At 40.6% G+C, this 72,089-nt stretch overlaps 1 protein-coding gene and 2 long non-coding RNA genes across 8 annotated transcripts; 2 read left to right on the forward strand and 1 right to left on the reverse strand.

Moving 5' to 3' along the window:
- The first annotated feature begins 24,670 nt into the window (after positions 1 to 24,670).
- UNC93A (unc-93 homolog A) lies at positions 24,671 to 42,767 on the forward strand. Its single transcript, XM_023923703.2, has 8 exons — positions 24,671 to 24,856; positions 27,992 to 28,173; positions 28,960 to 29,189; positions 32,218 to 32,343; positions 34,720 to 34,937; positions 36,057 to 36,192; positions 37,765 to 37,896; positions 42,250 to 42,767. Exons 1-8 carry the CDS (start codon positions 24,770 to 24,772, stop codon positions 42,513 to 42,515), a joined length of 1,377 nt encoding a protein of 458 aa, XP_023779471.1. The 5' UTR covers positions 24,671 to 24,769; the 3' UTR covers positions 42,516 to 42,767.
- Positions 42,768 to 48,968: 6,201 nt separating this feature from the next.
- On the forward strand, positions 48,969 to 58,285 carry LOC111926924 (uncharacterized). Of its 2 annotated transcripts, XR_015283440.1 has the most exons (6): positions 48,969 to 49,175; positions 55,015 to 55,094; positions 56,392 to 56,417; positions 56,864 to 56,939; positions 57,113 to 57,190; positions 58,178 to 58,285. It is a non-coding gene; the product is annotated as an uncharacterized LOC111926924 (long non-coding RNA). The 2 variants fall into 2 exon arrangements; XR_002863278.2 differs by lacking the exon at positions 56,392 to 56,417 and having other exon boundaries at positions 48,971 to 49,175.
- LOC111926923 (uncharacterized) lies at positions 50,304 to 55,902 on the reverse strand. 5 transcript variants are annotated; one of them, XR_015283442.1, is made up of 5 exons: positions 55,699 to 55,902; positions 55,496 to 55,601; positions 54,504 to 54,644; positions 53,705 to 53,815; positions 50,304 to 53,367 (listed from the first exon to the last, which is right to left on the reverse strand). It is a non-coding gene; the product is annotated as an uncharacterized LOC111926923 (long non-coding RNA). The 5 variants fall into 5 exon arrangements; XR_015283445.1 differs by lacking the exon at positions 54,504 to 54,644; XR_015283444.1 differs by lacking the exon at positions 53,705 to 53,815.
- Positions 58,286 to 72,089: the final 13,804 nt, after the last annotated feature.

Genomic DNA, 72,089 nt, shown 5'->3' on the forward strand with positions numbered 1-72,089 from the left:
CAGAGTCTGAGGAAAACATTACAACTTGTACGGTATTATTGGTCTAAAGGCTGTGGGTTCGTATTTCAGCCAGCCAGCACAAGATTACTTGTAAAACACAACCACACCTTTTAAGAGAAAAGAATTCATAGGACCATGATTGGAAAATGTGTGCTCAGATAATAGAGAGATGAATACATTAGAACTCCTAGATAGGTATCACATCAAAAGGCAATTTTTCCCTTTCTGCACCACGACAGTTTGGCTCACAAGTCAAGCAGCACGGCAGCTAAAAGAGGAGCCTGCCTGGATACAGACCTGTGTTAGGTGACACACAAGTGTAGAGTGAAACACTGCTCCTTAATTCAGCTACCAGGGTGCTGTGCCCTAATGCACATCCACCACCCTACCTCCTGCTACCAGTGAGCCTGTAGAAATCCCTTGCTGGACATTCAGCACATTTCTTGTCAGAGCAAGTGGAGGCTGCTGTAACAGTTTTGTCCTTTACTTCTGGCATCCTTTAGCTGGATGTGTATAAGCCATCCTGGAGAAGAGACCTGTGCTTAGCCTGCTTATGGCCCTCACAGTCATTCAAAGTAAGCGTGACTGTTTGCAAACCAATCACTTTTGGTTCACTGAGATTTATCTCATACTTTTTAATCAATTCAGTCCTCCTACATACAACTTTTCCTGGAGTCTCTTCTAAGGGAACTGAGGTAGTCGCCTCTGAAACAAGGGCTTCTCCTGCTGTGCCAGTCTGATCCTGTTCTTAGCCTGTTCCAGACACAGCACAGACATTAGCTCTAAAACCTGTTTTTCTTCATCACTTATGTAGTGAGAAGAAGGGGTATTCTGCTTGACCTGCTGCAAAGCTAAGCACTTTATCAAAAACAGCTCCATACTTACTACCCGTAAGCCCTAAGAAGATTTCTTCAGCAATGACACCAGTCCCCTGTGTTTTGTCAGAATAGAGGAACCAAAAGAGAGGTGGTCTTTATTTCAGTGGAAGCTGGACTGGCCTGAACTGAGTAGCATCTAGTAAAATCCCAAGTAACATCATTTCAGAAAGGACACAGTAAAATATCAGCATGAAGGATCCCAAACTAGGGACATTGCAGGGACAGAACAACCCATGTGCAGCAGAGCACTACAGCAGAGTACTTTAGCACTGGGTAGTCTGAAGCAGCAGGCCCGTAACAACCAGCAACCACAAACACATTCTGTGGCTTATTGTATCTTAAGGCAAAACAAAGGTTCACTTCCAACTTTGGGCATGCTGAATGATTCTACATTTAGATAGACATTGGGCCTCTCACCTTCCACTTAAACATTCAAAATAAAAGCTCAGCTATTTATTTTATTTTTAAAATAATTAGCAGAATTCCAATAGTGAGTTGTTGGGGTTTTTTCCCCCTCAGGATACTCAGACTCATAAAAGTCTATCTGGAAAGCTGCCAACAGGGAGTGTGATAGAAATCTGCAGGCTTGACCTTGCTGCTAAACTAATCTGTGAGCATCTCCTTTCTTCTTCTCCCCCTTACCTCTAACCCTCTGCTGGTCACAGAGCAGAACATTCTGTCAAAGCTGCAGGTGCTGAAAAGGAACCTGTATTGGAAGGGATAGGGTTCAGGAATACTTCTGCTCCCAGTGCAGTGTCTCTCTCCAAAGCAGCCCGTGCTCAGCAGGGCAGGTCATTCCTTCCTGCTGTCCAGTTTCCATCTCCTGTGCTGATGTAAACTCAGCCCTAGGATAGGTAAATAAACGCTGAGCTCCTGGGCCCACCCATTTGCTTCAACAGTTTTGGGTGCCTTCTGAGCAAAATCTGATACTTTTCCCTTGAAGTATTCATTTAAAGTGACAGGGAAAGGGCCAGTTATGTGTCAGCAGCCCAAACAATTGGATGGTTCTGTTCCAAAAACTCCTGAAATCAGTGGAAGGACTCCCACTGACTTCAAAAAGGCCCTGCCTGAATGGCAAAGTGAAATGTTACAGAGAATGCTGTACATCTTAGTTTATTTCCTTTATGGAACTGAATTCCGCCTTTTCTACACATGCTGGTAAACTTTCCCATGCAGCCACCTTTTTCTTTTTTTTTTTTTTTCTCCTTATCTTTTGCCTCCCTGCTTTGAAAAAAGGCTGATATCACCTGGTTATTTTTCAGTGCTGCAGCTTAGTTGTGATTGCTCCCACAAAGCAAAGCAGAGAGCACTCCCCTCCTTTGGGAGCTTCCAGGAGTGCCATGGGGTGGGAAGGCCACCAAGCTGCACAGTGAGGAGGGTGTGCTCCTGGCACTCCACACCAGCCACTCCTCCTGCTTCACCTGCACTGAAATTCTTTTGTCTCTTGTGAAGCTGTAGGGCAGCCTTTCTCCTGGGAAGGCAGCTCACTTGCTCCTATATCTCTGCACAGACTCTGTGTTACTTTGGTTTTGTATGAAAATCAGGATTTCTATTCAGATTTTTTAACAATGTTTTGTATGTTGGGACTACAAAGCCATATCGGGGCACTTCACATGGTGTTACTTGCTTCACTAAAGGAAAAATCCTAGAGCTCTCACACTTCAGCTCAATTTTTTCCCTTCCCTGGAACCCAAACGACTGGACAGCTGCAGGGATGGTCTTGACAACTGCACCTATGGCACAGGAGGGAGCTACAGTGCTCAGCAGCAAAGGAACTGAGCAGATCGCCTTCTCCACCCCAAGCTGGCTCTGAGCAGTGAGCTCAGAGACAGTCAGTGGGCTGCCCATTATCTCCTGTGTTTCAGTCAATGCTAAACACAATGCTAGTGCTTTAAAACACAGAAAGTAGATGCAATAGACTAGCATATCAATGTTCTGCTTCACTGAAGCTAATCAGACCAGTTTTAGAACAAGCAATATAATTTTGCATGGGGTTTATATTACCTGAGAACATTAAATGCTGGGGAAAAAAACCCAAAAAAACTAACCAATCCCCAAACCACCAAACCAAAAACCAATTTTTGAGTAATTTACCAAAAAACTGCTCTTATTGTGTAGGAGTTGCTTTCCCAGTTCAGACTGAAAAAACCCCATGCACTCAAACAAGCAAGAAAACATTATCTCTTTCAAGCAGAGAACACCATCAAATTATTATGTTATGTGTGGGGGCACATACTCATGTGCAAATACCTGCAAAAATGGTATGTATCTCTGTATCACAGGACAGCTGATTTAGCAACAAGATGTCTGATGCTGTAAATGCTGCAGCATGAAGGGCAGCCCACCTGACTGGCAGTGATGTAGGAAGCCAAGCAATTCCAGTTCTCGAGAACCTTTTGCCTCCTGGAAGGCTGTAAATAAAAGGGGAAATATCATCTTTGGTCTGAAGGTTGTGGTGTTGTGATAAACAGATAATCAAAGTATTCAGGAGCATTTTGTCTGATTTGTGCAAAGTTGTGGCTGAGCAGTTATAAATTATATCACCATATTCAATTACTGGAAACAACACTTCCTGCAACCTTTGCAGTCTGGAGGGAGATTTCCCAGTTTCAGATGTACCTTTGTTAACCTCTGCATTAATTTTTCCAGTTTAAGGGGAAGAATAGGATTTGTGCAGAGCAGGAAGTTCAAAAAGTCTCTCAATCTGAAGTGTTAAAACATTTGACCATCTTTGTGACCTTTAAACTCATAACAAACATGGTGTAAACAGATAACCTAAACATACTTTGATTGATGTGCCCCACTAATAAAAACATTTTCAGTTTTCAGCCATTCTATTAAAATGCTGATTAAGTCAAAGTAAGAATATTTCATCAAAATATACAGATTTCAGTAACGATTGTAACAGAAGGTCTTGAAGCTTTAAGGTGGAGCCTAGCTATTTATTCACAGACAGCATGAACTGAAAACCTCATATTTTCCTTTGAAAAACCTTGAATTTATTCCAAAGCAGAATTGGAAGCAAAATTTAACAATTCAAAGATTGTTCCAGAGAATTGGGTCTTGGTTGGAGGCTGTCCCCTAGTGAAAAAGGATGCTTTTGGTGCCCATTATAACCAGGAATTCAGTCAGGGTTGTGTTTACACGCAGGAGTATTGGAGTGGTAGGCCTACTTAGAGGAGCCAAATGGAGCACATCCCTCCTACTTTGTAAAGAATCCTATTATGCATCTGGCCAGCAGTTGCAGAGCATCAGTGCTTTTTTTTAAGGATAGTGAGTATCTCACTCTATTCTGCTGTCCTGTCCTTTCCATCCCAGGTTGTGTCCTGCCCAGCAAACCTCCAGGGAACCAGCCTGCCACAATGCAGCTCACACTTTCCTGTCCTTTCAATCCTGTGTGCTGTGCTGCCTGTAGGTAATAAGAACAATTAATAATGTTTTGGTTACTTCAGGTGAGGCAAGACAGGACATGGAACGAGGAGATGACCAGGAAGCAGGATGGTTATGTGCACCTTTCAGCTGTGAAGTCTCACAGAAGCAGAAGCAAAGAGCAGACCCCTCCCAACCTATGATTCTCCACAGGAACAGCTACAGAGCCTGCCTTCTCCTGAAGCACAGTACAAAAGATTTGCTGGAATAACTAGTTCAGTGCAGTGAGATTGTAACATGATCTTCCAGTTGTGAGTGAAGGTCAGGGGGACCCTTTGTGGGGCTCCAGCCAACTGCAGTGTGCCATCACCAATTACACAAGGGCTCTCTAATAGGGGTGAGTGCTTGATGGGCTTTTATGTCAGGCACTCTGATGCACAGAAAGAGACAGCTGGAATTAACCTGTCTTGTCAATGACTGCATATAAGAAGCCTGATTTTCACCCTGATACTCATAGAAAGGACTTCCATTATTTAACTCCTTGCAGCCTCACAATTTGGGGATGAAAAGATAGGCACAGTAGCAGCCCTTTAAACTTTAGGCCTTAATGATCTTGATAGCAGATTTCTTTATGAGATTTACGTAAAAATCCAAAGCAAATCAAACAAACTTCAACCAAAGAGAATAATAAAAATAAATCCATAGAAATGTCAGAAACAAACCCACAAGACCTGATTTAGGAAACAGCTTAAGACAAAAGACAAGCTGGGAACCTCCATTTTCTGTTGGTTTTTGAGACAAAAATGAAAGGCTTTAAAAATACATTACTGCAATACTTCAGATGAGAGCCACAACATGAAACAGCTCTGGACCTATGTGACTGTTGTGGGTTAGACTTGTCAGGCAGCTGAGCATGACCCAGCCACTCGTTCACATCCTTCTCATAGCAGGGATGGGAAGAGAATGGAAAGGGCAAAAACTAGAAAACTCACAGTCTGAGATAGCAAGAGTTTAAAAAGTAAAAAAAGGAAACAAGGAGAAGAAAAACCAGGAAAAAATAAGTGAAAAAAAGAAGTCCTCCATAACTGCTTGCCACCAGCCAAGCAATACCCAGTCTGTCTGAACAACAGCAGCTCTGGCAAAGTCTTCCTCCTAACTCTGACTGCCGGGCACAGCACCATGTGGTACAGAACATCCTTGTGGCCAGCTGGGGTCAGCTGTCCCAGCTATGCCTCCTCCCAGCTTCCTGTGTACCCCCAGTACTGCTGGCAGAACAAGTGAGAAACAGAAAAGGCCTCGATGTTGAGCAGTGCTTAGCGATAACTAAAACATTCCTGTGTTATCAACATTGTCTTCATGACAAATCCAAAACAGCAGCTGTGATGAGGAGAATTAGAACTCTCTTTCAGCTAAAACCAGTACAATGGCTTTGATGGGGTAATGCAGGGCTGGCAGCACCATTTACACCCGATTATAAACTAAACTTCCCTCACTTTGGAAAATGCTGGGCTAGGAGCCAAGGAAATGAATTGACTTTCTGAATATGTATTCCTTTTGCTTCTGATATTTGTAATCAGAGGTGCTGGTGATATGCTTGAATGGCTGCTGACAGGAATGACAGAGTGTCTCTGATTGGAGGAACGTTCTCAGTTGAGGCATCACCATCAAAGGCTGTGCAGTGAATGCCTGCCCTTCTGAGACTCTGTGTTTTCTCTCTCTCCCCTGCCTTTCAGTCATTTACCTTTCGGGCTGATTTCAGCATCACTGTTCCTCCTTTCTCCTCCCGGAAAGGATATTTTGGAAGTATGGGTGATCGTTGTCAGTTGTAATTCTTCAAAAATGTAAATGTGCTTCAGAGAAGAGGAAATATGGTATCTGTGACTCATCCATACTTCAGGCAAATTCTCTAGTTCAAGGGAAAATAAAAAGACGTGCCCTAAAAAAACAAAACAAAACAAAACAAAATTTTAAGACCGGAATAACGAAGTTAAACAGGAAGAGATATTGAATACAGTCAACAGGCTTCAGAGGCAGCAAACATCTGATACACAAGAAAGTAACAATGGGCTAAGAAATTAATTATTCCAGATGTATTGCATATCCTGCATGCAAGTGGAATAGCAGACCTCCACTTAGAGATCAGTACAGCCTATTTTGGTTTCTTTGAGGACAGGCATCCTTCTTACACCCATACAACAAGAAGCACTCAGCCCCACACAGCTCCATCAGCTGCCACACAGCCAGGGCATCAGCACCTGGCCCTCTACCAGGAACCCTCTCTCTTGGGAACAATTGTGTTATGCTGTGCTATTTCCTTTCTGCTTCTCCATGTCCCTCTTGACGAGCCACTGAGCTCAGACAGGATGGCTTTAAAGGGCCACAAGCTGTGTGTGTGCAGAGCAAGTGGGACAAATCCTTGTCATCCTTCTGCTGCTGGTCATGAGCAAGGCTTGCAGTCCTGTGAAACAATGCCACTGCATCAGTGCCTACCCTGCAGTGACAACTCACGCACTTCACTCCCCATTCCTGGCCATCCTGAGGACAGCAGCTCATGCAGCACACTCATCTTGGGCTCCTGGGCAGCTGCTGTTGGTGTGGGGGTGATCACTCTGCTGGTTTGTACAGTATTTAGTACTGTGTTTCATGAAAGACAAAAATAGTTACCAAAGTCGGGGTTTGGGTGCATGATTCTACCTGCCATACCATAAACAGAAGCTCAGGTGATGTAGAGGAACTCACATCAGGCTCTGTTGTCATGAGCAAGAGTGAAGGCAGTCTAATACCAAAGCAATACTGTTCTTCTTGTTTCGGATCCCAACACAGACCATCTACGATCCACAATTTAACATCTCTGCAATGACCTAACACATAGCAATTGCTGGTGGACTGGAAGTGTTTCCATGGCAGACGGGCTTTGCAACAAAGAAACATAACAGGTGGTTGCCTAGTGCAGCAAAATATTAGGAGCTGCACAATGTCAGTGCAGTGTGTGAACAGCGCAGGTTCAGAAAAGCTGGATGTTCCCCAGTCACACTGCTGACCCCAGTGTTGGATGCTCCACTTGCATGCACCTCTCCACAGCCCAAAAGGTGCAGTGCCAAAGATGAGCTTTCCTGATGAGCAAGGATGTAGTAAATAATTACACAGAAGGGCTCATATCACTGAGCATTAACAGACAAATTTTGACTGGGTTTTGATCTAATGTTCATTGTTCTCGTTTAAGGTAAAGTCTGAGCATCAAATCCAAATCTTCTGAAATTAGTGCCCAGGCCTGGTTCTTTTTTCACTATAAATCCATCTCCAGCTTTCGGTCTGTTTGTAAAGTTTATTTTATATTTTATTTTTTCCCTGGCAGAAGTGCAAATGTCATCCCCCAATACCACACATTATATAGACAAGCTTCCTAAGTTCAGGGCATTCAGAGAAGGTCTGACACAATGACAGTGTCAGGGAGAAATCTTCCCTAGGAAACCCCCTGCCTGATCATGGTGTCATTCACAGCACTGCTGGTAACCCACCGAGAAAAACTCTTCCTACTGAGTCACTGATCTGATCTGGCATGGGGAGTTAGTCTCAGTGCTCAGGGTGCCCTCACTGACTCCTCGTGCAACCTTGCCCCAGGGGAAGACTGGCAAAAATAATTTGGAGTTTGGTCAGAAGCCAGGGAAAGCAGTTGTATGGCTGTCAGATTAAAGTGGATGCAGCTCTCTTAATTCATGAGATACTTCTGCTTTTTCCTTTGCTGTAAATGTTTTCTCTGTACCTGGGGATGTCCGCAGGTCCCAGTAGCAGGGCTGCCAAGGGGGCATGGCTGGGAGCTAGGGGTACCAAGGAGGGATGGGGTGCTGTGGCCAGGGCAGGCAACTCTGGAGACATCCCTGAATATGCTCCCAAAATATAACAAACTGGGAAATGCACTGCAACACAATTTCGAGAGCAGAAGGTAACAGCTATCAAGGAAGAGCATGCAAATAACAGTGAGGAAAAAAATGAAAAGAGAACAGATCCAGACAGCTGCTGTCTCACTGGCATGGGCTTCACTGACTGTGTCTGTTCCCCAGGGACAGATCTGCTGGCAGCTTTGTGCAAGCACTGTGCAGGGTGGTGTGCCGAGGCCAGGGGTGAGGTGCGATGGCAGCAGCTTTCAGCAGGTGCTGGGAAGAGTCACCCTGCCCTCAGGAACCACCAGATTGCCTCATGTACCGTTCATGTACCTCACTCTCTACATTTTGCTGCCTGTATTTCCCCAAGAGCCTCGTGAGAGAAAAGTGAAGGCAGTGTCATGGTTTAACCCCAGCTGGCAATGAAGTACCATGCAGTCACAGGACAGGCAGCTGGAAGAAAAACTGGATGCTGCCCTCCAGCTTGCACAGCAATAGCTGCCTTCCCTCCTCCTGGCACAGCTGCTCCTCCCCTTTACCCCTGTGGCTTCCCCAGGCTTTGCATCTCTCCCTGAATTCAAGCAAGTATTCCTTGCTAGGGGAAAGATTGAAGGGGGACCAGGTGAACTGAAAGAATATGAGGGTAAAATCTGTGCTGTCCAGCCATGAGTTTTCCTCCTGTCTCAGTTTCATCTGGGATAGTGTCAATTTTGATTCCTAGTAGCTGCTACAGTGCTGTGATTTTGGTTCAGAATGTGAAAAGTGTTAGTGACACACTGATGTTTTAGCTGTTGTTGAGTACTGCTTCCTCTAAGTCAAGGACTTTTCAGTTTCCCTTGCTCTGCCAGTCAGCAGGTCCACAAGAAGTGGGAGGGACCATGGCTGGGACAGGTGATCCAGGCATATTTTATAAGCTCAGTGCTGGGTTAGCTGCAACAAAAGTAAATCAAGTATTAGGAATTATTGGGAAAAACATAGAGAATAAAACAGGAAAAAAACCCCAAACATGATAATGTTGACACAATTTTGGGGACCCAAAACACTTTTGTTTTCCTTTTGGGGATTAAAAGAGAGATCAGTGAGATCACCAGAGGGGATTACAAAAAAAGTACTGTTTCAGACTTGAAAATAATCTGAAAACCACTCAGTACTGGGAGAGAGAAGCATTAAATGCTCTTGCTCCAACCTTATTCCTCCACCTGTCACTGTCTACGGCACAGTCAGAAAACAAATGATGGGGCAGAGGGACCCAAGGCCTGAACCTGTTCTGCTGTTCTCATGTCCTTACTTTGGTGCATCACTCACAAGCAATGGCTTTTGTTTAGTAACCCAGCCAGGACAGGCAGGTGTCAGAGGTACACAGGGATACACATTTCTATCTCTGTGGGGATAAAACACCACATTCTTTTAATTCACACAGGCAGAAGTGGTGGAGCAGGTTATACAGGATTCTGCTCTCACCCCTGGAAATGTGCTGACACTCACAAATTCCTCTGCCAAGAGACCTGAAATGAGCCTGGAGGTGCAAGGCATCAGCAGATTATACCCAGAGGGTTTCTGAATTACTTGTTCTGTTTCATTCCTACTCTTTCCTGTTTGGCAAATTCATTCCAGTTCTGAAAGGTCAAGAAGCCATGCAATGTTATGGTTCACTAATTGCCCACTTAACTTTCTGTTTAGGCCTCCCAATTCTCTGGACATGGCCAGGAGTGTCAGGCTGATTTTTGTTAACTGGAACATGATGTCCAGAGCTGGGGAGCTTCCAGCATTGCTACTTTTAGTTCTCCAAGTAGCTGAGGAGTGTCAGCCTGGCTACTTGGAAATGGGAATGCCTTTGTTTCCAGACTGCACTACTGGCAGTTGGGTCTGGTTTTCTAAAAACAAATATTTAAAGTCATAGGTGGTTCCACAAATCTTGCCTTCTCTACTATACTTCCTCCAGACACAAGTTTTCCTGATTTCTCTCTTCTTCAGGCAAAATCAGACCTGGGTGCCTCCAGGAATGGAGATTGCATGTGAAAACCTCTCACCTTTTGTGCCCTTCCTGATCCCTGGTCCCACAAGAAACACCTTTGACTTTTCATCTCCATGTTCCTGCTTTTTACCCCATATCCACTGCTAGGAAGGATGTGTTGTAAAAATACACATGACACCAGAAATACTTCCTGGAGAGATTTATGAATTTGTCTGGAAAAAGAAGTGGCATGCTGATAGAGGCTTTTTTTACTCTCTCTATTTTTCTGTCATGCTATTTGGTATTTTTGTGAAGTCCCAGTTTCCAGAATTATGTACAAGGATCTCAGCTCTCATTTTGAAAAACACAGTGAGCTGTTACCCTCAAAGCTATAAAAAGTGAGGCTTGGATCTCCAAAACAAGGTGTCAAATGACATCTTATACTTCTGATTCTTGAAATCTTACTGCCTTGAAGACAAAATGATATTAGCAGTTACAGCAAGGATTCTGGTTATAATTCTGAATATACAGAATCAGTAGTGCTCTCTTTGGGCTTTCATAAGCACTGGGAATGGAGGGCAATGAAAAATAATTTCAGACATCCTGGGGCTCAAAGCAGTACAGACTCTCCTCTGGCTTGTTTCTAGAACAGTATCATCCTGCATGAATGTGCATCCCTGAATGAATAACATACATTGAACCTGAATGTTTTAGTTTATACCTTGAACAACAATCAGAATGCATATTTTGTCCCTAGGAGAAAATAAACCTCACAATGTTTTTACTGAAAAGCTGATGGAGGACTAAGCAGGACATCTTGGGTTACTGAATTTAGTCTGACAGGTGCCATTTGTCACTTTGGCAAATTGATACCATTATTTTTTAAATTATCTGGGCTTCTCCCTAGTCACTTGCTCCGAAAAACACCCCAGAATGTTTTTCCCCAGATGATTTGACAGCTTGCTTATATGCAGCCTCTTTTTAACTGTGGCTGCTTCACAGTTATTTGATCTTGCACCATCTTTGTCCTTTAACCCAAATAGATCTTTCTCTGCAGTGTGATTATTTGTGGATAGCAAGCACATGGCTTCTCAGCCCTTTATTTTTTTTTTTTTTTAATTTTTATTTCTTTTGCTGTCTGTGTCTCTTCCCAGCTAACCCTCTCTTCCCTCCCCATCTCATCATCTCACATTTTTCTTCAGCATGGTTGGCTGGGATTGCATGTGATGTCTCCAAAAAAAGGATTTGGTTTTTTTCCTGTGTTGACAATCAGTATTCTTCAAATTCAGCACATTGGAGTTTCTGGGGGTTTTAGGATGGGAGAAAAAAAGTAATCCCAGTTCACAACACTCAGGTATTTGATAGTTCAGAGGGGCAGTGAAGCAAAGTAGAAGAGAAGAAACAATAATTTCAGATTCCAGTCTTTAAAAAGACACCAGGAATTTTTAAAACTTAAGTCCCACCCAACAGTCAATGAAATGTATGAATAACATAACACAGCCTTTGTCAACCAGGATAGCCCCTGATTTTACACAGTACCTTGCAGAGCTAGAGAGTCTTAAAGTACTTTAAATAGTCTCACTTCCCAGATGGCTGCATTTAGTAGATTACACCTATAATTAGCAGTAAGAGCCTAGGGAATGCTTCCCATAGAGCCTGTCTCCTCAGAGGGACTTTACCCAGGTATGCTGAGATGTGCCTAATAGAGCTCTGTATCTGTATGACTGTCTGTGAGAAACAAATTCCATTTGCTCTTCTTTCTGCAGACTCAAGCCTGTATCAATCACCTCCTGCTAGAAGGGTGCCCAGCCTGCCACTTTATGGGCCCTGTGACCCACCCCTGCCACACATTACATGGGGGAAAAGCAGTAAACATGTGAACAGTGATAGATATTCACTCCTTGGGGAAGGAGGTATGAGGCCAAGTGGATACTGGATCCTGTGTTTTATCATTTGTGGTGGTTAGGATGAAAAACCAAAACACAGAACAGGGACCACCTCTATGTTTTCTCTCCCAAGCACTTTAGAAGTGATTCCAGAGACTTGCAAAGCCTTTTGTTCTTCTGTGGATCTGCTTCTAAGTCACAAGAAATTTTTTTAAAAAAAGGGGTTGTAATATTCTGTTTCACCAGTCCTGTGTTTTCCTGTCAAATATAAAAAGAGAGAACTGTTTACTGTTTGAATCATTTTGGCTAGACTAGGAATACAGCATACCTGTGCATTCACCAGCAAAGCAAGAAGATATGCCTGCTTTTACAGGCAATTCACACAGTCTCATTAATGTGCTTTGGCTTGCAGTGGATGACAGATTAGGCAGAAAAAAGCCCAAACACCACAGAATAATTACATCCAGGCAGTGCTCAGCTATGGTAAATCAGCCTAGATTCACTGACTTCAGTGAAAGTGCATGAGTTCACATGGGTACAGATGTGAACTTTGAGACTGAAACAACCCCAGATTACTCTCCCCTTATTACAAGTTTACTGTAATCACTTAGATTTCCCTCTGAAAGCAGTGCTTTTCCATGAACAGCAACATCTCATCAGTCAGCGATACAGCTTCCCATCCATCCATCCATTAACTTTCAAGAGGAACAGAGAGGAAGCACCAGGTATGACTTTGTGCACTTGGTGGTTTACAGCTCAGTTCAACCTCACTGGGCTTCCTGTTTTGCATAGCACAAACACCCAAAAAGCATGTGCAGGTCTGTGCAAAGGGGTGTTCTGGGCAATCAGTAAAAATTGACATTGGGGAGCACCTGAGCAAGCATATGAGAAAGATTACAGTGTGTAATTCCCAGAAGGATTTAATATATGTGGGATGAAGAAATAATTTGTATTTTATTTGCTTATAAAGCAAACTTAGATGTCTGAGAGCAGGAAATTTGGGTAAAGTAGACCTTGAGTTCTTGATGAACACAATTAACTTGTAGAGCTTTCCCCACTCTTTTGTTAGAAGCCAAAGATAAGCGGAAGTCATACCACAACTTTTAACACTGGGTGTTAAACACTCCTTTGGCAGTTCAAGTTCTCCATTTGGAGAAGACAAATTTGCTGACTTGTTGAGCAGTGACTTCCTTGTGAACCATTAAAGGCCCAATGCTGTCTAGGTAGGCAGAGCTGCCCAATGCATAGATGCCTGTTCTTAGAGAGGAGAAGTTGGTGTGAGGATGTATTTGAGACAGTATTGGTTGTGCTGTGCCAAGCCATTGCTGCCCAGCTGCAGGGTTCAGACCCCACCAGATTCCCTCTGGACCAAAGTGTCCTTCCCTGCAGAGGGGAGTTCAGTGCCTGGAAATGGTCAGTACTGCAAAACAGAGCAGCTTTGTAGCTCCTTTCTACCCAACACTGAGTCTTGGGAGTTCCTCTGCACCTGCTCCCTGCAGTTCTCCAGAGAGTGTTGCAAATATATGAGAACACATGAGAGACTATATGGTGCAGAAAACTAGGAAACAAATGGAAAACTTCAACCTGCCACAGAGGAAAAGAGGATTTGCTTATAGAGCAAACACATGGATCTTGTTGAAAGTTGAGTTGTGGGGATCCTGTGTACCTTTTCAATGCAGACTAAACTTCTTTTCAAAAGTTTATCTGAAAACTGACAGACTAAACTGCATTTTCTGCATATTTTTATTCTGAAGTTTGGCTGTCCTGATAAGAAGAGAGAAATTATGTTTGAACAAGCAAAAATAAAAACCTGTTTTGCTAGATGAAGTTGTGTTTGCCAACATCAATAGCAGTAACTTCTATACAACATCAAGAACAGTAATTACTATATTCCTAATTTAGCACTGACATTTCATGACAAGAAATGCTCTTAGTAGTTCTTTTTATGCTTCAATATGCAAGTCTGTTAAGTGATTTTCCAATAACCCTTATTTCACATGGTTTGTTCTACTAAGACAGTTCTTTTCACCTGTGCATTTAGTTATCTGTCCTTAAATTTTGTATATTACCATCTCTCTTTCCAGTTTTTCCTGGAGACAGAGGAAGAGTAAAGATAACATTCGTCTTCAGAAACTGATGGGGAAAAATTTGTACAATTGTCTGTCACCAAAACTTCAATTTTCAGGGGAAAAAGAAAGAAAGAAAAAGTAGATCTATTTGTTATCAAATATTTGTTGAAGGGAAAATGGAAATGAGTAACAGCCAGAATGGATTTGTTAAGAACAAAACATTATGTCCCATGGGTAGAATTTCCTTCCTATACTGGAAAACTGGCCTAGTAGCTAGAGGAGAAGCAGTAAGAGTCACTTATCTTCATTCTGTTATGTTCCTGTCCCTGGCTCACACATTTTCATAAGCCGGGCAGAGTGTTGATGGAACAAGGGCAGGTTGTGTGCAAGCTCACAGCTACACTCAGGGACCACATACCCTGGTTCACAACTGGAGAGGAAACTGAGTGAGCTTTTGCTGGCATCTATCCTGGACCTCCTCCTGTGTGATGAAACCAGAACACAACATCTAAAGCCCTGAACACAGAAGGAAATGACCACATCTTCAGAAGACACTGGAAGAGACCACAAGTAAGACAGGATTAGAATCTGAGGTGATTTTACCAGTGCCATTCAAGACTTTATAGACAGGAGTGTCATCTGCAGGTCGTACAAAATTGCCTCTATGCTTTGCCCGGCATTTGTGAGGCCCCAGTATTTGATTCCTACAGAAGGAAGAATGATGAAAACTACATATTAAAAGAAGGTTGTAAGAGTAAAAGGTCTGAAATAAATTGCCAAGGGAGGTCCATACCAACTTCCTACTTGGTCATCTTTAGGGAGAGATTAGACAAATGCTTAAGAAATTACTTTGGCTACTGCCATGGGATAGACCGATGAACTAGAGGAGGTCTTTAAGTCACAGGTCACATTTCTTTTTCTCTTTCCACTTTTCTCCTTGGTAGCCAAATTCTCTCTCCTGGGGAAAAACAGATTCCAAAAATGTTGTTTGATCACCTATTTTCTAAATACAGTGAAATTTTAGCAGTCATACACAAATAAAGTAGCATTTCATGCTACCAAATTGTCAAATATCTGCCTGGGTTTTTAAACTCAATGGCTAATCCACATTAGATAAAAATTAAGTCACTTGGTTATGAGTTTATAATATAAGTATATAATTTATAAATTTATATTAAAATTATATTATCTAAAAGTTTATAAATTTATGTTTATAAACTCTGGTTTATAAAGGGTTTTCTGTATTAGGTGCCAAAGAAGTAGTAAATGCATACAAAATCAGAATATCGTGACACAGCACCTACATAGTAGTCACCCACAAACCACTCTTTAAAACACTCACAAAACAACCACAAAACACTCTTTTAAAGCTGTATTGGCCCTCATAGATACTCATGCGGACTTTGCAGTTTTCAACATGGTGTAGCTTCTTTTTTCATAAAGTATCTGCCAGTGAACTTCTAAGGCAGCCTTTGAGCCTTTAGAAGGCAGCTTTTCTTTTTTTTTCCTCATTTTATATACTTTGTGATACTAAATAAATCTTCAGAGAAACTTCTTAGTGAAAGCAGAAAGTCAGAGGTAGAACTCCCTTTGGTAATTTGCAATGCCTGGTTTTTGTTAAACAGAATCAGATGCTGAAGAACCAGGTTTCCAGGTTCAGCTTGACAGGTCAACTGCATTGCTATGTTCAGCTTTTTCTCTTTATCAACTCATGGCTCAGAGACTGGAGGGGCAAAGATGATAAAATAAGCAGGGTAAAAGAGAGATCAGCCATGAGACTGGCAACTTCTGAATAAATATGAAAACAATCACTGAGGAAAATTAGTACACTGAGCAAGTCCAGGGAAGTTACTGAGACAAGGTGTCAAATAAATTCAACACCTGATATTTGATCAGGTGGAAGGAGTTCACCCAGACAGAAGGAGCACACCTGAGTAACAAGTCAAACAGCGCCTCTGAATTCTTAAAGGAGTCATAAAATCCTGTAGTGTTTGGAGCATCAGACTGCTCCACTCAAGAGAAAGTCTTGTCAACTGTATTCAAAAAGTATATAAACCCTACAAAAACTAACAATAAGTTTTCTGTATCTCAGTCTAGATCAGAATTCTCAGTCCTCCAAAGAACAAGTTATTTTAATGCAGTAATTTGCACTAGCCCATTGCATGCAAAATGATTGAAGGTATGAACCCAAAATGAAGACTAAGGCACTTTTTGTGGCTATAAGCCTAAATTTGCACTACAGTCAACTCTAACAAGTAGAGGCCACTCTGCACTACTTCTGTGTAAGGCTACAAAGGGTACCCATGAAAGAGCAGGCTCTCTCTGTAAGCATCTAGTGTCTGAGCAAGATGGTCACTTGGGTCACTAGGAAATGTCTCAGCAGCAGGGCTTCCTGCCTTAGGAATAAATTCCATCTTATTCCAGAACTGTACACGGGAAACTCCCACTGTCCTGTGTTCTGTCACTGGGGAGAAGGGTTGTGGCAGTCCTTGGTACAGGCACACCAGCTTCAGTCCTGCTCGTGTTACACCAGGCCACATGGCTGATCCGGCTTAGTGCTGGTGGCAGCACAGCTTGGGGTGGGAGGCAGGACTAGCTGATGTCTAGTGGTACATTTCTCCAAGATCCATGGGATTCTATAACCTTTATCCTAAAGAACTGCTTTTGGATCTGCTGTGAATGAACGATACAATGCAGTTTGATTTTTGCTTCCAGATATACATATATTTCCAGCAGTCCCTCAATTATAAAAGTCAATTTCACAGTCAGTAAATGGTTCATTTATTGATTCTCATCTACTAAATTCAAGCAGCTCCACAAACAACAATATACTGGTGATGTATTGAGGGATAAAAGAAATAACTTACATTTATAGAGAGAAAAAGCACAAAGCTACAAACTGACAGCCTCTTTTTGTTACTGGAACTATAATTTCTAATGTCAAAAACCTTTGACATGCCTCATAGATTACGTCTTTGGAGAGCCCTACTTCTGTTTAAAAGCTGAAATTAAAGGACTTTTACTTATTTTCAATTGTAATTTCAGCAAACTCTTTAGGCTGCAATATTTAATCTATTTCTCTGAGGTTTACATTATTTATGCTGCCAAAGAGCTCTCAGCAGAATCTCCATTGAAATTCTGCACCTACACTCAAAATGTAAATAGAAAGAAGAAATATTTAAAAGTATAATTAATCAAAAGCCCATATCAGGACCTTGACTTCTAAAGGGTAAAAGAATGCTTGCAACCAAAAGACAGGTTTGAGCTCTTCTTGTTACAAAACTAAGCCCCTGGGATTAAGGTCCTGGTGATTCTCCAATAGCAATGCCAAGGACAAGAAGCAGATGACTTCTCCTGGCTGGGTTTTCATCTCTGCAGAGGGATTCTGCACAACAGACAGCTAGGTTATAGTCTGCACCATTACATACCAAACCATGTCTCATTACAGCTCCAGTTCCTGCAAAAGCCACCATGAACAGCTGGATTCATACTAAAGTCCCACCTGTTTTTATTGTTTCTCTCCATTGTAAGAATGCATTCTGGAGAAATGGCCCATACACCCTGCACTGCCTAAATTCCCTGCTGAGCAAAGGCACCACAGCTGTCCAAGGGGCAATAGCTTAAAATAGACTCAAGACTCAAAACGGTTTCAGCTTCAAGAAAGTGACAGTAGCAGGGGAAATTGGGCATATTTACAAACAAATCAAAAGCAACTCATTATGAAAGTCAAAATTAATTGCCATTCATCGCACATTTTTTGTAGCATGGATTTTGTACATTTACAGAAAGCCTCTTCATGTGCATTCTGCTCTTTCAATAGAAAGGTGTGAAAGTGCATGATCCTTAGAAGACTTAAAGAGGATATGAAGATTTTGATAGTTTAAGTATTTGGTAATCAGAAAAGCAGGCCACTAGTTTGTTTGCTTTCCTCAAACTGCTCCAGTAAACTCCCTAGTGCTTCTTCTCCATATGGTATGGTTTTACTCCCTCACTTCCTCCTCCCTTGCAAAGAAGAGCTCTCACAATAAAAAGACACTGGAATTTTCTGTAGTATTCTCTGGATTTCTTTCTGTTTGTCTGTTTAAGAAAAACACTTATTTAAAAAGGCTATCTCTGGAAGAGAATGTCTCAGATAAAACTCAACTAAGCCCAAATTTAATGCTGAATAATTAAAACTGCTGTGCTTCAGAGGTCTGGCATGGAGGAATCTATGTTTAGCATAATTTTTGTAATTTCTGACAGTTAATAATATTGATTTTTTTAAAAAGTAGCTACAGACATATTCAGTCCACTTTGATCTGTCTGTTTGCCTTAGGGAATCCAGCAAACATAATAGGAATATCTTTTCTCACAAATAGCCTATTGAAGTCAGCAGCCCATTAGGAACTAGATATTGCTTCTAGATTTCCTGTCCACTGCTCTGAAAGTTTTCCCTCCACATTTCTTCAGAGCTGTCCTATAATACTCAGAAGTCCTTAGCCTCCTGCTTAAGCTGACTTCACCAAACTTTAACTCTCTCATGTGGGAAAGACAAAGGCATCCATCCATGGGAGTATGAAGGGATGAAACAACTGTTCCCAAAGTAGGAAGTCTTCCAGTGATTGCAGTGAATACTGGAACATACTCAGTGAGTGACTTTTAATAGGAAAAATCACAAGAGGAATGACTTTCCAGATACAGTGCAGGCTGAAGCTCTCTGTATGCAGCGACTATGCCTGTGCTACTGCAAAATGACAAAGGAGCTGGTGGTAATCAGCTGTCACTTTTCACCTTCAAGTCCTTGCAGTGTGCCCATCATACTGTGGTGTGGGTAACTGATAGTCCCCATCATCCTGAAGCTATGGAACAGCTTCTGTGAAATGGATGCAGTGACTGATTAGGAATCATAGTACTCCTCTAGAACTGGGAGCAGTTTAGTGGAAAAAAAATAATTTTGCAGTGAGTTTTGGAAAATTTGGTAATTTGCAATGCCTGCCTGATTTTTGTTAAACAGAGTCAGGTTTCCAGGTTCAGCTTGACAGATCAACTGCATTGCTATGTTCAGCTTTTCTCTTTGTCAACTCATGGCTCAGAGACTGGAGGGGCAAGCAAATGAGCAAATTCAATAGCAATTACTCTTTTTTCAGATAACAAGACAGAGGAGGAGTTTTATGTGACCTGTCTTCCTACATACTGTTTGCTTCTTGGTTCAAGTTTCACATAAGGACTGACAAAAATTATGAAGAATTTCGAAAGAAGGATGGGATAGGAGTTTTGCAACTCTCTTGAGCATATCGGGGCAGTTTCTGTAAAGATCAGTGCAAGTCTAGAAGCACACAGCTTGTTCAGAGCAGCAACCATCAAGATGTTTCCAGCTGGACCCTGGCACCTGCTCTCAGGGAGGTCTATCATAGCTTCATAATCTCAAAGTACAGGAAGCCACTGGAAAAGGTAATCTGATTTGCTTGAATGCAAGGATATGAAGACTAATGGGTCAGTGATTGGAGGGAGAAGGCAGGGCTGCAGATGGGGGGAAAGGGATCAGGGACAGCTGGTAAAGAAACAATGTCCCGGATGGCTGCATGATTTACCAATACTGGCAAGGGAAAGCATCTGTTTTTCCAACCTGGGAGAGACTCCCTGTCACCCTAGGTGAAGGTTATGTAGTTTCCCCATGTTTTGTGTCACAGAAAAGGCCATGTAAAACAGATAATCACTTGCCCCAAGCACCTGATCGTATCTGCTAGAATAGGGAGGAAATTTTATCATCAAAATTTTCTGCAGGATTTCCTATTCTGATTAATAGATACTATATTTTATCCATAACACCTTTCTCTCATACCAGCCTCTTTCTAATATTTCTCCTTCCAATATTTCACTCTCAAGAGCCCCTGCTTGCACTTCTGCTTGGTAGCTCTTGCTCTTACATGCAGTTGTAGTATATTCAGAGAAAGAAAGTAAAAGCGAGGCTTTCAGAAGAAGAGGCTCAGGCTACTTTCCTTTTTATCTTAGATATCTTTATATAGATGATTACACTGATGGCAAGTGGGTGGTAAATAGGCTGTAAATATTCCCCTTATGTCACTGTCCAGGCATGGGTACAACCAATAGACAAAAGAAAGGTGGAAGGTATCAGGGGTGAGAACCTCCACATTCCAGGACATATACACCAACACGCCTTTCAGCAGCCCTGCTCTCTGGGATCAAGCCCCAGTCTTTTCTCTTCTTTTTATTTCCACTGGCTGATAAATTCATCACAAATCTTAGTGATAGCCTTTCAACAATAGGGGAATCCTGACTGATCACTATAGACAATTTTTGAGCTAGCTTGATAGTGGACATTAATAACATGAGCTGCCACTGCTGAACAAAAGAGAAAAGGTGAAAATGTATATCATTTGGGTTGCTGATGGAGTCCCATCCTCCCAGCCCACATCATGGGTGTGTGCAAGGAATTTCTCATGCATGCTCATGTGAACAACCAGGATGCAGTCAGGCAGCTTCCAGTAAATGGCTCGTAAGGCTTCAGAGCCACTGCTGTACAAAAGTCCATTGTTCATATGTAGGATCTGCCTCCCTACCCATTCATTATAAAAACACAGATCACAACAGTGGCATGTTTATCTTAGCAGGGTGTTAAGTCTTACCAACTGAGTCACAGTCGCTGGTTTAGGAATGGGAATTTAGAAATGGGATTACTGCAGCTATTCTGAAACATCTAAAATGCAGGACAAGGCACAAGTACTAGGTCAGTGCTCAGACAGCACTTTTAGAAAGGTAGAATGTTACTGGGCTGTGTTTGAATCAGATAAAAAACATTTTATTATAAGAGAATGAATGCAGACCACTCTGGCGGAGAAGCAGGGGCTTGTTCACAGGCAGCTGTCAGCCCGGAGAGTCCAACCTCTTTGCCTGTCCTCTGCAGAGAGGTTGGCTTCTCTACAGAGCAGTGTCTTGCCTTCAAAATGCTTGAATTTCTCCCCAGGCTAGAGTTAGTGTCTGTGAAAGCTCTCATAGATGTGTTCATGCATTGAAAACTCTAGCCAAAAGAGATGCAAATCTCAGGAAGTGAGTAACAGCTATAAGAAGTCCAACAATTAAAGGAACTGTTTCTCCAAGTCATCAAAATTTATGAGTGAGTCTGGATTGGCATCACATTATCCTATCCTAAACTGAGTTCTGTCTTTATTATAAAGACAATATTGGTTATTTGGACAGCTGCATTCAACAAAGCAGACAAGTGTCCTTCAGGGGAAGTCTCCTACATAGCCCTAAGGGGAAAAAAGTCAATTTCATTCAAGCCTGTACCCTCTAGGATCTTTTTCCATTTGGTTCCCTTTCTAAGCACCACCTGTCTCCCAACCCAGAAGGGAAAGTGTCTCGTCTCCTCTTCCTTAAGGAATAGAGAGTGGAGCTGGAGGAAATGGACCTTGTAAGAAATTAAGAGAGGTGTTAAAGGAGGAGAGAGAGACCTTAAAGCCAGTGAGGCTAAGAGTAGTGTAATAACCTGAGAAATAGGAACCCAACCTGCAGTTTTCACAAACCACTCTCTTAGGAATCAAAAAGTCTGCTGGCACTCAGGAATGAGGTAAGAAGGGAGAAGCAGAGGCAGAGGCAGAGGCAGGGTGATAGCTAGGGAACAGCAAAGCAGGAATGAAGGAAGGATGGCATACATCAAGGACATAAAGGAAGATTGAGATAGGCAATTTGGTTCCTCCAGAGAAAGACAGAGGACATCAGCAGATTGGATTCAGACAGAAGTGGCATACTCATGTCTACACAGCTATGCATGCAGAGGGAATCCTAGGAGAAGACATGAAAGGACAGTATCTGTGGATGCTTTGCATGGTAGGAGAGACGTATTTGAAAGGGGAGATGGGAAAGACAGGAAATTTGGAAATGAGACCTGAAATACTGAAGAAGGGTGAGACGTTCAAACCTTCGTGGACAAAGAGATGCAACTTACAATTCTTGAGCCTTTGACACAACAAAAACTATTTTGCTCCAGTTTTGTGGGCAAAACGTGTTCACTGACTGGCAGCTCCCTTACAACCCCCTTCCTGGAAGGAAACAGCTTTTCTTGCTTGATCTGTTCAGTTCACTGTTGCCTCACTTTCAGGTTGTGACCTTCCCTCAGCATGTAACAGGCAGTATTTTCCAATGCCCCTGTCAGAAATGGCTTTGCAAAACACGTCACAGGTAGTCATTCCTGCTCCAAATCCAAAATGAGCAGGCAGAAACATAGGTGAAGGAAGAGGAGAATAAGGAAGTAACATGGCCAGGCTTTCACAGCAAGAGAGGAAATGCTGTGTAGGCAGGCATCCTTTCTACAGGTACCACCAAGGAAATAACCAAATTAAAGCCTCCTAGACAGAAATTCCTATGATGAATATCCTGGGTCGTGGGGCTTTCTTCTGTTATTGTCAAAACTACTGCCTAAACAATAAATTTGACTAGAATAGAGTAAATAGGGAAATGATAATTATGAAGTACAAAAGCCCCCAAAGATTGGCCTTTGATGCTATAATCTTTTGAGAAAAGACTCAAAAAGAAAAGACTGCCCTCATTTACCCTGAGAAAATGAACAGGTGAAAACAAATGTATTCACCTGTGGGATGGAGTAATGAATTTAACCAGCCTCTTCCATCTCCTGCAAGTAATTTTCATTTGGTGGCTGCAGTCTTCTGTGTGAAACCTAATCCCCAAACAGAGCACACAGCTCCTGAGGTTCACTTAATCTTGGACTGGCAGAAAGAATGAAAGAAGTGTCAAGGATGATGCACAGCAGGCCTGCTGGAGCTTTAGCTGCCTGGTACCAAAGGTAAAGATCCTTGGCCTTATCAGATCTCTTTGGTAAAGACTCTGCACATTCCTAAGGAGGAGCTTGGGACCAATCAGTTGGATAACCCAAAGCTCTGGGCAAGGCATGTAGAACAGGCTGAATGCCTTTGATCAGTGGAAAGAAGAGAAAACCCTACATGCACAAATTGCCAGTATCCCCCATAGGCTCTCCAATATTATGCTGCTGAGAAGATGTGATGGATTAGGAGCTAGGAATTCCTCCAGAGCAGAAGTGCTGATCAGATAATCTGTCCATTTTAAAAATAGTGTCCAGTTAATGCTGATTTTTTTAAAGCTTTCTTGTTTTTACTGTTAATGTCAAGAAAGAGAACTAAAATAAATAATGCTCTTTTCACTATTCCTGGTTCTTTCCTGTGCTGGAGTGGGTGATGATTGTGCTTTTATTTAGAATAAGCATTATTCTTACATATTCTCAATTTTTCCCAGTTGTTTTAGATCTGTGACTGCAGATTCCATTTTTTGAAGATTTTGACTAAGGGCTCCAAAACAGAAACAAGCATGTTATCACCAGGTGTAAATTTCTTCTGAAATATTGTCAGGTGAAAATTGCAAGGATCCATGAACCTGAAAAGATGGAGGAAAGTACCACCAGTTTGGTCTAAGCTCCTTGTAGAGGCTTACAAACATTGCCAAACAAGAGCAGCATTGTGATTCATTCAAAGAGTTTGCATGCTGAGCATAGTAGCCTGTAAAATAAAAAGCCATTATCTAGACTTGCAACATAGAAGTACCAGTAACAATAGAGAATTAAAAGATTATGTTTTCTGCATTATTTTATTCAAGAAGATTATAAGACAAAAGAAGAAAATGAAAAGGCACATACTGCAATGTTCTCCAAAGCAGAAACTGGTTGTGATCTCTTAAATGTTTTAAATGAAATGCATTAAAGCCTCCTCCCCTCACACGTGAATGTCCCTGTGGGAAGAAAAATTGTGCCATCTAGTGGGATTTAGACCAAGTCTTAGCTGTGCATTCCCAATGGACATTGTGGACATCCTACAGACCTGTTTACATCATAGCATGGACATTTTTGGATTCCACTTTGCTCCCAAGTTCAAATCCCTCCTGTGCTACAGGTGCTGGAGAGATCCATTCACCCTGACTGTCTTAGGGCCAGAGAAGGGGAGCAGAACTTGCTTTTTCAGTTATCTGCTCAATCCACCTTCCTTTTTGGTTTGGTGGTTTGTTTTTTTTTTTTTGGCTTCTGTATTGATGAGAAAGAAGGGGAAAAATCATTTTCATGAGTATGACTTGTTAAACCCGAGGGACCAAAGCCCTGAACATGTTCCCCGTGAATGAAGGCTGTCCCACTTGCCAAGCAGCCAGCAGCTTTGGGATTCTGTGCTGCACAGTTATGGAGCTGGTGTATGCAGACAGAGCTGTAGCACAGTCTCATTTCCTAGCATGCTTTTGTAATCACAGTTAAGCAATAGGCCTGATAGAGATTTCAGTACAGTGTTTAATCTTTGTCCCTTATGGATTTGTGTATCTTTATGACAGAAAGTGATTCCACAGCTTGCAATTTTTTTCTTCTGTACTGATCATAGTGGAGAGCCATATATTATATGACTTCAATACTCAAATAAGTGCAAGCGTTGCAAGAGACTTATATACCTCTCTAATAAAATGTGATAGATGCCCTTGGGACTGCTGGCTATTGCCTGAGTAACTACAGGTGAATGAGTAACAACTCCATAAGTTTTCAGTACTACTTAAAAGTAAAGTTCACTGTCCAGTCTTCAAATAATTAGCAACTGTCTTCTCTACAAACACAGAAAAAAGTGACCTTTTCCAACAAGGCGTAAGCTGTTTTTCTCCAACCCAAGTCATCCTGCGGAATAATTGGATCAGCTTTGCCCACTGGCAGACCTTTTGTCTTCTATGAATCAACATGGAAAGGAATCTTAAGAATGTTTTGGTCATTTCTTTCGGATTTGTACTTCTCTTTACTGCTTACTCAGGACTCCAGAGTCTGCAGGTAAGGGGGGCATCTCCCACTGGTTGTCAGGACAGTTGGTCTGGAAGGGCATCAGGCCAACTGGTAGTGTGAAACACATCAGTCTTTCCATGGTCTCTGTGAAGAAGGCATGCACAGTATTTTTTGTGAGGTGGGTTAGGACATTGACTTGCTGCAGGTTAATATTCTTCACCCAGATCCACAGCATTTACTAAATATTTTATTCTAGTATTTCTCAAATAGCTCGCATACTTGTGTCATGCTACTACTTCAGATCCACAAAACTTATTTCAGTGGAAATAGAAAACAAAATTAACCTGAGACGACTTTTCTCAGAAGAAGATATTGCCAAATGGAAAACAAAATCAGTTTCTGGAAAGGATTTGTTTTCAATATTTCTAAATTGTTATGATCTTATAGTAATTATTATTGTACAATAATGTAAAATAATTAAAAATTATGCCTAAACCATTAAATAATTTAAGTGTAAAATAGTACAGTAATTTCAAGGATCATGATATAATAGTAAAAATTATTTTTTAATAAGACAGTTGTGGCTTTACTGGCATCAACATCCTAAAACACAGTAGCAGAGATGGGCTTCTAGAATGACTTGAATACTCAGGTTACCATTACAGCTCACTTGTTTTTATCCAAAATAAAAGACTGAAGGTTACTCTATGAATTCTTATGAGTAAATAAACTATCAACTGGATTGAATTCTCCAACTGGAGTGGGAATCTGTATGCCTTCAAGGTGGAACTTGATACATAACATCATGAACTTGTTTTCAGTAATGAGGGGTTCACCTCATTTCAGGAAGAGGTGCCTCCTTCTGCACATCTCCTCTCCTTGAACAGCCTTTCTTTGCTGGCATTGTCAGATTCTGAACTCAGAGGTGTTCTGCAAAAACAGTCCCAAAACTGGATGGAGATACTATGAGTTGGGGAGACTAATGAGGCAGAGGAAGATAAACCCCAGAAGCTGCAAGTCAGTCCCACCATCTGAAACACTTGGTTAGAGCATGGTGCTAATAACACCAAGGTTGTGGGTTCAATGCCCATACAGGCTACTTACTTATTTACTTTGGACTTGATGATCCTGTGGGTCCCTTTCAACTCAGAATATTTCGTGAATCTGTGAACCTGTAAGTACTGGAATGCTAAAAAAGTTCATAATTCATTTCAATATTCTACTACCCAGACTCACATCCCACTAAAAGACAAACAAATAAACTAAGTAACTAACTAACTAACTAACTAATTAACTAACTAACAAAAAACCCAGATAGTAAAAATCATATGATTTTGGAAGCCTGGCTTCTAATTTTTGGAGGCTTGAGCTGACAAAACTAGGCATGTGATGTTTCAAAAATAATACCTTTGAGATCAGGAAACCTCTTTTCCTGTTTACAAAACAACCATTCCAATTCTATAACACCTTGGCACTGCTCTTACAGAGACTGTCCTGGTACCTGGCTGTCTCCAAGCATGCTGCATGACTACCACCATGATCCTGCATGGCCAGACTGCACAGCCACTGCAGGCTTGGAAAGTGGTTCCATGAAGCCACCAACAGCTTCATTCCTCTACAACACTCTCCAGTGCCACCCCCTCAGCATCCAGTTCCCCTTCCAAAATCATGCTGAATCATACCACCTGTTAATAAAAACCATCAGGAAAACATTGCTAAGTAGCATAAAGTTGCAGAATGGTTTGGTTGGAAAGGACCTTAAAGGTCATCTCATTCCAACCCTCTGCCGTGGGCAAGGATACCTTCCACTAGACCATGTTGCTCAAAGCCCCATCCAGCCTGGGATAGAATATTTCCAGGGATGGAGAATCCACAGATTGTCTGGACAACCTGTTCCAATGCCTCACCACCCTCACAGTAAAGATTATATTTCTTATATCTACCCTAAATCTCACTTTTAGTTTAAAACTATTGCCCTTTCTTGGCCTATCACTAGACTTGTGAAAAATCACATCCCGAGTTTTTAAGGTCCCCTTTGAGTACTGTAAGGCTGGAATGAGGTCTTCTCCTGGCTGAACAATCCAAACTCTTTCAGCCTGTCTAAGAGAGGTGCTCCATCCCTCCTGATCATTTTCATGGCCCTCCTCTCCAACTTGTCTATGTCCTTCTAGTGCCAGGGGTCCCAGAACTGGATTCAGTGCTTCAGATGGAATCGCACCAGAGCAGAGTAGAGGGGGAAAATCATTTCCCTTGCCTTGCTGGTCACATTTATTTTGATGCAGCCAAGGGTGCAGCTGGCCTTCTGGGCTGTGAGCTCTTGTCACACTGTTGCTCTTGTCCAGCTTTTATGCGCAGAATTCTCAAGTCCTCCCCTGTAGGGCTACTCTCAATGAGTTCTTCTCATTGAGAAGAACTGTACTCATGTCTGGGATTGCCCTGACCCAGATGTAGCACCTTGAATTTGGACTTGTTAAAACAATGAGGTTAATAATAATAATAATAATAATAATAATAATAATAATAATGATGTTTGCATGGCCCATTTTTCAAGCTTGCCCAGGACTCCCAAATCGATCTTCTCATTTCAACTTTCAGAGCATCACAAGAGGAGAAGCATTTTGAGCATAAACCTGGTTAGACCAATAAAATGTTATTCCTTCTTTGTGAAAATATGGGTGAATCAATTTCTTCCAACTACTAAGGGCCTCTGTGAGCCTACTAGGAAGGATATTTGGACCTTGGCAGCTGAAAATCTTAGAAATTTTCAGACCTGTAGTTTAAAGCAAAGAATCTCCCACTATTGCTATGCCAGCCCTTGTAATACAGATCTGAGAATATTCCTGCCTGAGACAACATATGAAGGCTAAGAAAAGAGGTTACCTTTCATTCAAATTGCTTTCAAAGAGAAGCTCTAACAAATAGCATCAAATAATCTAAAGAAGGATTTACCAAAGCTTTGAATAGGAGCAACCCTTACCTGATTTTGTATCATGTTTTCATAAATGGTCTATCATTTTGAGGAAAATTCCAAGTCCATAATCAGGCTGTTTTGGGGAAATGAGACAGTGATACCCAGCCCCAGATGCTGTGTCTCTCTGTTTCTGCCCGAAGCCACTCTCTGTACACCACAATAATATGTACCTGTGATAAAATTTGTCTCAATCATTGTTTTTGTCCCTGCAGAGCAGCCTCAATGCGGAAGAAGGCCTGGGCGTTGCTTCCCTAAGCGTTCTGTTTGCTGCACTCACCTTATCATCCATGTTCCTCCCCCCAATTGTCATCAAGAAGCTGGGCTGCAAGTGGACCATTGTGGTCTCTATGTGCGGCTACGTTGCCTACTCCTTAGGGAACTTCTATGCTAGCTGGTACGGTTAAAATACTTTAACCCTCTCTGCTGTGTTCAAACAAAATAAGGGCAAAGTTCTGTCTTCTTTTTCCTCTCCATTCCTACTGTCTTTGTTGCAGAGTAGAAAGTTGGATGTGAAAGTTTCTACTTGCCACAAATTGAGATAAATAAATCCTGTATTAGGTGGACCAGAGGGGTGAAAATGTGCAAAGAGTCAGAATGAATACATCCATATACATCCATCCACCCACCTGGAGCTGCTTCTCTAACTCATGTTTGTAGCAGAGATTCGTCTTTGGGGAGTGGGGGAAAAATATTCAGATGTTTATTTTAAAAGTAAAAAGAGTTTTAGGGCTGTTTGTGAAAATGTTGAAGGGAAGACTATCTTCCAGCCAGTATCTCTGGGCGAAGAGGAGCGCAGGAGAAGGCTAACTCCTGCCTGGCTCTTCCTGAAGGTGGATGAACAACTTCTGCTCTCCAGTGAAAAGGGTTGCAACTCTGTGGAGGAAAGTTGTCAATATGCATCTTCCAAAGTGCACATGCAATTTAGTTCTCAGTTATAAGAAGTTAAGGCACACGAGCACAGACGTAGCCAGCCTGGCCTAGGCCTAGTCCCCATGCAGAGCTGCATTTGCTTGCACACCCTAAACTTCACAAGGCTGGCCTTGATTCCATGTAACAGATTTATTGTGTCATAAAAAAGATAAATCTATTTCTTTGATGTCTATTTTTGCTGCTGGATCTTTGGGCAAATGATTCTTATGTTAATGGTAAGAACTATGTTAAATAAAGTGTTCTTTGGCAGGTACACACTCATCCCTGCCTCTGTGATCCTGGGCTTAGGAGGAGCACCACTGTGGTCTGCCAAATGCACTTACCTCACTATTGCTGGCACTTTGTATGCTGAGAAAGCAGGAAAAAATGCAAAAGACATTATCAACCAATACTTTGGGGTCTTCTTTCTGGTGTTTCAGACTTCCGGCGTCTGGGGAAATCTTATCTCAGCCTTGATACTTGACCAATCTTCCAACAAAGGTAAAATGTATTTAAAATTTTGGCACTTCTTTCTATAAACATTAACTAGTTCTAGATAGATAAGAGGCAGATTTCTGCAGCTGAGCTTTCATAGTGGAAACAGGCACTTGAGAGTTAGCCCATCTGAGGATAGATGTCTGAAATAGATGAGATAAATTTCTCTATGAAAGTGTCGATTTTCTATCAAAAATCAGCCATAAAGAGGCAAAAAGCTAAAAAATAGAACTCTACTGAGTTCTGTTTGAATTCTACCCCTGTATTGCAAAGCATAGATGGTTTGCAGGCATTGCAAGGCTGCAGGCATTGGCAGTCCTCCACATCTGACTTCTACTAAAAGTAATTTAAAACAAAAGGCAAAATACTAAAGCAACCCTTTTGCAAAGCTTGTTGTACTGGGTTAGTTTGCTGTTAAGCATTCAAGGTGAGTCAGACTGCTTGCTGGTGCTTGCTGAAAATGAGTGCTCTCCAGAACTGTCAAGAAGAAATAGCAGTAGCTGTTGGCAGGAGCCTGCATGCCAGGGCTCCTCTGCTGTGTTTCAGGCTCAGACAGCAGATGCCAATGTAGCTTGAAGAAATCACTCAGCAGCAGTGCCCTTATTTCCCATGCATGTAATTGGTGTCAATTTTAAAAGGGTGGTTGTGAAGATAGATTAATATTTGGGTGCCACCTTAGAGATTCAAAATGCTGTGGCGTCTTACCATTGCAGTCTCCTGTACATTCCTCATCCTGTCAAAATCAAAACAGGGCTGTTCTCCAGACATGGAGAGAGCTTTCTATATACACTGCTACTGTAAGTAGCAAGAAGCTACCTCTTTCCTGTCTCAGTTAAGCAGTATGTCCTCTGAAGAGTTCTCAAATAGCTGCTAGGTTAAAGCTAAGTATCAGGAAGTTGGCATAAGGTTTTAATTTTTGGATTTATGGCAAAGTAGTTGTCAAAAGGTGTGATACCTATGTAGAATCATGCTTCCTTTAAACCTAAGTAACTATAGGTGAAGCAAGCACCATTAAAGCAGAATGCTGGCAGACCCTTTCAAGTGCAGTGGAGCTCTGCTGACCTGATCCCAGAGCCACATGGTATCTCAGGAGGGACTGTCAGCTCTGCTGTCACTTGCAGGGCAGAGGCAGTGGTGCAGCTGTGGGGTCTGAACCAGCTGCAACCATTTGACTCTGCCTCACAGCACACACCATTTTAACAAGAGGAATAAAACACTATTTTTTTTTTTTGTCTTGTAAATCCCTTCCTAGTTTTACTTTTGAGGATGTTCCTCCAAATTTTAGACATTTTTTTAACCTATTTCATAGAATTTCAGAAAATGCTGTGTTCCTGTGAACAGTGCTCAAAGCCAGAGGCATCTTCACAGCAGTGATGAGCAGTTATAACATGAGTTCCACTACTGTGCCTTCTCAGTGAGACACAGCTTTAATCTAGAGGGAACTTCTTTGCTGGGGTGAGGGGGTAAGAATCTCCAGTCATGCAATATTTTCCTCTCCTCTGAGACTTGTGGCAAGGCATCCATTCTTATTTTCATGTACTCAAAATGAATTATTTCACTGAGCAGTAGGAAAGATATAGCATGTATCTGCTCAAATTCAAAATGCATAAAATTCAGACATATCTACTCTTGATGTATTGCCTGCATCACTGCATCCAGACACAGCAAGGCAAAGTTACACCATATGGTAATACCTTACCTGAAGACAGTAATCAGTGTAAATGATGAGAGTCATCCTTCCTCCCTCAACAATATCACAAGTTTTAATTCAAGAGAAACAGTGCAAACCCTGCCTTGCAGCCTGCATATGACTAATTGCATGTGCAGGTTCATCTTCAGATGATGTAGGAACCAATAAAAAACTTGTTTTACACACTTCCACACCTCACTCATGTGACTCACCTTTTGCAAATGGTAATTTTGCTTTAGGTCTGTTTGTCCATTTTTTGCTGAAGGTCTGTAGTAATAGCCAGTGACTATAATAAGATAATGATTTTCTTTACATTACTGCATTTTATCTTATGTTGAACCTCAAGTTGTTTATGAAGCTGGTGAGACAGCTGATTCACATCACAGCAGCTTTGATTGGAAGCAATGAGGAAAACCACACTAAAAGTAGTTATGCAATAACCTTAATTGAAAAATTACAGATCAACTCTCCTTTAAGGAATCAGCCAAGGTACAGCTGTGCTGCCCTTTATCATGCTTGGACCAGAGACAAATTCTGCAGTGAGAACACTAAAATTATTGTGTGGGGTTTGGGTCATCCTCCTCCAGTAGACAGTTTATCCAGGATTGTAGTTTGGGTAGGCATGTATTCTTTACCAAGAGGGTACTGGAGGGAGTTTGCACAGCGTGCTGGTGATGGTGTGTGTGAGTATGTGTGTGTTTGTGCCTTTGACATTTGCTCTACACAGCAACGATAGGACTGCACAAAGAGAAAGTCTTACTCCAAATGCTGCTGAACTGTTGGTTTCAAGTGTTCTCAGAAGGTTAAAACAGCAGTATGTAAAATTATAAAGTCAGGGAAAGCAGGCTACATGGAACTCACATATCTTACATTGCAATACTGAGTAATCATAATTTGAATTTATAAAAACACCGAAAAGATGTCTTGAGGTGGTTTCTGTTCCTATAACATATAGAGAAATTATCTGGAGAAGGAAAATGTGGGATGGCTGTAAGAACTGAAGTCCATCAGTCCATTGCTGGTGTAAACTTAGGGACCTATCTCATGAGGTATTAGGATTAAGAGGTAAAAATATATACTCAAATTGAGCTTGAATTCAGATTTCACCCTCCAACTTTAGTCCCTGCCCTCATGTAACCATTAATTCAGTGTTCAGTCTCTCTTTTGTTTCTCTTAAACCAAATTTTTGTGTGTTAAACTGGGATTCTGAAGTTAAATATCTCTAATCAAGAAAGGCTTGAAACCAGGACCAATCACTAAGAACTGGATTCCTTATATCCTTACACATAGTGTGGACTGGCCTGATCTCTTCATTGCCCTGCCTTTGTTTTGGTTCTTAACTAGTGGAGATCACAGAAGAAGACCTGAAATGCTGTGGAGCATTCAACTGCCTGACTGGTACCACTAACTCCACTGAGTCAGCAAGACCCTCCAACTCCTTAATCTACACACTGGTAGGGATCTATACTGGTGAGTAATCCACACAATCTTTAATCAGTATCACTGATGGAGAGCCTAGTACTAGTGCAATCTAGCAGGGCTTTGCAGATTAAGTTTCTGACTTTCTCCTTCAATCCAATTTGCCGAAGGTAAATAAGATATGTGAGAGCTATAAACAACTAGTGCCTAAATAGTTCACATGCTTTATGCCAGAGCTGTATCATTTTTATCTAAAGGAGAAAGATATTCTTTATATTTTTCACCTGGAATAAAGCTGAAGCCCAGTGTGGTGACCCAAATTCAGCCAGGCAAATTGGCATATTTCCCATTTAGCAACTACAGCTGCTATAGACCTTCCTTGCACAAGGCTAGAAAAGAATTAAATACAGGGAAGATGATACCATTAAAAGAAAAAAATATATGTGCGAGGATTCACTGAGTGAGGAAAGTTCCAAAAAGTTCCCACTGGAAAGAAGTTATCCTCTGGATAAAGAAAAGTATCCAATAAGGCAATGTGCACCTCAGCTCCGCCAAAACATTTTTGCAGTCTCTGAGCACAGATGTACTCTCTGTGCTGATACAGGAGCACAGAATTTGCCATACACTCCAACAGAGTGTATGTGATCCAGGTAGAGACAGGTCTCAGTGCACAGGGACATTGCAGAAAAGCCTTCCTCTGCCCCCATCCTCCACTCCTAGTTGGTGGGAAAGTGTAAAAAATATCCCCCCACTCTCGTCCCAGAATGTACTGGAGATGATGACTTTCTGCTAAAGGCGTGTTTGTCTGTAAAGTTTAAATTTAAATTTGATGACTAACGTGTACAGCACACCCTTAGGCTCTGTGCATGCAGAGTGAATGCAACCCTGCTTCCTCCTGACCCTGTGTCAGTGGGGTTTCCTTCTTCTTTTAAGCTCTTAATACAAGAGATGTCTTTTCTTACCTCAGGGGAAAGTAAATGGGTAAATATTTCGTTCACAGACATTTTTTAAACATGTCCTCTCTATTTGGTGGCTGAATACTTATTTTTCCCAGCTTGTGTGGAAACAGTAATGGATAACTGTTCTGCTGTTTTGCTGTCTCAAGGACTGTGAATGTTTCTATTTATGTTCATGCCAACCACTATTCAGCCATGCCATTATCTCCTATAATTGCTCTTGATTCATTTAATGTATTTTTTATATATATTTTTTCTGAAAATGTTGATGTCCTGTTCTCACCCATTTAAGTCCAGCAATTAGTCCATAAGTACTAATAAACACTCTGGCAGAACCAATAATTACTTGAATCATGAAGGATTTACAGCTTAGCCACAGTGAGGAACCAGGACACCGGAGAAATTCTAGCAGACATGGATGAAAAATAATAAGCGATAAAAGAATGAGGCAATTTATAGTTAATCTGCTGATGTATTTGGATATTAAAAGTTCACAGAAGAGACAATATCCATACAAATAACATAGGAACACATTAAACAAGCCAAGTGGATGGAAAGAGGTGCCTGGTTCTCATCTTACTCTGAACTGTACTTCTTTCCATGGATGGAATTCTAGTCTGCATAAGTGAGGAAACATTATCGTGCCCTGCATCTAAAATGAAGCAATCAGTTGTGAATCTATGGCTGTCTCATGTATATTGTGAGACATGGTTATCTTCTTGATAACATGAAAAAAATTGTTTTGATTCACTGCACAGGCAACAAATCTAGACTGATACATGCATGATAATTTTCTGATTAACTACTCTATATATTTTTATATACTTTTATATGCTGCTTCTCCTAGGAAATTATGGGTTTAAAGCTCTAACTTCCATCTTTTCAAGTTAGCTAGAGCTGCTCCCTATCATCTTAAAACAGCACATATTCCGTACTCAAAGCATGGTTCTGAGCCAAAAAAAGAAAAAAAAGACACAACATATACTGGGTTTCAAGACAGCATTTATTTTTCTTTCCATGTATTTGAAAGAAGAGCCCCGCTAGCCATGCAGACCTTGGCACTGGAAGTGAATACTCCTCTCTCTTGTTGATTTAGAGGCTCCTGATAGCTCCCAAGGGAGCTGTTTGTGGCCAGCTCCCATCCCCGTGCCCCGGCGTGCCCTGGAAGGGTGAGCCGTCACCCTCGGCGGCCGTGCAGCTGGCCCGGCGGCTGTCACAACAGGCCAGCCACGGCTAAGCTGAGGGGATTTGCCAGTGCACAGCTGTATGCAGAAGATGTGAATGTAGATCAGGCCTCCTTGTTTATACAGAAATGGCCTCTACACTGAAGCGGAATCAGAGGCAGCTGCCAAAATATCCCACAGAGAGCTAAGCACCAAGTCAGAACAATAACAGCAGCAAGCAACTTCCCATCATTCTCTCAGCATTCCTCAGTTTTCCATTAACTTTTTGTTTTGGTTTTTTTTTGCAGCTAGTGGTGTGCTAGCTGTGTTGCTGGTTAGTATATTTCTGGACCAGATCCAATCTGACCAAGTAGAGACTGAGAAAGAAAAACTAGAGGCACCATCCTTTTGGTCTACGTTCCTAGCGACTTTCCGGCATCTTAAAGATAAAAGACAGTGTCTTCTAATCCCTCTGACAATGTACAGTGGGTTTGAACAGGCATTTCTTACTGGTGACTACTCCAAGGTATGGATGTAAATGAAAATATATTTCTGTCTGATTTTTTTGTGCCTCTGTATCTTAGTTTTGCATATTTACCTGTCAAATGAAGATGTTCTTAATAATGATTTGTGGACTGAAAAATTACTGCTTACTTCTGTGTGAATGAACTGAGTGACATCTTCAAGCAGCAGTAAATATGTCCCTTGGAACGGCCTCAAAAAGAACGCAGTAGAGAGCTTAACTCACCAGTGGAGCCCACAGCAGAGAGCTACAGGTTCAAACTCTTCACCTCGTTGTAAATAACAAACTGGGAGAAAAGCCAGAAGTCAGGAAAGCTTTCATATCTTCCTTCCTCTTCTGGTTTCCCTAGAGCTTGTATAAATGCAAGTCAGCACACATTCCACATATTTTATTTTGACAACTTTTACGGTAAGAGGGCAAGTCCTCAATGTGGCTGGCTGAAAGCCCTCACAGTCACTACTGCAACAGGTCCAGACCCTGACAGATTGAAATTGTTAAAACCACCTCTGCTCCTCCAGTTTCTCAACAAACCTAGATAAACAGCAGGCATGTTCTCCAGGCATTTGTTGAGAAAGCCTCAAAAGAAAGAGGGCAACCTTCCTGAGCATCTTCTTCCATGCTTAAGGCTTTCAAACCTTGCATATAAATCAGATGGAAGGGTGCACTTGTTGCTGTGTTGGAATGGTTTGAAAGGGGCACTCCATGGCAACCTCCACTTGTTATATGCTCTTATAGAAGAGGTCCTCTTCATTTTTTGGGAGCAGCTCTGTCATGACCATAGTGTCAACTGCCAATTTTCATCTCTTGGGCTATGGTGGGAAGGGCAGAAGATTCCTAATGCTGCTTTCAGGAGTTTTATTTGTAGAAAGCAGTGCTCAGAATTGTTCTGCTTGTTATCCCTCTGCTTGCATGGCATCAGTCTGGTTGGGAACAGGGTTAGGAAAGCTGCTGCTGAAGGCCAGCTATGTCAATGCACCAGGGACTTATCAGCAAACTCTCTAGCCATGCTCTTTTTATCTCATCCATGTTGGTTATTTACCAAATACTCAGGGTAAAATGCTTGAACTTTAGCTGTGTATTTTTATCAAAGAAAATACGGCACCACTCTCCCTTCTCTTCCAGGTATATATGACCTGTGCCCTGGGGATACAGTACGTTGGCTATATGATGATCTGCTTTGCAGGTGTAAATTCCCTCTGCTCCCTGCTCTTTGGAAAGATCTCCCAGTTCACGGGTAGAAAACTTCTATTTGCATTAGGTATGTAAAGATTTCTTGAACTACTGATCACCACACGTAATCAGATCCACTACTCCCCCCTTTGCATGTACAGAGGGATAGCTTGCTGTCAGCTATCAATTACAACCAAAGTCAATCTAGAGGCAGACTTCACAAACTTCATTCATAAGAAGAGGCAGCTCAGCTCACAGTTAAGCACTCTATTGCTGTCTTTGCCTTACATCACTTTGCTGGTGATGTAAGTTCAGCCTGCTTTTGAGGGCTCTATCTATGCAGAAGGTGCCCTATAGCTTTGATGTTTATGGCTCTGATGCAGCCAGTGACAAATCATCTTGCAATGCAGATGTTGAGACTTGCACTATCATAAGAAGGATTTCTCCACTGGGCTGAGACCTCCTCACACTTATGGAGTGAATGCAAATCACTGTTAACCTGAGTCTCAGGAAATGACAAACTTGGAAATTTGAGTGAAATTTCAGGAAACTTTTTAAAGGTTGGCCTGCCGTCCTTTTTGCTACTTGTTCCATAGGGAGAAAAATAGAAGAGAATCATGTGTCAGGCCAAAATAACTTAAGGGCTTGTGTACAGGACAGTAATTTACACGTTGCCTTGAGAAAAGATTTGCATATTTAAGGACATCTCCCTCTCCAAAGAACATTGTTCCAATGAGCAGCAGAGTAACGGAGGCACAAAATAAATACCAAGAAATATTTCTCTTGTGCCCCTGTGTGCATTATGCATACTGAACTGGACTAATACCTTATTTCCACTATGCAATAACTTATACTATTAGAAACATCACTGAATAGATCAATATGCATCAAGACATTATAGACATTCTCCACAGGAAATTTTAAACCTGGACAAAGAGGAAGAAATTTAGAGTGCTTTCTGTTACAGTCACTAGCTCAAAGATTCTTCTGTCTGCTCTAGGTGTGTGTCTCAGCCTATAAAACTCAGATTTAAAAAAAACAGAAACAAAAACCAAAACAACCTAATAGTAGCAATAAACAAATAAATCTCTCCCCAGACTGCAATGTTAGAAATGGAAGACCTCTGAACTTCAATTCTGTTTAGTGGTCTTTGTACTCAGCCTGTGAATATGCACCTGGGGGGGGAAGAATCTGTGACTCATTTAAAAACCACCTTTTAAAACAGAGACCCCAAAGCCACCAGATCCTCTAGAAATCCTTAATTGTCCCCTCCAGCCCTAAATGGAAACCTCATTTAAGGCAAGGAGAGCAGAAGGGTGTTTGCTCCCCCTTCCCACATGCCTCACATGGTGACTGCAAGCCTTTCAGAAGCTCCTTCTCAGTGGTTCGTGTCCTTTGTGCTAACATCCGTATCAGCACTGAGGATCTCTCAGCTCAGGACACTGCTCAGAATCATGAATTAGACACTGTCAAAGGCCTGCATTGTTTGTATTTCATGTGATATCAACTCAGTCAGTGCAAAGCTCAATGAACCAGAAAGACTTTAAGATTGCCTTGTGCTTTTGTTGGGGGGTAGAATAAATAAGTGTTATCTACCACAATCTGTCCTAATTATAATTGCATCTTTATTTCTCTTCTTTATTTCTTTCTAAATCAACAGCCGCAGTTTTGAACACGGGCTGTATAATAACACTACTGCTGTGGAAACCTCATCCCAAGCAGCTTCCTGTGTTTTTTGTCATCCCTGCTCTTTGGGGTGTATCTGATGCTGTTTGGCAAACACAAACTAATGGTAAGTCTTGGTGACAATGAAATGTATTCTGTTGAGATATAAAAGTCTGCATGTTTGCATCTATGAAACAATGCTGCATAACAATGATAATGTCTTTAAGACAGCATCTAAAAGAAATATGTTAACGCATTGGAAAGCAGAAGAAATAGAACAAGTTGGGAGTAAGAATGCAAAATACTCACTGAACCAATATTTCCAAGATGAAGAGAGAAGAATACTGCAGAAGATTATTCAAGTATTAGGGTATTCAGGATAAATATTCTGGAGGAGTATTTCAAAGTAATTTAGAAACTAAGAAGAATTTTACATTTAGTCTGTCTTTAGCATAAAGGAGAGCACTCTGGATAAAAATTAACTCAAAGCTCAACAACAAAAGAAGACAAAAATTGTCTGTTAGGAGTTATTGGAAAAAATGTGTAGGAGAAAACCGCAGAAATATTATGCAGTCAAGTGACTTCATACAGCTCTGATTTTCTCTATTTCAAAACTAATAATCCAGTGTGATAAGGCATAAGCAGGCAATAAAAAGGAGCAAGGTCATGGGGCACTTCTGCTTGAAGGAAGACTGAAAAGCTAGAGCTCTTTAGCCTGGACAAGAGGTAAGTATGGAAAGCAGTCAGTAAGGTAATTAATTGTATGGAGAAGGTGACTTGAAATTCACTATATCTCATAATAACAGGACTAGTGGCACCAGATAGTACCAGGCAGAAGTCTTTATAGGAATCAAAATTAATAGTATTTCTCACACAATGCATAAGCAAAGTATGGAATTCATTACCGAAAATTTAAGCTGGAATTACATCACATCATTACAAAATCACTTCAGGGGAAGGTGCTCCTCTGGGCACACATCAGGTTATGCATCTTGGCCTTCCTTTCTCTGATCCCTTTGGTTGTCTCAGGAGTTTAGAAAACTTCACTCACTAGGTAAAGTGTCCTGTTCCTCCTGGAGAGACAGATGGAAAGCATCGTGGTCCATTGCCTCCTTGAGTGATCTCCTTTCAAGCACATGTAGAGTCCCTGCCTTTACACATAAGGGAGTGACCAGCCAACATCCTTCTCTGCCCCTCCAGCAGCTCCAGCTCATATCCCCTAGAGCAGAGCTAGTGCATACATCAGGGAACACCCTCTCATCATCTCACATCCTTACCCAGAGGCTTGTGCCTCAGGTAAAAATTTAAAGTCAGTGCTCTTGATACTACTCGGGGTCATGGAAGGAGAACATCAGAGAGAATTTGCTCTCCCATAAGTAAAGCTGTTCATTCATTTCCTGCTTCTTCAGCCACAGTCTTTCTGACTGCTCTGCATGCTTCCTAACACTCTTGAGAACTGTAGCTTAGTTTTCCACTGGGATAAAGGACTTGTCCTTTGTCCTGCTTGTATCTTATCCAGAAAACCTTGTCCTCGGACACTGTGCTTCTTTCAGAATCACAGTGGGGTTAGGGCTGGAAAGGACTTCTGGACTTCAAACCCCTTGCTCAAGCAGGGCCACCCAGGCACAGCCACTTACTCAGGACCATGTCCAGGGAGCCTGGATATTTTCCAGAGAGGGAGACTCTCTGGGCAACCTGTGACAGTGCTCAGTCACCCTCATAGTAAAAAAAAATTTGCCAATGTTCAGAGGAAGCCTCGTGTATTTCAGTTTATTCCCATCGCCTCTTGCCCACCTTTCTTGGACATCACTGAAAAGAGCTGGGATTTGTACCCTTTCTTCTAGGATTTACATATATTTGAGGTGTCCCTGAGGAGCATGTTTCCTCAGTAAGGTCCCTGCATGACAAAAATGCACCTGAGACCCACATTAGGGGAAATGCTCTGTGCTTACGCACAGAGGACTTAAGTATTGGAGAAGGTGGCTGGGAAGTGGTTGTAATTTCCAAACCACCAGAGGAGGCAGACAGTGGACAGTACTTTATGCTTACTTGATGGTGAGTGAACTCTGCAGCTATGTGACAGGATCATCCTCTGTTTACAGCCCTCTGTCAGGTCATCTGCATTCCCAGATTCCTGCGAGATACTTGTGAAAATTTCACATTTGGAAAGATACCCAAATGTTCTTCTTCTTTGCATAGTGTCTTTTTTTGGTCTATACCTTACTCAGCTGTTTCACAGCTCCCATTTGTAAGATTATACTAAGTTCTCTTTGTCACATTGTCACAGTGAAACATCAAGTGATGACATGAAACATTAATAGAGAGGTGCAGTGACATTACCCCACAGTGTTGCATCCCAGAATAGGATCTTCAGTTTGACTTACCCACATAGGACTAATTGTCTTCTCCCCTTCAAAAGCTTCATACAGATATACATCACATGAGAAATTCCTGGCATCAAAGACTATGAGGTGAGATAAGACCTCCAAAATAACATTGGTTTACAAAATCTGTGTTCCTTCCTTTGCTAAGCTCCCATGAGTGCTGCTTGGGCCTCAGTAGATTAACCAGTGAATGCATAAATGGCACAGTGCCACATACTTAAGGCATTCTTTGGTTTGCTTTGTGCTCCTGTGGATATTTAATACTCGAGTACCCCCTAGAGGATATGTAGGCTCACAGTAGATGAGCCACTTCATCTTATAAAGTTTTCCTGACATGTTTGTGTTCATGTGTGGACGCTCTCACTTATTTCCAGTGAAAGCTACTTCATTTCAGAGTGTGTAGTGCCCTTTCTTATCTAACTTGAGCACAGATGCTGATATTATGCACTGACAAAAATTGTACCTGGGGCAAAACAACTGGGGCATAATAATTGTGTAGCACAGAACTATCAGGTGGACTACAGTAAAACCAAGATCTTTCCAGGTTGATTTGTGTCTTTAGAAAGGATATAAATGAGTCTAAAGAGTTTATAAACCTGGACTTAAATAATTTCCAGCAGTCCTATTATATATTCATGCCTACTAGTACTAGGGGAACGAGTAGAAAAATAGGCAGTGGCAAAGAACCAGGATAATTTCCATGGAATTGAACTGCAAAATTTCAGAGCTAGCAGCCTCTCCACTCACTCAGTCCAGCAGGTCCTGCTGAAGATCATCCAGGCAATTTGCTTCAAAATGGCAAAATGGCAGAATCTTTAGACATAGAACTACCATGGCCTCAGAAAACTTCCTGTATTAAACTTGCCTCACTAGTATCTTTCCAGGAGATAGCACTGGGCATATCAGGTAATTAGTATGAACAACTTGCACTTGTTCATTTATTAGGCAAAACTATGAAGGTCTATTATATCTACACTCCACTCAGCTAGTTTAATGAATTAAGTATATCTTCTGATGCACCTGTCCAGACTTCCATCATGTCTGAATCGAAACAGTTCAGCCAATGTCCTCTTGCAGTCATCAGGACACATAAGCTTTTTCATACAGAAGAAGTCTCCCCCTACTTAAGAAAAATGAAGGGGTAGTTGAGTCTACTCAGATTTTTAGAGAACTTTGCATTCCTCTTTGTCTTTTGGCTGAATGTACATATTTCAAACAGATGTGTTGTTCTACAAGTGGATGAAAACAGTCAAAGCTCTTGATATTCTTCTTTCCTCTGTGCATACCACATTTGAATCAGAGTAAATACCCTGTTCTTTATCACTGCTGGTACTAGCTCAGCACGCAGAGGAAAGCAAGCTCTCTCCCTTTTCCCTGTATGCTTCACTAGCCAGACCTGGAGGCTGGAATCCCTCCCTGGATCCCAGCTGCGCATGTGCAATTGACTTAACTCATTGGGAGCTTCCCAGTGAACACAACTGCATTAGGATGATCAGTTGAACTGAGTCTCTGTGTCAAATAAGTTTTCCAGTTGCTGCCTGGAAGTTCTGTATGCATCAAGGATATTCTACTTGCTAACCCATCCAGAAGCTGAAAATTTGAAAACCCGGTTGATTCAGAGGGATGTATCTTATCTGCATACTAAATCTGAGCCCATGATGTGAAAGCCAGTAAGGATTTGGTATGAGTTTCTCCATAGTTATACATGGAGACTCTATGATGTCAAGGCCTCCTTTTTCTCCTTACTTGCTCATCAGGGCAAAACCTTCCATTTTTATAACTAATAGTTTGAAAAAGAAGTCCTGCCATCTTATTTCAATAGATCACATCCTTTCTTCCTTCCTCGCATTTTTCTTCCCTTTTTCTCTGGTGTTCTCTATTTTGTCATGTTTGTTTTCATGTTTATTTCACTTGTTACAATTCACAGAAGCACAACAATATTTTAAGGCAAGGCTTGTATTGCCCTTTCTCTGACATTTATGAGGGAGGGTCTGTCTTTCCCATTGTGCTCTATTTATTCCCTTTGCAGAAAATATGTGGTTGCAGATTTAATCTTCACGAGACATGTCTTTCCTTCTTTTCTTCCTTCCTTCCAGCAATCTATGGCATTTTATTTGAGAAAAACAAGGAGGCTGCCTTTGCAAATTACCGTCTCTGGGAATCAGTTGGATTTGTCATCGCCTTCGCTTACAGCAACATGTTGCAAGCCTACGTCAAAATGTACATTTTACTGTCTGTGCTTGTGCTGTCCATGGTGACCTACGGAGCAGTGGAATACCTCGAGGCTAAGAGCTCCCACAGGACACCTGCTGCTACCAAGAAGGAAAATGGAAAATCCCCCTCTCAGGAAACACACATGTAATCCAACAGGGTCAGAGGGATGGAGGCAAAGCAAACTGGCCAGCTCTTTACAGGCACGTCTCCAAGGGCGTTCCAGTGTGTACTGTTTCCACAAGGATGGTGAAGGAACAGATTTCAAGGCTGCTATGATGCAAATGTCTTGGGAGTAAAAACCTCCTTTGAGATCTCACCTTTATAAGGGAAGAATAGTTGACTTTATCCTTTCATGCAGATGACAAACTAATAAATAAAGTCTTAATAAATGTAAACAAGATTCCTAAAGTCCTCATATGTTTGTTTCTGTGCATAAGACCTGGTACAGCTTTACAATCAAACCACATGCAGAATGAAGAAAGCAACTGGGGTTGCTCAGTTGATTGCAGATAACACACATCATCTCATGGAACCATTAATTATAAAGATTTATGTTGTTTTTATGCTGCATTCTTTAACACCTGCTGTAAATAGCATCAGCCTATGGACTGGTTATATCTGCAGTTCATATTTGCACACCACAGGATCAACTAACCACTGAGTCCACCAACTTGTCTTAGGTCAGCAGACAGCTGTCAATCTGTCCGTGTCATCCCTCTATCCCAGCACTCTTTTGATTTTCCTGTCTCCAGTTTTTCTGTCACCTCTTACAGCAACTTCATCCTAAAAGAAATGCCTTCTACAAGAAAATACACTTCAGTGACTATGACCTTGCCCCATTTTCCCATCCAGGAACGGAGCTGTTTTCAAGATAAGCAGCCAGGCCATGGGGAACCTTGCCATGAGAAGAGCACAGGTGACAGTGCAAGTCACAGAGAGATAGGGAGAAAAGGAGGAAGGGCTTATACTTTAATAAGTTCTTGAGACCTACATGTAACCTGCAGTGGCTCATCTCTTTTCAATTTCTCTTTAGTTTTACCCATATTGTTTCTAGATATGGATTTTCGTGGTTTTGCTGCAAAGAGAAGAGTGTTACAGTACACTTACTGTGCAGTGTGCCTGCATCTTAATGAGAGAGCTCTGCACAGACCTCGTGTTTATTACTGGTAATGACCCTATTCAGATTCTCTGTGTGAGGCCGACAGCACCAAAGGAATTGCAGACAATTGCTCCTCATGTCCAAGATTAGTGCTGCCTCTGGAAATAAACTACATATAAGTTATATATATACACATATAAGTTATACATAAGTTGTTGCCTGCCATGGAGATAACACTTGAAACTACTTCCTCCCAGTTACTAACCACAGCAGGAGGATGAGGCACCACACAGTGTGACAACAATAACACAATTTGTGTGACAAAAATCCCCAAATTTTTTGGTCTTTTAAATAACAACGAACTTCATGCTACTTTACTGCCTTTCTTACATTTCTTCTTCCCAACCATCTGGACCCCACTTCAGACTTCACCAGTGTTGATTCAGGGCTTTTCACATGATGAACTTTTTCCAGGTCTCACAAAATAAAGTAAAATTCATTATGTTCTGTAGAAAAGAAGGTGACAGGTGAGCTCCCTGATAGGTGCAGCTTTCTCTTGCACCTTTGCCCTGTCAGCTCAAAGACATGCTGTTGAACTCTCTGTTGGAAATACAAACGGCAAAACTATTGTGGCTGAGGAATGTTGACAGCCTCCTATCTGCCCAGCATGCACAGATGGATATTCTAGGCTGCTGCTGATTTTCACCCCACACTGCTTCCATCTCATAGAGAAGCACAGCATTGTGTTTCATTGCATCTCTGAATCCTCCTCTGATTCTCTTTCACAAAGTGATGTTCAATGGCAAGTGAAGCAAAGAGGGCTTCTGAGGTCAGCATCATGATGAAAAATTCGTCTGTGTGAATGTAATAACTTTATAACAACCCAACACAGAAGTCAGGATCCTGCTACATGAGATTCTCTACAACCTCAGAGCAAAAAAGATGACCCCAACCTAGACACTATACAGCTTTTTTTTAATGTAGTTTCTCTTTTTACTCCTGTACTGAGTCTGGCTGAGATGGAGTTAATTTTCTTTGTAGCAGTCCATATGGTGCTGTGTTTTAGATTTTTATAACTAAAACAGTGTTGCTAACACACCAGTGTTTTGGCTATTGCTGAATAGTGTTTGCAGAACATCCAGGCTTTCTCTTTCTCTCCACTCTTCCCCCTCAGTGAGTAGGTTGCAGGTGCCTACAAAACTGGGAGGTGGCAAAACCAGGACAGCTGACACAGAGTGATAAAGGGATATCCCATGCCACATGAAGCCATGCTCAGCAATAAATGTTTGGGGCAAAGGAGCAGGAAAAAGGTTTTCTGAGCTTGTTGAGTGCCTCAGTATCACTGACATTGAATCAGCACAGGAGATAGGACATTGTGGCCTGTGGTTTGAGGAGCTGGTTCTCACTCTTGATTTTTCAAAAGGACTTTATGTAGTCATTTCCTGAATGACAACTCTTCCATTGCACAGGGATCATGAGGAAAAACTCTGTCACTTTGGGAATGAAAGCTACAGCTACAGGCAGCAATGTAATGAACAGGTTTTTGCCTGGGATAGGATGACTATAAAGGTACTCATCAGTCCTGGACATGATTTAAATGAAAATTACCACTAACATTGTTGTTCATGGACAATCCACAGTTATAAAATTGATATTTTTTTTTTAATTGAAAAGGCTGTAGGGATTTTGCTACATAATATGTAAAAAATATTTAGGCAGAAGTTCAGCTAGGAACATATATTCACTGAAATGCAAGAAAAAAATGGTAGTTGAGGTTGCTGTGGCATAAGAAAGAACATGACATCTGCTCTTTCATGACCAAGAAAGACTTCACAATTGCTTCAGTCTAGCAGGGAGCAAATAGCACAGGCCTTAACCAGCAGCAGGGTGCAGGCAGACTCATTCTGCATCACCACATGTTTCACTACCAGACAAGCTCTTGCCTCAGCCCCAAAACCAGTGTTCATTTTCCAGTGAAACAATGGCTTTTACCAGTCTGAGTGCCTGAGGCTAACAAGAGCAGGTGTAGCCATCTCAATGGACCCTGGCTTTGGGGCTTGAAGTGGTAGCCAGATGAATCCCTCCCCAGTCATGTGCCTGAAACCTTCCAGAGCTTGGACTCAGGCAGTGGGTAATAAGCCTATTGATGTGTTTCTGCTGAATGCCGTGTGTTCCATGGTGTCAGAGAGGATGGCATCCTCCTCTCCTCACAGGGAAGGCCAGGTTGGATGGGGCATTGAACAGCTTGGGCTAGCAGGAGCTGTCCCTGCCCATGGCAAAGGGGTTGGAACTAGATGGTCTTTAGGGTTCCTTCCAACCCAAACCATTCTGGTTCTGTGATTCTAAGGTCTCTGCTTCTGGGTGCTGGTTGGCAGCAGCAGTACTTGGGTGTTAAACTCGAGTAGAGACAGCTGTGGTAGTTTTTGCAGTGTGGAAGAATGTCTGCAAACCCACAGGTGGGTTACAAGTTATTAAGGAATGGGCTGAACATAGAACCCACTGGAAACAAAGGCTGGTCAAGAGATGAGGGTTCATCTGGGCACAGATTTATACATAGTAAAGTGAGTGGAATTTATCCTCATTCATTTAGACCAATGCCTAATCCTAGAGTTAGTGCTTCATAATTGTACTTCAAGAGCTTCTGTTCATATGTGATATGACTTTCTCAAAAGTGGATAGGTGTTCTTTGTTAGTTAAAGTGGTTTAATTTAATTTAAAGCGGTTGCATTTAATTATCTGGTAAATGAAGCAGACATTTCTTATATCTAGATTTGCTGAGCCAATTTCCTGTAAATTGGCATTCCCTGAATGTCCAAGTTGAATTTCATTCCCTGAATACCAGAGGTATGAAAGAAGTTCATTAATACAAGCTGATATGAACAAACCACCAAAGAATGCTTCCTTGTTCAGACATTATTAACAGCTTAATTTATGATTACCTAGTGGAGACTGTGATGGCACAGTTTACCACACACTGGCTGCATGCTCAGCAGCAGAAACACTGCTGATAGCATTGTTGAGCAGTGCAGAAAAGATGAAGATAACTGCAGTCTGTAAGGTGACTCATCCAAATTCTTACCATGGCTGCATTCTACTATGTAATTTTTTTTCTTAATTTAATAATCCTTTAAAAATCCAGGATTTGAACCAGCTACTCTAAATCTAATTTAGTTTGGTATAGTTGAGTTTCTTGGTGTGTTTGTCTTTTTGTTTTTCTGGTTGATTGGTTGTTTTCTTGTTGTTTGTTACTCTCTTTTTTCTTTGCATTTGACATAGTCCTGTTTAATAAACAGACAAAGAAAAGAATTCCTAGGAAAGAAAGTGGAAGCAAAGATAACCATAATTTTCTGGGATAACCATATTAGGTTTGTGGGCAACCTCAGCAGCAAGCCCCCAAATTTCTGGGCCTGAAAAGAATGACTGCAACAGACATAGGAAGGCTACTTTTCCCTTCATGGTGTTTTATCTAAGTCCTATTACACCACGACCATACTTCAGCAACTGCTTACCATGTTTATCTCCTGTTCCCTATAAACCTCTCACTCAAGGAGAGCTCTCACTAAGGATAATTCAACTTCAGTCTGTCTCTTACCTATAAGGACATTCCCAGAAATAATCCCAGTGCAGTTTAGATCTTGCTGTCTCCCTTCCAATGCCACTTTAAACTTGAGATGGAAGGTTATTGCGGATCTAATTGTAGAACATCACTGAATATATTCATATACCTTTTACTATTGGAATATAGAATTACATATCACTTTGCAATATGGAAAGTCGTTTACAGAAGTTCAAATTTTGGCCACAGTCTCAGCCGTTAATGATGCCTAAAGTCTCTTTCCAGTAGGAGCCTTATTCCTCACATCCTGGACCAAAGCTTGCGTCAAATCCCTTCTTTTTTTTAGGCAGCAATTCCCTCACTATAGAATGTAAGATGGTCCAGGACTATTTTTAACCCACACACTACAGGGCAAAGAATTCACAGGAAAGGAAGTCCTGTGGTAAAGTAATCATATTCTTCTAACCCCATTGTCCTGCTTCCCAGCCTTCCTGAAAAACCTCCTGTACACTTCTGTATGCATTGGACAGCTATGGCATAGGTACATCATAGGAGAGAGCCACAAATGCAAGAGTGGAGAGAGAAACATGGTTTTTCTTCCTGAAGGATTTATATTTTTTTTTTCCACATTCAAATAAAGTGATGAGAATCGTGAACTATTCTGTGACTTGTGAAATTTTTGAATTATGTTAATTTACATTTGACAATGGTAAAGCATTTCATTTCACATTTGGGCTTTTAGTTTTAAAACTAAATTGGCATTTTAAAAGAGTCTTCCTGAACCATTGTCTCTTAAAAAATGAAAAGAGGATATTCTGACACTTTCAAAACAAGAAAATTAAAATTAAATAAAAGCTATCAAAAGATTACATTTGTTCTCTGGGAAAAAAGTCTTCCATTTCAATAAATGGTATTTATTCCACAGAAAATTGTCCTCCCTCAACTCAACTGTACATTGCTCAAGGCAGTACTTCCAGGTGTGATTTTTTTCCCCTTTTTTTTCTGTAGTTGTTTGGAAGGCAGAGGTTAAACGTCCTGGAGTCTAAAAAAAGAAAAAGCAAGAATGCCACTACAATGACAACAGGATGTCAAAGGGTCTTGTTTAGCAGACAGATCATTCACGTTGTATTTTTTTGCTTGCTACTTCCTGAGAGAAGGTGAGGTATGTTGATGTTTTATCAGACTGGTCCTCAGCTCAAACACTCTTCTCTCAAGCAACACACTCTCTGCACCAAATACAGAATTTAATCCTCAGGTACAATTAGACTGTAGGGTTTCACCACTGTAGGTTTCCAGAAAAATAAAACTGAGAGGAACAGTAACACTTTCACATATACAGATCCATTGGCATTTTTCCTCTATGCCACCAGCCAGCTGGACAGGTCTTTAGCTTGAGCCTTGTGTATGTTGAACGAGCTGTGTAGGGAGGAGCACATTTCATGAACTGTCTATATGGGAATGGCTCTGTGCAATGTAACTCAAAATGCTTTTCCTACTCATAAAAATAGATGGGGTCCATCACTCACTTTCATCACAGACAGTGGGAAATGGTATTTCATTTAGAATCCATGTATATTTCTATGGAACATTATTTCCTTGAGAGGAAAGTGATGAGACAAGAAGGTGCCCTGCTCCTCAGGAACTGGAGAGGAGTTCATCGGTGGAACAGCACAGGAATACCAGTAAGTTAAATCAGCACAAGCCAGAGGAGGAAAAGAGCATTGGAATCAACAGGTATTTTCCTACTGTCTACTGTCAGTTTTGCATTGGGCTTTATGAACTTAACTAGGAGAGTTAACTCAGAGCAGGGCAATGTAATGAGTTGGTTTAATGTGCCAGTAATGCAGCAGTGCAAAGAAAGTCACCTTAAAGTAAGATGGAAGTGAAGGCAAATGACTGTGACACAAGAGACAGCTTGAACCTGTTGGAGTTTCATCTCCATGAGAGTGTTTATGACAAATTCAAGCCCTGGCATTTAGAACTCAACTAAAATCCAGCTTGGTGTTTAGGCTGTTCCATGGATGACACTGTGAGAAGAAAACTTTCTCACAGTATTGCTGAACTGCCGAACTAGAAGCAGATTGACACTTTCAGGTCAAACCAAGTGGTTGGGAGGAGGGCTGGCAGAAGGCCTGTGTCCTGGAGCACAGCTGGTGAGAGTACCTGGCTTACTTATAAGAAAGTGGGTAGATGTCCTCTTCTCCACAACCTGCCCTGCAGGCTGCAGGAGGATCAATTCCTAAGGTGGTTGTCCTAGCTAGGAAAACTGCCAGAGCACTTCCAAGAAAAGCACTGACTTCCCAGCTGCAGGAAAAAACAGCATGCCAAAAATACCCTTTCGAGCAAAAGGTGAAGTTAAAAGAAACAAATCCCAGGAGGCTGGGCATTCTCCACACAAGTCTGCCCAGTTCAGTTGCTGGTTATCTGCACCTGACTTCTGCAACCAGGAGCTAACCACACACATATTTTCTCTGATAAAGGCCAGAAGCCCACAACCCTGTCTGTCTGAATGGAAGTAGCTCTGTTCACAAGTCACAGCATATTCTAAATGTGAAAAAAACTGAGGCCAAATACTGGCTGTAGCATGTTTTTGCTAATGCTAGGGAAACCTAGCATTGAAAGACAAAAGTGGTAATTCCCAAATGTGTTCCATCTCCCTGAAAGATTCATGAAAATTTCATTGTAAATCCTCCAGGACAAAAGAATATCAAGAAGTAGCTCTATGTGTTGTTACAGTTTAAACACAATATGCAGTCACACTTCATTTGAATTATTTTGGGGGTTATTTTTGTTCCTAAAGCTATGAACTATAAATGGTAGAGCCATGTTTCTTCTGGTTAACTGAGGCAAGTGGAAGGTGGAGGAGAGAGGATGTGAGAATCAGCCTGTGAAAAACAAAGTGGGATGTGTGAGAACTCATCCGTGGAGGACTCTCAGTTATAACATACCTGACAGAGATTGTCATTCATGAGGGTGAATTTTATGCCTCCTTGTTTCCAAACCCAATGTGTGCCCTTTATGTCAAAAACCCATTTACTATTATGCTATAAAATTTCACTTGGAAAAAACGTGTTTTGGTAAAACGATGGTCGGACACAGGCCGGCAAAAGCGCTACAAAATCTTCAGTAGGGTCACCCTTGTGCACAGCTCTAGGGACTGCCTTGCACATATTCCCCATGTGTCACACATCTTGCAGGACCCTGGGCCAAATTATTACAAAGCCAAAATGTTTCCTGCAAGTAGAGTCCAGAGTGCTTAATGAAGCAAGGAGCAAGCAGCATGATAACAAAATTGTCCTGTATTGCGCTTACAGTTCGGAGGGATTACTTATCCACAGGATTCTGTGGCAGGTTATTGAATAATAAACAGTGATTAAGGCTAAAAGCTGTGAGCAAAGCCTGTTTTCTGATTTACTATAGAAACAGAAAGAATGTCAGCATTTTAACTGAAGAACAGGGACCTTTTGTTAGAGGAATTCTTGGGAATAAAAACAATGGTCCTTTATAAAACATTGGTATAATATCTAGTTTCTCAGCCAAACAGAAAACACTAGCCACAGTCACTGTTTTATGATGTTTAATTGAGAAAAAAAATCATAGATCTGTTTTGGTCAGCATGAGGTAGGACAAATAGAAATTCTTAGTGAAAGACATGGAGAAGAATGTTTTGATTTTATTTTAGTTAGATTTTGCTTTTACAAAACAAATAAAATATATTAACTTATTCAGTTGTTGAAAGCAGGACTGCTATGAAGCAGTTAAGGAAAAACAATACAATTTTATCATTACACCAGCTGATATCAAACTTCTCACAGCTTCATAATTAAATTGATAAACTGAAGTGTGTGTATGATCAAGATCAGCAATGCTTCTTGCTTTCTTTGAAAGATGCCCTGCAATTTGAGTGGTGATTTGTTGATTGTCTGAGCCCCTGGAAACAGAAAAGAAGAGGCAGCACTTCCATAATGTTGCAATTTTTGCACTTTGGTGTGAGAAAAGGCTAAAGCATCATGCTATGAGAGTGTATTTGTTGCTACAGGAATTTGAAGGGCATATGGAGATAATTGGGCATCACAGCTGGTGGGCAGGTAATGAGCTGAGCTCTACAAGTGAAGAGTTTCATTGATTTGGAAAAATTCACTTCACTGGAGGAGTTGAAGGCCAGGTTGGATGGGGCTTTGGGCAACCTGGTCTAGTGGAACATGTCCCTGCCCATGGCAGGGGGAGCTGGAACTAGATGGTCTTTAAGGCCCTCTCCAAACCAAACCATTCTATGGTTTTCTGAAAGGCAGTCTATGGGGAAGGCAGTTGAAAGCAGCATCTGATAAATTATTAATCCCCCAAAATATCAAGTGCCATACAAAGAACCTTACAGATGGAGAGATTCACTGACCAGAAATATTTTTGCACTACTGCAAGAATTAAAGCAATAGTGGGAAAGTTACTTCAAATACAAAGCAACACAGAGGAAAGACTGCTGGAGGAAGAAGAAAGATCTAAAAGATCCAGATCTTTGATCCAGAATAATCACTAGAATGGAATAAACATCACATTTTATTTTCAAATGCATGAGGCAGAGTTTTTAGATTATGATCATATAATTTTTGCATAACTTTGGTTGGAAGTGGCATCCAGAGCTGTGACTGTTCTCTCCATTCCTGCTCAGATTTTGGTCTAGTGTCCAGCTCATGATAATCCCTGATACACACTGGGAAATTCTGCTCCAAAGAATCCAAATAAACTAAAAATATGAATCACTTCCATACATTTTTTAACTCAGAGAATAAAAAACCCATGTAGATTTATTTTAGTCATCATAAGGCAGCACTGAACTGTATATTTGGGGTTCTTACTTGTAGTAACTTTCACAACAATTGCAGAAAAACTGGGGAAAGTGTGATCAGTGTGACCATGAAACAAACACTTTAGTGGGAAGTACTGTGGGTATTTTAATGTTGAATACTCAAAAAGGACATGACTGCATCTCCTTCAGTCTCACTCAAGAGACATTTCATTCAGATAACGTTATTCCAATCTAATCACCGGTTGCTGAGCCAAAGTAATTTCAGTCCTTCAGATCCATCCATTCATTTTCACAAGTTAAATCTTCCTAACAGTTCTGCCAAGAAAAGACCTTGAGCCACACATATACACACCACAGCCTTCTGCAGGGAGGAAGCACTTCTTATCCAGGATGAGATTACCCTCCTCATCTTCGATTTGGACTTGTCCAGTGCAGTACTTTGTTTCCTGTCTGTCGTTGCAGAACAGTTTTCATGGTGACATCTGGCTGCTCCCTCCTCTTGAACTGGGCAGTGTGAATCTCCCTTTGGCCATCACTGAATACCACCAGTTTATCTCCACTCCGGAAAGAAGTAGCAATGAATGAAGTGATGAGAAAACACTGTCTTTTATTAACCTGTCTCACAAAGTTGTCTAACATAGCTCAATGAAATTGGACAATAATATCAAGGAAAACCTCAGGATTTACATGGGATGGCATTAGAGATCTGGTCTCACAAAAATACTTCAATATGTAGTATAATAGCTAATGGATGGTGAGATATGAATTTTACATGACTTCTTGCAGAGATGTCAAGGCATTTTGCAGGCAGAAAATCAATTTTACAACAGGGTCCTTCCTCTTCTCCAGAAGAAATGTGTAAAAAAGGCCAGATGCTGCTTTTCTCATCTTGTGTGGAGGAATAGAGAGATGGCACAGATTCACAGAATATGACCAGGAAGAGACCCACAAGGACTCTCAAGTCCAGCTCTTAAGTGAATATCCCCTTCAGGGATCAAGCCCACAATCCTGGTGTTATTAGCACCATGCTCTAACCAACTGAGATCATCTCAGTTCTTGCCAAGTATTAGAGGGGAAACCAAACACATGGGAACAGAGCTCAGGAGCCCTCATCCTGAGTCCTTTAGTACCCACATTGCTAACACTGACAACTGGTGATCTCCCAGCTGCTCTGGCCAGTGTAAAGTTACATGGAACTAAATGAGGAATATTTCACAGTCATTTTACCAGTGGGGAGTTGTCACCTATCATTCAAGGTAGAAGTGAATTTTCATTCTTGCAAAACCCTTGTTATCTTACAAATCCTTTTTCCCTTCATCTGGAAATTTCCCAGCTATGCAAAATCCAACCACAGTTCTAAATGTCAGTGTTGCTGTACCTGTGTCCAAAGTGTTGTCCCTGTCATTTACACAGGACTTACTTTTCTAATTTTACTACTGTGCCATCTGGGAAAAAAGCTTCTTTCAGTCCATCCCTGCAGAGGCATTTCATTGTGTGATCTGGGAACACAAGTTCTTGTGTGACATCAGGATAATATTTTTCTGTAGAAAATAAGATGTAAAAAGTCTGTCTAGTGTTCTTTCCAGTTGCCTTACACAAAGCTAGGTCAGGAATTTTTATTTGACATTGTAGTGAGGATGTAAATTATATCTGAAATACTGGTAAAATAAATTAAAGAATCACATAATCAGATAATCAGAATTGGAAGAGCTACATTTACATTTCATTATAATATTTCTTTTGTAGGAGAAAACTGAGAAGTGATGGAATATACTGAAAGTAAAATGCAAAGACAATGTGAAATGGCAAGAAAATACCCAGTCTGCTTGAGTCAGAATTCAGACCACACTTTGATAATTGAAATAAATCTGCACATACAGTTCACATTATGAGCTCTTGCATTCCTATCTGATTATTAGGGAACTGCAGCACCTCCAGGCCATCTGGATAAGCAGTGTGAGTTTTCTGTGCATCTGCATAATAATAAATCTGGAAGGAGAGTGAGATGATAGCAGCATGTTCACAATATTTGCATAAGCAGATTCAACCATAACAATGTGCTCAAAAGTAGCCCATCTTTAAAAAGTCATTTCAAGGTCATTTTCTTCATCTGCCATCCATAGAAGTAGCTATGTTAACACTGCTGTTCCTTCCTCTTATTCTCCTTCGTGGTTGTGTCCAGATGATGCTACTTTCACCTCTGTAGTGTGCAGGAGAACAGTATGCGTATAAAAGTCATCCTCTCACCTTTATGCTTTGACTCTTATTTATGAAATGTTAATTTAAAATAACCCCAGTGCTGCCAAGGCCTCACTAATTTCCACTTTACCCCACATTATTACTGACTACTTATGGCTGACATGGAAGAAACCTCTGCACTACCTACTCTACAAATGTATAAAAACCAGTCCTTGCTTCAGATGGCTGCCCCTGCCCCTTGCCTTTGTTCAGTCTCCTGCTTGGCCAGCCACACGTTTGTCCCTTCTTCAACTGTTACCTTCATGCCTTTTCACTTCTGTCTTTGTAGGTGAAGCTGTCTCGCTGCTCAGGGTTGTTAAACCAACACCTTTCCTCATCAGTTTCTCTCAGAATTGATAGATCATGATAACTTATAGAACCTTGCTGGAAAATCTATTAATCATTTTATTTTCCTTAAAGAAAACAAAAAATTACCCACCACCCTCTGATCTGGCAAGATCTTCTTTACATCTCCATTGGAGAGGCTGATTGCTGTCATTCTTTTATCAGCACTAATCTCCTTTTTAGTACCATCACAGAAAGTGAGGATTCAGCATCCATCAGAAAGCATCTCTTCTACCTTCAAACACACAGAGCATCCAAAGTAGATGAAGTCAAAGGAAATTAGCAGCACTGCACTGCCTGCCCCTTAAATTGGATCTTGAAGGAAGTCATGCCACATCTTTGTTTTTCAATAGTTATCTCTGCAGAACAGGCATCATTTTTGCCTCATTTGTGCATAAAAGAGGCCAAAAGAAATCTTTTCACAAGATGAACTTACTTGTAGCATATGTTCCAAGTTCTCACCCTACCACTGTTTTTTTAAAGTTAAGCAGAATAAGGTGCACAGCCCTGCAGCAACAGGGAAGACAGTCAGATTTCTTCTTGATCAACTTCAGTGAATGATTGACCAGACTTATTTAATATATGTGTGTACATCTTCTACACAGGTCACTTGAGAGATGCCTGGTTCTGGACTGCAGGAACCAAAATGATTTAACTTGATGTATTAACACAGATTGCTGATGTGGTAGGTTAAGAAACATTCCTTTACAAGTAACTCTGTATGGACTTTCAGTACTACTGATTTAATTTTGTCTGCATTCACAGACCTAAAAATTTGCTTGAGGCTTCTTATAGAGATCAGGTAGTAATGCCATTAATATTCTCTTCTACAAAAAATGTGCTAGTCAGAGAAGGCTTTCTACCCAGCATAGCCTCTGATTAATCATTTTTCATGGGGTTACTATAGAAGTTGTTTCTGTTCAGGATATATCAAATCCCATAGTATAATTATTTTGGTGAAGTTCAAAGAGGAAGGCAACCAGAAGATGCACTACATATTTGTTATATTTCTCCAATCTTATCAGAATTTTCACAAAAAGAGAACATCTCCCAACAAAAAAAAAAAAAAAAGCTATTTTCTCTTACCTTTCCATCATGATACTTGATACTCTGTTTTTTCCTGTACTACTTCTCCATGCTTTCTCCTTTCTTCATGTAATGTTGACCATCCAGATAATATTGATTTTGGAAGCTATATTATGAAAACATCAAAGTCAGTGTTATGTAAACAAAAATGTTTTAAAAATATGTTCATTAAATTAAAACAATTGTGCAAAAAAATTATTTACTTTCACACACAGAGGAAAGATTCCTTTCTTTCTGGTATTGCCTTGTATTTGCAATGAATTTTCATAATTAATTTGTAACCAGAAATGTTGCACATTAATTCTAGTTTTCTTCCATTTGCAAAGCAAAAGATAGCAAAACTAAAGTCCAAAACCAAGGTGATAAAAGTACATTCTGGCAGAATTATGCAGTACAAAATGGAGATAATAAACACAGGAACAGAGAGCAGAACAATCTCTGAGTACTGGGTTAATGATTTACGAAGAAAGGTACCTGTGTTACCTAGAGTCACTCTTCCAAAACAAATTACATGGCTCTTAGCTGTTAGGTGGTGCTATCTGTGTAACTAAGGGCTATTCTGGATGTTATAATTCCAGTTTACCATTACCATAAATGCTCTTTGCAGTCTGGCAGCATAAAGGAGCCTTAAGTCAAGTGACATCTGGCACAGAGCATCCAGGGCAGTTACGAGCTAATGTTAATTACAGTTTGAAGATGTGGTGAATTTTGAATTGCGGGATCTGAAGGAATAGGGAGAGCTGCTCCCCACAGGGCAATGATATGCTTCAGTAAATAACTATAAACACCATGCTCAAAGTTGCCAGATCCATCTCTAAAGCTGTGTCTGCTGCATAGCATAGGAAGTGGGAACAGAATGCTTTATTTTTCTTAGTGTGTTTTATTTCTTCTCACAGATGGAAAGAACACAGTTGCTGCTCATGTAAGAACCGGAATTTTAAGTAGCTCAAACCTTTGCTTCAGCATCCAGAAAAGCAGAACTGTCTGTAGATACTTTGTTGTCATATGCAGCTTAGCCATTTCTCTTGTGTGTGGACACAAAAGACACTTTATTCTGAGCTCTTAGCAATTTTTCTGTCTTTTTTAGAGCTTCTTCCTGAGACAAAATTAAAATGTTAACTAACAACATAAATCTATTAATGTTCAACAGTTGTGCAGAAATGTATTGATAAAGAAATCTAGCCTATTATTTGAAAGCCATTGCAATATTGTTTCATAAAGGCAAAAAAAAATAAAGCCAGGAGAGTATCATTGCCAAATGAACGGGAGTTAGCATACTATTTGTGAAAACTAGACCACAGACTCACTGTAATTCTATTTTATAGAGTAAGATGGTAAAATACATCTGTTTCTTCATTGTTCTTCCAGGGTGCAAAGCTGCAAGTGTCATTCCTGTGGTTAAGTGAGAGGAACGTGTCTTCTGAGCTCCATGAAATGGGCAAAGGTATCACTGTAAGAAAAATCAAAGAAAACGTGTCATTGAAAGCACATGAAAATTGCCAAATAACATTTCCATACCTATCTCAGGCTTTTAAAAGATGATAGCTCTCAGAGTCTTGCAATATATTGCGTCTTACACTGATAATGTTTGTTAACAGTTTATCCATCCTCCCAAAGGTGCTTTGTCCTGGACCAAAATGAAATGCAGTCCATATCTGTTCTCCCACCTCCTGAACCTCTGGGACAACAAACTCAGTGAGTAGGAGGGTGGCAGCACAGTCTGCTTTCCCTCTCTTGTAAAATATGAATTTGACAATACTTCTAAGGATCATAGATGTGTTTTAGTGTCTCACATTCTCTATGAGTCAAGAGTTGGGGACCAGTTTCTCCAAGTCATTTGCAGATCATTTTAAGCAGGTGGGATCCACAGATCTTACCTTTTACACTGGAAGATGAGTTGGGCTTTTTAAAACAACCACTCAGATATGAAACAGCTCCAGGTGACTTCCTCCCATTACATCTCCCTCCAGTAGGAGAGGGCTGATGTACAAGCTGAGGAAAAGTGGAAAGGCCCTGGCATACAGGCATGCTTCACTTCAATATGGGAGCTATCGGTGATATGGCAAGAGCATGCCATACACTTCTCCCTCCCAGGAGTTTAGCTGTGTGTAGATATTGTACAGGTGTCTAAGCTTGATGAAGACTGTCACAGAGAAAGAAGGAAGGATGGAGGAGCTGGAAGAAGCTTCAGACACAGCCAAGTCCCCCCACATCCATCATCCTTCTCTTGCTAACTGCGCTTCATTTGCTCCATGATGGATTGCATTGCAGTAATGTCTGTGCCTGACCATAGACCCCACTGACCCAAATCCCAGCCCTGACCCATGGGATGACTTCCTGTCATGACCCCATGTCTGTCTCATCACTATGGGCTTTGACAATTGGGATTTTGGTCTGGTCCTTCCTTCCCCACCCAGCCTGCCCTCCTCCCTGGCTGGGGCTGTGGGACAGGCAAAGCCCTGCTGGACTCCATGAGCTCCCCTGGTTCTCCAGTCCCCTGGCCTCACTGGGAACCACTGACCCATACAGTGTCCCAATTCTTGGTGCATGTGATCACCCCTGAACTTTTTCTGAGACAATGAGGGCAGGTTTCACACCCACACTCTGGCCTGCAGGTGTCTAAATAAATAACTCAATGTATGAACAGTCTGTTAGATAGCTACTGACAAAAAAAATCTGCAGTTCCAGGGGAAGAAGGCCAAGCAGCAGCCCTGTGGGGATCAGGATCCCAACACAGCTTCTGAATGATATCACGAAAAGAAAATAAAGGTTGCTGACTTTGGTTCAAAAGGTGTCAGTCTTCCCTGAAGAGGGGTCCTCCTGCCAGTTGGTGCTGTGTTTCTACCAATGGAGCAGTTAGATGTTTTCTCATCACTGATCTCAGAGGACCAGCTTTTTGCACAGAGCTATTTATGCCCTAAAAGGTGTAATTTGTACTAAGTTAATATAAACATCTTCAAATAGCACTAAAATTCCTCCTACAATGGGTGGATCATTAAGTGCTTAAAACTTTAGGAAAATATTTAATTGTGTCTGTGGGCATATCCACAGAGACACACTCAAGCACACACACACATTTTATACATAACTCCATATTTGGGCTCTTGTTTTGCTTCCCACATTTCTTTCTGCTTGGACAACAATGCAAGTCAAGGGTAATCCAAGGGGCAGAGTGTGGGCCAAAAGCCTGCAGAAAGGCTCTCATCCCTCAGTCCCACCACCCTGCCAGCTCTCTCTAGGTTATCACAACTGAGCTGAGCCCGGTAACATATTTGGCATGACAGTTCATTTTTACTTGCTGGATGTCCAACCTTTCTACGTTTTGGTCTCATACATCTCCATCAGTCAAGGCTGACACAAGACTTGTAGGACCCCAGGGGATGTGTGAGCCACAGAAGGGAAATGAGATGCAAAAGTTCTCAAACAAACTGTAGCAGTTATTTAGACTGGAAAGATCATGGACACTCAGAAGCACTTCCCCAATTTTTCATGGAGACCTTAGAGGATAGCGCAGAGGAAACATAAAATATGCCTACATGACCACCATGAGATTTACAGGATTTACACAACAACCCTCAGGTGTTTGCTGCTGCCAAGAAAATATTACATTGATATGACAGGAAAACTGAAGCTGCACTCCTGCCTATCCAGAACTTTGAAGGAACTGTACCTAATGTAGAATTGCCTGGCAATATGACACAAAGGCATAGTCTCACTGCCCACATTGCTAAACTATCCCAGAAATGATATGGGATTATGTCTCTGTCTCTCAGAATTAATAGCAGAAGAATCTGTAGTGCATTGAGCTGATGAATGACTAGGAGTGAGTACATGATGGTAAGAAACAATCCAGAAAGTTGGAAATGGCACCAATAACTCTGATTTTGAAATGTCTCACACACTGAAGAGTGGCTGCTTGAGAAGATACATGTAAGCTATTAATGGAAAGAATATATTTGCCATCAGCTTAATTTACTCAAGTCCATGCTCAAGGGACATGGGACTAGCAAAGCACAGATGGGAAGATTGCACTGCTCCTCCTCTGATAACAATGGTCAGTGTTTTACAGCTGTAAAATTTTCTCCATGCCATCAATGAAATTTAGGGTATCTGCTGCTGCTGTGGATGGTGATGTCTTATTTATATTAATAAAGGACATTACAATTTAATGTATGCTTACAAGGAAGCAGCCAAGAAATCAATCCTATTGTAACACCAGAAAACTGCAGGATTTTGAAAGGCTAAATTTTTCCTCCAAGCATGAAACAGTTCTCAGCAGGAGAAAGGCAACTGATTAGATATTTCAGACAAGGTTGCTGCAAGGTACATAAATTAATAGAATTTATTGTTAAAAAGAATATAATTTATATTTTATATTTGATATTTTCTGCAGGCAGATTCTGTGGGTATGCTTGAGTTCTCCAAACATAATAAGGTTTTCAAATAAAAGTGAATGGGCAAACTGTCAAAATATGCCTGGGACTTCAGCTTGAGACAAATGCTATAGAACTAAGGACCTTTAGGACTATTTCTGATGAAGAGATATTAGCTCAGAAATTGCAGAGGGATAGAAGGAAAGAGCACATAATCCATCATTTCACTGCTAAATATCTCAAGACTGAAACTGCCAAATATCTCAAGACTGAAACTGCCAAATAATTTAAAAGAACTTGAAAAGTCATTGGAGCACTTTCACAGCAGCTCAAACTAATTTCAGCTGAGATTGCTGGAGTCTCACTCCTTTTCTTCTGTCCCCAGCCACATTTCCAGTCCCTCCTCTTCGAGGTATCAGCAGCTACAGAGGGGAATTTGACCTGGTTCATCGAGTAGAATCAGGCAGAGATTAACTATTTTTTTGCTTCCTGGTTAGTTTTGAGCCAGCAGGCTCACCATGTTCAGAAAGTGCCAATAGGGCCACAGCAGCTCAAATATTCATCAGCTTCCATGAGACATGAACATGTGGCAGCATTTGTTTTCCTTGTGGTTTGTTATAGAAAGAATGTTGCAATTCAAACCTTACCTAAGAACTGAGAATAGAAGATACTTTATGGCAAGATGGAGTCAGTGAAAGTAGAAGTTTCCATGAACATGATGAGATGTATCAGCCAATTCAGCTGAAGCAGCATCCATGGAGAACACTGTTAGTACTCCAGCTTGTTACACATGCCATTGTAAATGCCAGATTTCAATTTTTATGCATTGCATACACTAGCACACCTATTTTTAAAGCAATGGTGTCAAAGGAATCCAGACAGGCTTACATGAGTCACATGTAGTCTCTGTTTTCATTCAGAGGAATGTCATTCTAAGAGATCATCTGAAAATTCAGAGCCATCACTGTATCACAGACAACCACTACAGCTTTGCTCTGCACTTTTTAAGAAATTCAGATACTAAGCATTTGGACAAATCACACATAAATGGGTTCTTGATAAAGATTCACTCAATTCCATCACTTCCATAAACAGAGCCTTCAAATTATCTCAGTTTTCTTCACTGGACATATGTGGATGACCAGTAAATGCAGACCCTTCATACAAAGGTGTTACAGGATTAGAGGAAGAAGCAGTGTCCCAACATGCACAAGGCAGATAATTTTTTTTTCCCCAGTCTTCACTGGAAACATAAAAAAAATGAATCACCAGATCAGCTGGTAACAACAAAAGAGGTGTAGTTTAGTTATGAAGCTTGACTTCATGAAAGAACATGCAGGCAGTTCATTCTGTATTTTCGCCATGGAAGCTAGTGAATCACAGTTTGAATTGCCATCAGTGACACTGATCCTGCTCTTGGCAAAAGCAGGGACCTCTGGGAGTTCCTTTAGTTCTACAGATCTATGCAATCAGGAAGGTGGGGAGAACAGGAGGAGATACTGTTACTGAGCATCCACCTAGACCACAGGAATTCTAAAAAGATCTTCTATTGGATCTTCATGCTCAGCAATAATCAGTTACATTTTTTAATGAGCTTTTGCCTCCCAGCTGTTAATAACTCCAGTTCTTCATCAAATTGTCCCAAGAATCATTCACTTGTCAATTCCCATAAGTAAGGATCTCTTATTACCTTCAAATATCACAGTTTGTGTCATGTAGAGTTCACATTCCTCCTAACAAATCAAAAAGTTGAGACAAAGCAACAAGTACTCATGGATAAAGCAGAAAAGTTGAAATGCTGTGAAAGTCTGTTTTCATATTCACACACCTTTCCTGCTTCAGAGTTGGTAATTTGCCAGAAAGAACGTTCATGGGCAAGGAAATAACATGCTCAAATGTCATCAAAATCCCTTGCAAGATTAGACAGCAAAATCCCTCTAAGATTGGAAGTAGGCATACTTGACCTTGGCTGAAACATTAAGAAATGCTATCAGTATACACCTTTCAGTGGAATTCCCCTCCCCTCCTCCCACTTCCAGACCTGCCAGGCAAATGAATTCATCTTTTGTCATAGAAATCATGAAAATCTATCCACAGGTGCATGTTGGGCAGGAAACTAGCAACTTGTTGCTGCATTCAGAAATCAAGTTCTTTTCCGAGGACCCATGTTAGTAAATATTAACAATTAATAAATAATAACTGTTTTGGCCCATATGTTCATTCTTTCATAGTCTGAAAGAATTACTAATGATGTGCAGTTAAAATGGACATTTTTCTTGTCTCACTAAAGCACAACTTGAACTGGACTGTTCATCACCAGCTAAGTCATATTACAGTACAAATAGAGATTCATCCTTAAAAATATTATAGGCAACCAGAGATGTAGAACAACTCTTGGATATGTTTTGTTTTTTTTTTTTAACTTCATAAAATCATGTCTACAAAATATTTGTATCTTTAACCTGTATTGATCACCATTATTCAGGCTTGCTCACCAACTGTTTTTGTGCATATCTTCAAATTCTATTAGCTTTGACAAAAATAAGTCAGATGGCAATTGTTTTGCCCTCTTGGTTCCAGCTGATTAAACTCACCAGTCCAAGCTAGCTTTAACTTACCTATGTTACAGAAGGCATGCATGTCTTCTTCCAGTCCTAGAACCATAAAATATTTTAGGTTGCAAAAGACTCTCTGATCATAAATTCCAACCATGACATAGAGCTGTCAAGTCCAGCACTAAGCCATGTCCCAAAGTGCTATATCCATACCTTTTTGAACAGTGCCAAGGATGGTGAGTCCACCACTTCCCAGTTCAGCCCATTCCAATGCCTGACAACCCTTCTGTTGCTCAAGGTTATCCCATTCACTTTGATGTGTTCCTACGCTCAGTTTCTCAATTTTGGATAGAAATAGTATGACAGTTTGTTTTTCTATATCTAAAATCCATAATTATCCAGATTCACAGGATCTGTGAGGGAAAGTATCCACCTGCTATCAAAAGAGCTCAAATGCAAAGAAAATATGAGTCACCATGTTCAGATCTATTGCTATGACACTGATTTTGAGCCTCTGTTTAATGTTCCATTTACCTGAGACTTCAATTCTAGAGTCAAATAATTGACAGTCACTCTATTTACTGTAAAGTCTCTCTGTGCCATTAGTTCAGATAAAGAGCATGTGTCTCTGTCAAACATTTTAGAGTTCACTCAGGACATCTGGGCACTATGCCCACCAGTGTAGCTCATGCTTGTGATGGATCCCAGTTGGACCAGATCCAATCCTGGCTAGATGGTGAGAGCCTAGACAGCAGTAAGTCCAAAAGTCTGCTGTCCTCAACTTCCCCCTTCTCAAAACTGTTTCTGAAGTCACAATTTTTATTGCACATGGCTGTATGCAATAAAAATTATCAATATCTCTTTTAATATCTGGCACAGTATAGAATCAGCTAAAGTTACTGTCTTATGACTTTCAAACACACACTGTCATGCTCACTGTAGTGGAACAGTTGCTTCCCTTCTCATCTGATACCTTTTACATTTTATTTCTACAGGCAGAGAGGAGTGTGTTGGCTAACCTAAGTTTTCCTTTAGCCAGAGGAATAGTTTCCAGTAGAGAAGATGAATTTCAGAGAGAATGTACACTTGAACAAAGCATAGATTTTGCAAATCTGAGCAAAAGTAAGAAAAGGAACCTGTAAAATCCAAGGTGCCCATAATATGAAGCAAGAAATACAACACCAAGAGAAAGAAAAGCATAAAGAGATACAGAGATATCTAAACAGTGAGATGAGTTAGAAATGTGGTAAGCTGGCTCTGGAGGGGCAGTCATGGACACACCAGCCAGAAATAAGAATCTCACTGAGTTAACTTGTCACAGCTTGTAAAAATCTGAGTGGTTTTCCCACTGAGCTGAACCAGGAGAAGGACACTGTTCCATATTGGCAAGCCTTGAATGGCAAAAATACTAGATTTATGGTTTGCCAAGGCAAGGGGATTCCCTGGAAATTAGCCTGGGGAGTAGCAGGTGCAACAAGTTCAGAAAACTTACAGAAAACAACACATAATTCAGTTAGGTCTGGAAAAGAGGGGGAAAAAGAAGTTTTTTCTCCTGCTGCTACAAAACCAGAAGAACATCTACAATTCATGTAGAATTATGCACAAGCAAGCAAACATGATCATGCTTATATACACTTTCATTTGCAGAAATTTTGATTCCAAAGAACATCCTCTTAAATACATATTTGAAACCCTGGAAAAGTGACTACTGGCAATAGAGATGCATACTTTACGATTCACATCTCTAAGAAAGTGTTTTTGCAAAGATGTCTTCAGCCCCACGTGAGAGATGCTGTGGTTCTTGTGATTATTTCTCCATGAACTTTCTTCTGGCTTGGATGAGGATGCTGTCCCTCACAGAATAGCTTCTACAGGCTAGAGGAGAGCTTCTTATATAGATGTAATTTTAAGTTCAAGTCACAGCTAGTCGAATCAAACAGCCTTCAAAGCCATCTGACTCAAATTTAAAGCCATTTTCTTTTCATAAAAATTTTGATATTTAAACACAATGAATGAAATTTCACATGTTGTTCCGCTAGGGACTGAAAGTCCCCAGTGTCAAACAAAAACTTTGTAGGTACCATCCTATCATCTTCATATACAGCATCCTAGTATTTCTTCCACACAACAAAAGTATTCAGTGTCTTGGGTAGTAGTTTTACATCAGCAAAGTGATAGAAATAAGACAGAAATCTGGCCAACAGAAGTCAATTAGCTTTTTCTTGTCCTTACTTTTATTAGAATTTTTATGTCTTTTAATTTTATACCTATGACTAATCTTTTTTTTTTTTTTCCTGACCTTCACAATCTATAAAAGGATGAGTCATAAGAGCAGGTAGGTTTGAGAAAAATGAAAACAAAGTGAAATTAACCTTCAAATTACATTTTCAATGAAATTTAAATATTAGGTGAAAAATCTCATTAACAAGTACATTGCAATCAAATGAAAAAGAGACACAAAACTTTTTCACCGCAATAAAGCAAAGGACAGGTTTGCTGCTGATTCTAACATTTTTTAAAGAAACCTTACAAGAAATTAGATTTGAAAATTAGGGAAATACCTAAGAGAAAATAGCTCAATTTTATTTTCTTTTAGGTTCAGCCATTCTGTAGAAGTGTTGGGTTCATGTCATCAGATTATACCATCTAGGAGATAATTACTTTTTCTAGTTTCCTTAACACAAAGGATGAAACTGATCCCTCAAAGCATGTATTTTTCTCCCTTGAATACACATAAGGAAATTAAATGACCCACTTAACCCCAAATGTCAGGGTGGTTTTTTTTTTTAATTCTAGTCTGAACCATTTAATTTCACCAAGACTTTCTGTCTCCTGTGTAAAAAGTGAGCAATTTTAATTTCCTTTAACTACCTCACAAGAAATTACTCAGCTGTATACTAATGGAACAAGTAAAACCCTACAAGTACATTAAACAAGTGAAATACTGAATAAAAAAATTGCAAGACACTCTGTAAACCTACGATTAAATCATTTTGATTTCCAGAGATTAGCAAAGACATTTACATTAGCCAACTATATTTTCCACCTTGCTTATCCTTCCTGCTCCATCCCAGTGTAACTCTTATTCAAGAATCCAGCTTGTGCCTCTCTAAGGCAGGCCACCAATGGTGTTTCCTTCCAGAAAGTTTACAGCATAAAAGCTAAGATTTAACAGAAGGTCTAACTATGTTTCTTTCCAGGCTGAAGAGACGCTTTATTAAAAAGGTAAATGGCACTATAGATATATAAAGAGTAGAATTATTTTCAGGAGGTTTTTTAGGAGGCTTTAATTTAGGCACTGAGAGTAAATTAGTTATCTAGACTCCCTTCCTAGTTAGTGGAGGGAGACATCTGGGCTAAGTGTCTATGCTAGGCTGGCTGTGTCACCTGGTAAAGCTGCACACCTCATGGATAAAAAGGCCAGGTGGAAGAGGACCACACAAAGAGTGTATTTTAACACAGCTCACCGTAGAGCTGACTTTCCTCTCTTCAGGCTAAGCGTGGCAGGAGTTGAGGGACAGTATTCACACATGACAACTCCAAAGAAAAGCTACTGAGTTTTTCAAACAGCATTAAGCAGATAATATCTTCCATTACCAGGGTCTCTGATTTTCTGCCCATGAAATTCACAGCTTTGGGGTTTTTTTTTGCTTTCCATCTCTGATGTTCTGAAACTCTGAGCTCATCTCAAAGCTCCAAGTTCTGCCTGGTCAGCAACTCAGCCTGGTGTCTCAGTTTGCTGTAGGCAGCATGCCAGTAGGACTCACTTCTCTTGAGCTCCTCCTGCAGTCCAGCAATCTGCTGTTTTAATATCAGTGAAAGAATAAAAGTGTGCCGTGTCACTGCCTGCTCTGAACTAGACATGCCCACCTTACATATCCAGAAGCAAGTAAGGAGCCTTTTTATTCTGCTTAAAGGTCTACAGTATTAAGGTATTCAATTAAAAAAATAAAATAAAATCATATTTTTAATTATTTCAGCAAAGAAATAAAAATAACCAAACCCAAACAATAAAAAAAATAGTACTTTGAAAACTCTTATATTTAAAACAAACCAGTTGTTACAAATCGAGCAGAGACAAGTCTGTGCTGAAGAAAACCATGAAATTCAAACTAATCATGCAAATAATCAGCATTAAATGCCAATGTCTTTAAGAAAAGGCTAGAATACAAGGTAGATTTTTATGACAGGAATGTCAGGTAATCAGATCTTCATGTGGTGGAAAGGACACAGCAATAGTTACATCCTTCTTACAAAAAGCAGGGGATTGCAAAGACATAATTTTCAACTGAATTGAAAATGAAAGTAATGAAATTTGGAGGGGACATTTCCATATACATCCATCTCCATTATTTTTGCCTTCTCCCTTCTTCTTTCACCCATGCTGATGAAACTACTGAATCCTTTTCCTGCAGGGCACTAATGCTGGATAGTACAAAGAGAACACTGGTGGAGTTGAGCTAGAAATGTGCAGTTTGCTCTGTAGTCAACCAATTGTCAAATGCAACCCTTTCTCACTTTCTCCTCACGTGTGTGTCTGTCCACTTGTCTCCTGCTCACAGTCCTTTCCTAGCTGTGAGCTGCCTGCTCTGAATTTGGTATATCTTCCAGCCACTTTCTAGAAGCAGCAGACTTCTGAAGTTGGGAATTGCAAAGATAAATAACCCCTAAAGTATTTTTGTTTTGTTTCATGGAAGATTAAATTTTTGAACCTGCACTCATTATGTTTTTGAGGTGGGAACAAAAAATTAAAACAATTCTGTCAAATTCCATCTCTAGAGCTAGGAATAGTCATGAAACACAATTATTCCCTGGCAAAAATTCTAATTTTTTTTTTTCTTTAATCCCAGGTGTAAAGAAAACTGATATTTTGAATTATTGTGCAGAGAGTACATTCAAAATATTTTTAATCAAAATACTAAAACAGCCTCACTGAAACATTTCCTGTTGAAAATATGACTTGTAAACAAATATACAACATAAGGGGAAAAAACATTCACTATGTGTGTGTCCAAAAATATTTATCTCAAAAATGTAAAAAAAAAATAAAGTATAGAAGTTTTGAACAAATTACTATGCTGCCAGTTGTAATTGTTCTGAAACTTTTTTGATAATGAAAGTAATTTAAATTGTCAGTTTGCTGTCAAATATTTCAGTTTGGTTTAGACATCCTTTTGCAGCAGAACATTGTTCCAGACATTTCTGGGCTTTACCATTGCCTATTCTTTTATTTTATAAAAATACAGCTTTCAGATGCCCCATCTCTGTTATTGGTTTCACATGGCCTACCTTTTCTTTCTCTGTTTATCAGTGATTCTTTTAGAAAATCGCCCCTTAAGTCATATTATGTCTAGCTGTTTTTAATAAGGATAACGGCCACAGATAATCAGAGATGATTTTATCACTAAGAAGTCTGAAATAGGAGCTTTAAAAAGATGGAATCCCCTAAAGGAATTTAGAAGAAGCCGTAATGAATGACTCGGGGATGTTATTAGGCAGGTCAGATTGTTAGACACAGGGCTAGATATCACAAAAGTACCTCAAAGCCAAAGATCAGGGTAGTTTAAAGAAAAAAATAATAACAAATATTCAGCACAGGAATGAGAGCGATGGCCATTAACTGTGTTGCACTTGGCACAATGAGTCCTAATATTTACAAGTAGGTAAGTTCACTACACAGGAGCTGGAAATTTTTCAGGAGTCAGCTCAGTTTAGGGAATCAGTACAAGGAATTATGAGGAACGTGGGAACATTTAACTTCCTTAAAAAAATGGTAGGCACAAGCTAATTTTTTTTTCTTATACAAAAGAAAGATATGCACATTTAAAACACAAGCCAAAGCAGTACCTTATTAAAATTAAAATCTTCACCGCAATATATATCCATCCAATAGAAGTGGCATGAATAATTTGCCATATGTGCAAATGGAAAGATTCCGGTGCAAACATAGGATGTTTGTTTGGGAGGATATTAATTGACAAGAACTGCATGTTTATTCTACAGAAGGGAGCTTGCTTGCACTTCTTCTGATTTCACATGCTCTTCAGTGACTCTAGCTGTTCCTTTGAAATTGCTCTGGGCAACTTTTTCTTCCTGCAGTAAGTGAGCTTGATCTCTATTGTATTCCAAAGGGTGAGTCAGCTCCTGGCTCCTGACAGTCCCGAGCTGCTCTATTCATGTTCTGTTCACAAGATAAACAAAGATCATGAAATGGGCATATGAGACTGTAATAAAGGATTGTCTTCAAATGTACCTTCTCTGGGCATGACCTTTGGAGGGCTTGGGCACATCCCTCATATGCTGACACTGCCGGGAGTGGCAGCCAGTTATCAGCACTTATCAAAATTAAGGTACTTCCTCCCTGGCAACACTCATGCATGCATCCAGCTGCAAAATTTGTTCTATTTAGCAGCTGGAAAGAATTCTAATTGAAATTTTTGACAATGTAATGACCGTGAACTTAGAGGCTTTTAAACACTCTTTGTATCCATACAGCTAAATTAAGGCAGACCTGCAGGGGACACAGTTTGTTCGCTGTCAGTGTATCTTTGAAGCCCTGCAATCATGTAAAGCTGGGGACTGGGCTGTATTTTCATCTCCCCAGTCATTACTACAAATCAGATTAGCCATGGACCTGGATGAAATGGGAAAAAGTATTTACTTTCCACAGATAAATACGCTCCAAGAGTTAAATGTGGGTGTTCAGAAGAGGTTTCGCCTTTGAGCTCAACAGCTCAAGATATGACTGATCAGGAAATGCACTTAATTCTCAGAAGCAGGGGAAGAGAACAGATCATAACATATCCTCAAACAGAGCTTATTTATATGACTGTGATCTAACTTCTTAGTTAATTTTTAATCTGACATGAAATTATTATCTTCCTACTAACAAATAAAAAGTGAGCTTCCAGCTCCTTTCATGACCTACAGCCACCATCTGTCCTTCACTGTTACTGAAAAAGAAACATGAACTACGGGAGGCAGCTGTGACCTCATGTTTCCTCTCAGTAATGGAGTTTAGCACCTCAGGAGCAAAATGTGAAAGCTCTCACAGATACTAAGAGAAAAACAAACTCCCTGTGTCCTGCTGCTCTTTGTAATTAATTACTTAATGTTGTTGTTGTTTTCTATTCTAAATAAGCTTGAGTAATATTCTGGTTAAAAGCAAGATGGAGAAAGCCTCAGCAACAGTCAATATAAGTATTAGCTCTCCTCAAAATAATCAAATTGAATGAGCAAATAGAGCCCCTGTGTGGTTATGTCCAGCCTACCACTCCTCCATATCCAGAGCAGTTACTCTGAAATACAATGTGCTATAACAAAAGCAACATGCAAGATCTTTCACATTTTCCAGTGCAGACTGAACAGTACTGTGCTAACCCAAGGCTGGAAAACAGGTCCTGCCCTGAGGAAACGCAATAACCAAGATACCAGGAGCACTTGTGACACTTCTTGGGAGCCACTGACAGTTACCCAGCTATCAATTACAAATAAGAGCTAGGTGCAGAACACAGATAGAAAATACATTAGAGAAGGCGAAGCAATTTGCACAAACTGAAAGTCTTGCTTGTGTGCCAGGCACACCTCTGCATGAAGTAAATTGAGGCAGGGCTGCCTGTGAGGCAAGAACATACATGAAGCAAAAGGCTTTTTTCCAAGAAAAGGCTTTTCAACGAGATGCAAGGAAAAAATAAACCAGCCACCAACACGCTGGCTGCTGCCATTGGTCCAGAAAGCGTGCAGATTCTGTACTATGAGGAAATAGCGCATTAAAAATGTCAAACAAGCTGCCCTTGTTGGAGGAACAAGCAAATAGGCATCACAGAATCCTCTGGTTGACCCCAAGTGTCAGCAGAACAACTCAGTGCTGCAAGGGTGGAGCCGCAGGCTGGTGCCTTGGGCACTGTCCAGGCTCTCTTAGGCACCAGATACACACAGCACACTGCATCCAAACTGGTTTTACCCTCTTGTTTGCTAGTCATGCCTAGAAAGGTCTGAAAACAAAGTGCTTGGAAACAAAGGAATGGATGGGTCTGGGCAGGCTCAGGCATGCCAAGCTGCTCTGGAGAGGATTTTCATTGCCTCCAGGGAGCAGAAGTTGTCACACAGCACAAGGGAACTGCTATCAATGGGCAGTCATCTTGTGTTCCTGACAGGGTTACCGATTTAAAAATGCAAAGCAGATTCTTGGATTGCATAAATCAGCACAAGGCCAACACAGCCAGGGAGGATAAACTGCCTTCTGCAATTAGTTTTAGTTCATGAATTAGAAAAAAGGAGTGAAAAGATGTACATATTATACTGGCCAGGCATTTTTAGATAAACATCTGTTTGGAAATGCTAGGGGCTACTATGGCTAATGATATGAATAAATCCATACAAGATCTTTTAAAAATATGCATTATTATGAAAAAGTCAAAGTAATTGCTTTGGTAAGGCATCATGGTCAGCAGGCAGAGAGTACAGTGCTGGCAGAATTTGGAACTGCAGTAACTCTGCACCAGTACATCACTCTGCAGTCAAAATTTACAGCAGCAAAAGTAAAAGCAGCACCTAATTTCATTAGTAGTTACATGAACTGCCAAATCCCACAAATATTCATATCTGGAACACCTATCACGGTCAACTACAGCTCCAAGAAGGATCTTTAGTGAAACTTAATTTTTAAGACAGTGAAAGCATTTGTCTGAAAGGCAGCTCTAGGAGAAAATTATACAAAACAATAAATGCAAAATAGCCTTTTGCACTATTCCCATCATCTTTGAAATGAACAAGAATGGACAAGCAGATGGGAAAAATAATTTCTTAACTTGAATAATATATAAAAAATTAAAAATAAATAAATTATGCTAATTTTGCACCAGTTAAGAACTAGGTTTGAAATGTAAAGAGAATCTCTCCTGTGTTTATAGTAGATGACACCTACTAATTTCTAACAGATTTCATCACATTAAAAATTTGTATTTGATTTGATTGTAAGCAAGCTCAATTGTTATTAAAGGCATTTGTATCACCTACAATTAGTCAGTTCTGTGAAGGCACTTCCATCACAAACCCCATAGTTCCAAAATTATTCATTGCAGGAATTTTGTGTTAAGAAATTATTTTTTTTCTATGAAGATATAAACAAAAAACCAAACCCAACTAAAACTTTTACAGCATTTAATAATTACAAATTAAAAAAGCAACTCCCTTGAATTTTCAATTTCTTAATTTAAATGGTGCCAAACACATCCTCAGTCTGGTCTAAAGATTAGTATTCCTGCAATAAGAATGCTGTTGGAATTGATGTATGCTCTACACTTTGTGTTAACCTCAGACATATGTGCTACCCTGATGTGAATGTGAAAAGTTTATCCTTTACTTTATCAGGGGTCTGGTCACATTTAAAAAAAAAAATTATCTTGAGTTCTTACTGTTTTCACAGTAATCCAAAGGTATTCAGCAAATGATGGGAAGTATTTGGCATTACTTAGCTTTAGACACAAACTGCACCAGTGTTTTGAGAGCTGGCCTCCTTCTGTGAGGTGCTTTACATCTAATCTAGATGGCTACACAAGTGCTTCAGTTCCAAAACAGCACAGATGCCCTTGGAAAGAAGCTAGCTGGTAAAAAAGAATTTAGCAGCCTGATTTTAAGGATTCTAGAAGAAATATTTTCCTCATT

Source organism: Cyanistes caeruleus, chromosome 2 (genome assembly GCF_971803275.1).
Source record: "Cyanistes caeruleus chromosome 2, bCyaCae1.hap1.1, whole genome shotgun sequence".
In the NCBI taxonomy this organism is placed as follows: Eukaryota; Metazoa; Chordata; class Aves; order Passeriformes; family Paridae; genus Cyanistes; species Cyanistes caeruleus.

What these genes read in the sequence shown, in the direction of transcription:
- UNC93A (XM_023923703.2), top strand. Translation starts at nt 24,770, where the DNA reads ATGGAAAGGAATCTTAAGAATGTTTTGGTCATTTCTTTCGGATTTGTA. An exon ending in TTACTGGTGACTACTCCAAG is followed by an intron (nt 34,938 to 36,056) that starts GTATGGATGTAA and finishes CTTCTCTTCCAG; the next exon opens with GTATATATGACCTGTGCCCT. An exon ending in TTGGCAAACACAAACTAATG is followed by an intron (nt 37,897 to 42,249) that starts GTAAGTCTTGGT and finishes CCTTCCTTCCAG; the next exon opens with CAATCTATGGCATTTTATTT.